General features: G+C 45.9%; 1 protein-coding gene across 3 annotated transcripts; it reads right to left on the bottom strand.

Moving 5' to 3' along the window:
• Window positions 1-9,108: 9,108 nt before the first annotated feature.
• Window positions 9,109-53,832, bottom strand: LONRF3 (LON peptidase N-terminal domain and ring finger 3). Of its 3 annotated transcripts, XM_055437874.2 has the most exons (12): window positions 52,805-53,832; window positions 49,941-50,059; window positions 46,343-46,465; window positions 42,089-42,244; window positions 39,687-39,945; window positions 38,854-38,944; window positions 29,682-29,796; window positions 27,366-27,487; window positions 24,801-24,959; window positions 24,030-24,192; window positions 22,867-23,016; window positions 9,109-19,228 (listed from the first exon to the last, which is right to left on the bottom strand). In XM_055437874.2, the coding sequence occupies exons 1-12, from the start codon at window positions 53,619-53,621 to the stop codon at window positions 19,073-19,075; spliced, it is 2,430 nt and encodes an 809-aa protein (XP_055293849.2). In that variant the 5' UTR covers window positions 53,622-53,832; the 3' UTR covers window positions 9,109-19,072. The 3 variants fall into 3 exon arrangements, with proteins under 3 accessions (XP_055293849.2, XP_088690203.1, XP_055293850.2); XM_055437875.2 differs by lacking the exon at window positions 42,089-42,244 and having other exon boundaries at window positions 9,110-19,228; window positions 52,805-53,829; XM_088834077.1 differs by lacking the exons at window positions 42,089-42,244; window positions 46,343-46,465 and having other exon boundaries at window positions 52,805-53,831.
• Between the last annotated feature and the right edge of the window lie 14,231 nt (window positions 53,833-68,063).

Genomic DNA, 68,063 nt, shown 5'->3' with positions numbered 1-68,063 from the left:
TCCAAAGCCATCATGACATTTGTCATAATGATAATAGAAGACACAGCCCACTCCTTGGTAACGAGGCAGAATATAGGGAGGGGATAAGGAGAAGGCTTATAATCAGAAAGCACAGTCTCTCTCCTGCCTATGACTCAACTGCAGCTGTGACTCATAGAAGACTGAAGGTCACTCAGCAACTTGGAAATGGCCCTGGAGTTTAGTATTGGAGCCAACACATTAGTGCTGTGATGCTGGCTGTTATCCCAAACTGACCTGCCTTTCCACCACTCCCCCGGACTTAAACATTCTTCCGCTTCCCACACCTACCTTTTCTCAGACAAATGTGATCAAAGACACAAATAGGATGCCTGGGTGTGCTGTTTGGGGGATGGGGCGGGTAGAGGTGGGTTCTGAGACACAAGAGAAGCTGACAAAGAATCAATTTCCAGGGTCCAGGAACTGAGCAGCGCCCCTCACCCACCCAGATTCGTCTCTCAGCATTTACCTGGTAGGTGAGACTCTGGCCCCTCTGGTTGATCAGGTGACAGACATTCCTCCCACAGGATGCTGAGAAAATAGAATGTTTCTCTCTCTCTCTCTCTCCCCTTCATCGTCTGACCCAGACTGGAAACAAATTTCTCTAAGCTAAACCCCGTTCTCATCCGCAGGTGCAAAAATAAAACAGCTGCCTTATATAAGGCTCTGAAATTCCCCCGCATTGAATGACGGTGGGTTGATCTGGTTTGCAGAGGCGTCACTGAGATCAAAGCCACTAATGGTGGGCATTCAATTCCAGCAGTCTCTGTATTAATCATCAGTTTTCTACCTGACACGAGTCAGTATAAATGGAAATTTCCAGTTGTTGTCATAGATAGTGGGATGGGGAGAATGAGGGCTGCAGGGACCCTGTCTACTGGACAGCTTAGCCCATTTAACCTTGGAAAACTCTCAGGTTCCTAGGGCTAGGTCTTTTGTTGTTGTTTCTTCGGTTTTTTGATACCAACCATCCTGGTCTTCCTGTGTTTTCTTGCCCACACATCACTTTATGGGCAAGTATTGGGTTGGCCAAAAAGTTCGTTCGGGTCCGGACGCCCTTTTCGACCAACCCAATACATCTGGCTTGTAGTCATCTCTACCCCCACCCCTCTCCTGCAAAAAAAAAAGAAAAAGAAAAAGGAGGCCTGCCCGTTGTTGCCAAGGAACAAGACCAGCAGGGATTACCTAGTCTGAGTAGCACCAGGTTTTTCAGAATTAAGCTTTAGGCTTTCTGCTTGTTTTTCTTTGTCCTCCCACTCTTTAAGGCACTCTCTCCAACCCCACCCCATCCTGAAGACATGTACACGATATATATACTCCCAACCTCCACTCCCCATTTGGAATTGAAGGCCTTCCTGACAATAGGGCCATATGACACAGCCTCAGACATTTGTAAACACCTACTTGTCTCCTCCTTATTGAGTGGGCTGTAACCTTCACTTATTCCAGTTATATAACCATTGGTCAGCCAATTCCCATAAGGCCCTTCTCTGACCTAGTTGCACCTCATATTTTAATGATTTCATAGGTTACAAGAGGTGTGGCTGCCAGGTTGCTATAGAAACTTTTGCTCCACTGACCTTTTCTCCCCCTAATAAAATGTTAAAACAAAGTTAAATCAACTATCCAATGAGGGATTGGGTATATTTTAAGCACAATGTGTTCTTTCACACTGGTGAATGCTCGAAAGCCTTCTACCTTAGACAAATTCAATTTGTCTCTTGGGTTTGGGTTTTGTTTTGTATTTTTACATTTTCAATAAAATAATCCTATTGAGTTCCCCCAAGGGGGAAATAACAAGCTGAAAATTACCCTTAATTGTGCATGCTCTTGCCAAAGGGCTGACTTCATTGTCATGTTCAGACTCCACAGGCTGGAGTGGAAGAGGAAAAGCCAGGGAATTGATAAGATATGGAAAAGAGAGTTGGAGGTATGGAAGTCTGGCAAGCCTGAGGTCACACTGAAAAATGATCAGCTGAAAGTATGTTCTAGGCCCAAGGCATTAGGCCATGAAACCCCTGAATCCTGTGCCTGGGAGACCAATGAGCAGAGGTAGGGGGCCAGACAACCAGAAGTCATGCCCCAGGCAGGTGGCTGAGGAATAGCATAAGTCCTTAGAGCAAAAATTGAACTTGGGGCTGAATAACTGCTCTCTGACATAAGGTTGGGGGCCATAGGTGCCTCCTGTCCAGCAGTGGGGCCACCAATGAGTAGCTTGGGAGAGCTATATAGACCCCTTTAAACCCATCTGTCTCTCAAAGTTACTTTCAAATAAAAATATGAAAAGCCTTCTTTGATAAGGACAACCTATATTTTTAAATATTCCGTAAAGTATTAAAAGGGCTTCTCTGGTGGCTCAGTGGTAAAGAATCTGCCTGCCAAATGCAGGAGACATAAGAGACAGGAGTTCAATCCCTGGGTCGGGAAGATCCCCTGGAGGAGGGCGTGGCAACCCAGTCCAGTATTCTTGACTGGAGAATTCGATGGACAGAGGAGCCTGGCAAGCTACAGTCTATGGGGTCGAACACAGTCAGACACAACTGAAGAAACTTAGCGCGTACACACAAAGTATAAATAAGACCATATTTGGAGACTTTTGGTATTTTTGCTCCACTACCATATACCACCTTAATAGAAACTGTGTGTTTGCTATATGAACTTAGCAAACTTAGGGCCACACAGAGTGCTCCTCTGTCTTGGCCCACCTCCCGCTAGTAACTATTTGTGGCCTTAATGTGTGTTAGTCATTCAGTTGTGTCCAACTCTATGCAACCCCAGGGACTGTAGCCCACCAGGTTCCTCTGTTCATGGGATTTCCCAGGCAAATTTCCCAGGTTGCCATTCCCTTCTCTAGGGGAATCTTCCCAACCCAGGGATCAAACCTGCATCTCCTGCATTGCAGGCAGACTCTTTACTGTCTGAGCCACCAGGGAAGCCAGATATTCTTCCTTTATACAGATTCTAAAGCTGCCATGCTGTCTCAGGCTAATTGTTGGTTCCAAAGTAATAAAGAATCAAAGTTTACACAGAAATAATGTCGTATTATCCTTATTTACTAGTCTTCATGGCTGAGTCCAAGTAGGGCTGAGATGGGGCGGAAGAGGATGCATTCTAAGGCAACTTTCACTCCCAAGACAGCCCAGATTGAGCAGTGCTCGCAGCTTCCTTACTCCCAAGGGCCCTAGGGCTGAACAATGTCTATGGAGTCTAGTGACCTAGCCAAAGCATTGGGCTAAGGATGAGTAGTAACACAAAGAAGGACCAAAGGAAGTAGGAAAGAGAAAAGAGAAAAGTGTTCCTTTTGCAAGCGTCTCTGATGGTTGGAGCACTGCTCAAAATTGCCTCAATCCTGGGGGACTTCCCTGGCAGTCCAGTGGTTCAGACTCTGAGCTTCCACTGTAGGGTACATGGGTTCGATTTCTGGTCAGGGAATTAGGGTCCTGCATGCGGAGCAGTGCAACAACAACAAAAAAGAAATTGCCTCAGTCCTGGGAGCACTGAGGCCATCACCCATCCAACTCTGAAAGTCCCTGACACCTAGGAACACTTGCAGTTGATTTACTCTCAGGGTATAGATGTAGACCTGAATCGTAGTGGTCAGTGGTCATAATTATAAGCCACAGAAACCACCTCTGATTTAAGGGAGAAAATGTATTCAGTACTTATTCTTGGTAGCTCACAGAATCCCTGGGGGAGAGCTAGCCAGCCCAGGACATTTCTACAGTTGTCTTCCACAGGCACTAGACACAGCAGCCTGGCCCCTTAATGCTCTCAACATTGAACTCCATCTTAATGCAAGTATTGCTGCTGCTAGAGAGGCTCTGCCTCCCTCAATACTCATCAATGAGTGAAAGTGAAAGTCACTCACTTGAGTCCGACTCTTTGAAACCCCGGGGACTATAGCCCGCCTAGCTCTTCTGTCCATGGAATCATCCAGGCCAGAATACTGGAGTGCGTAGCCTATCCCTTCTCCAGGGGATCTTCCCAACCCAGGAATCAAACTGGGGTCTCCTGCATTGCAGGTAGACCAGCTGAGCTATCAGGGAAGCCCTCATAAATGAGGATTTTCTCCAAATATTAGAAGGAGCTTTAGAGTCTAGGAAGTTAAAAAAAAGGGGGGGTATTCATTCGCTAGGGCTAGCAGAACAAAATAGCACATATGGGTGGCTTAAACAACAGAAATTAATTCTCTCACTGTTCTGGAAGCTCAGAGTCCAAGATCAAGGTGTCAGCAGGTCTGGCTCTCCTGAGGCTTCTCTCCTTAGCTTTTTCAGATAACCACCTTCTCACTGTGTCCTTGTGTGTCTCTTCCTTTTCTTATAGGAACACTGGTCAGATGGGATTGGGGTCTACCCTAGTGGCCTCATTTTTACTTCATTACTTCTTTAAAGGCACTCTCCCCAAATACAGTCACATTCTGAGGTACGGGGTGGTGGGTTAGGGCTTCTTCAGCTTATGAGTTTTGCAGGGGACACAGTTCAGCTTGCAACAGGGACAGATATTTGTTCTGTTTTTAGATCTTTTTTAAAAAATTTGATTGGGTCATGCAACTTATGGGATCTTAGTTCCCTGACCAGAGATCGAAACTGTGACCCCAGCAGTGGAAGCATGGAGTCCTAACCACTGGACTGCCAGGGAAATCATCTGGAAAAAATGCTTATTATTAAAGAAATTGCCTTTAAGTAGGTAATTAAGTGCTTCCCTGGTGGCTCAGATGGTAAAGAATCTGCTTGTAATGTGAGAAACCTGGATTTGATCCCTGATTGCAAAGATCCCCTGGAGGAGGGAATAGCTACCCCACTCCAGTATTCTGGCCTGGAGAATTCCAAGGACAGAGGAGCCTGGTGAGCTATATTCCATGGAATTGCATAGAGTCGGACACAGTAAAAAGGAGGCCATTAGTGTGGACCCCAATCCCAAATAAACAAATGCTTATTTCCCTGAATTTGCCACCCTGCCTTGGGCACTATTAGTTTGGAATGGCTCGTTACTCCATCCCCTTGACCCTTCTAGGGGCAAACCAGGTTGTCTTCCCCTCCCACAATCTTGTCTAATGCCAGCTACATATCTTTCTCTACTAGTCTTCTATTGAGGTTCCCACAAACTTACTGAGTAAGAGGGGCACTTACTCAGATTAAAAGATCTGGAGTTCTTAAATCTCCTGATCTGATATTCTTTTAGATAAACTGCTGCTGCTGCTGAGTCATTTCAGTCGTGTCCGACTCTGTGTGACCCCTTAGACGGAAGCCCACCAGGCTCCCCCGTCCCTGGGATTCTCCAGGCAAGAACACTGGAGTGGGTTGCCATTTCCTTCTCCAATGTGTGAAAGTGAAAAGTGAAAGTGAAGTTGCTCAGTCGTGTCCGACCCTTAGCGATCCCATGGACTGCAGCCTACCAGTCTCCTCCATCCATGGGATTTTCTAGGCAAGAGTACTGGAGTGTCTTGCCATTGCCTTCTCCATTAGATAAACTATTGAACTTTAAATTCCATCCTCTAATGGCAGCTAGTTCTTCTGTAAATATCAGTGCATGTCCCAAGGACCGGGGGGTGGAGATATCTAGGAAGATTTGACTATCATGTTCCTCAACATAAGTTCTAAAGAAAATGATTTAGAGTGTGGTCCTGCTGCCCTTGAAGGTATCACAGTGTATATGCACCATGTATGCTCAGTCACTCAGTCGTGTCCCACTCTCTGTGACCCCATGGATTGTAGCCCACCAGGGTCCTCTGTCCATGGGATTCACCAGGCAAGAATACTGAAGTGGGTTGCCATGTCCTACTTCAGGGGATCTTCCAGACTCAGGGATCGAACCCACGTCTCCTGCATTGGCAGGTGATTTCGGGAAGCCCCGTGTATGTACCACTGTGACCCTAAAAAAGGTTAGGTAAAGAGGCCATGTTTTCATTATCAGAAATACACTATTTTCTTTGTGCAAGGTTCTTCTAGGTCAAGGAGGCATGCTAAGGCAAGAGTTTGTCTATCTAATGCTTATTTTGCAAAATTTCATAATCCTGTTTTGTAAATTGATAGTCATTAATTTTCCCCAGTGGATGGCTATTAATATAAGTAATCTAGCTAAAATTATATTTCAAGAGAGTAAAATGAGGTAGTTTTATTTGTGAACTCCCCACATATACATCTCTGGGCTCAATCTTAGGGCCTCTTTTCTTTAGCCAAATAGACAGAATGGTCCAGGCTTTAGCCCCCCAGCTAAGGAATGGAAGACGTGGAAAAGTGTAAAGCTACTCCTGGCAAAGGTGGGTTTTTGAATGGTGGAAGCCAGTGAAGGAAAGAAGGGGAGCCAAAACAAGACTCAAAAAAAAATATATCAACATGGCTTCCTGAGGTGTGGGTCTTGTTTTTATTTTGGCAAAGCCAGAATTGATGAGAATTGTAATCAAAATGCAAATATATATTGAGAAGCCATAATGAAACTCTTCAGGAGAATAAGTCAAAATCCATTTGTGGGAGATGCTGGGAACCTTGAGCTGGGCCAGGCATGCAGTGTTCAGAGGATATTGGGAAAAAGAGGCAGTGAGACCAAAAGGCCAGAACAGTGTGATGCGAGCCTCAAAAAATAATGGCCAAACGTGTAAAGGAGGGAAACTGAATGGAAACATAACTGTAGATCCAAGATGGGAGCACTTGGGTGTGTGGAGGTAGGGAAGCGGGCAAGGACAAAAACTACAAGATGAATAAAACAGGGGGGAAACCAGGAACTGAATGTCCAATTGTCTTTAGCTTAGACTCTAGAATCAAAGTAAAACTATTTCAAGAAGGGCCCAGATCAGGAGCCAGAGAAGCCAGAGAATATATAGAGCAGGAAGGTCCATAGGTGCATGTCAAGGGGGTCTAAGAGTTTGCAAATATATGTGCCTATGTATATGGCTTTCAGCAGATTCTCAAAGGCAGAATGACTTATATACATTTTCTATTTACACAGAATGGCCCCAGAGAGAGTCCATGAGTATTTATATTTGCTTGTTTTCTGGGTCAATTCTAGGCTGTAGCCAAATAATCAGCATGCTGAGGAGACTAAGTCAGAGGGAGGTGTCAGGGGCAGTCCCTAAACTGGTCAGACTGTAAAAGTTGGGAGTTTAGCTCAAGCTCAAATTTAGCATGTTGTCCTGACATGCTGAACCAGCATCAAATCACTGAAATATTATGGGGCTTTCATGTTAACCTTGGTGACCCCAAACAAATACTATTAGAGTGTGGACTTTAGCGTGTAGAAAGTTCTTCCACAGAGAGCACATGAATGGGCTTCACTGATCCGGAGGAGGCCTGTAGACTGCATATATGCAAAGTGTATTCAAAGTAGTGTATGTGCCTTTTTCTAGAGAGTAGACACATAATGTTCTGCACTTGTAACACAATAAAGGTGATGACCTGTGACATGCAGAAATATAAAGAATGATGAAACAACAAGGTCCTTCTGTATAGTACAGGAAATTATATTCAACATTTTATAATAATGTATAATGGGAAAGTATCTGAAAAGGAATATACATCCAGTTATTCAAACTGGATAACTTTACTGTATGCCAGAAGCTAACACAAAATCGTGTCAATAAATCAACTAAACTTCAATTTTTAAATTAAAAAAAAAGAATGATGAAATAAGGTTAAACTCTGTGTTTGAATGATCAAAAAAGTTAAGACGAGGTTGTCTTGGCCTGGAAGGACTTTCAAGCTTGTGGGGTCCCTCTGGAAGCTGCAGTATAGGTCAGAGCTGTGAAACTGAGTGTGAAATTGACAGTACTTGTGAGAGGTCCTCTACTCCCAGAAGCCTTACGTCAGATCAGGGCAAAACATGGCCGGGGCAACCAGGAAAGCCATTTGATCAAGGCCTTACATTCACGACTGACCTCAGTGTTTGTGGTTATCTCACAACTAGGCTATTTTTCATACATTCACAGAGTTTCACTGATAGGTCTGGACAAGCATAGTCTTCCCCATATAGCTTAAAGTTTGTGTCCCATTTTCAGATGACACTACATACAGTGCAGTACAAATTAATTTCTATATAAATACTGGATTTAGCCTGTGAATAGCAAAGTCATACTGTATTAAACTGCTCTGTAATTAAATATATGAATGTGTTACCACAAATTTTATAACCTTGTCTTTGACTTTTCCTCACTTTTTTCATATACTTGCTATAATTTTTTAAATTGTAGTAAAAAGCACTTAACATAAAATATACCATCTTAATCAACTTTAAGTCAAGTTCAGTTATGTCAACTATGTTCATATTGCTGTGCAACAGATTCTTAGAACTTTTTAATCTTTAAACTATTCTCATTGGACAAATGCCCCACTTGTGACTCACAAAATTATATTGTATTATGTTTCTCTGTATTAAATGTGTGAATGTGTTACTACAAATTTTGTAACCTTATCTTTGGTATTTCCTCATATTTTTGTTTGTTGTAATACAACTGGAAGGATCATAAAATGGAAACAGTCTGGGACTTTCTCAGCTTATGTGATTTTCTCACTTAATGGTCAAATTCAGGCACACACATAAGCCCCTAGGTGTGCCATCCCTCAATGAACAGGGAGAGAGTACAGTCTGGTCAGAGAGAGGAGCAGATCAGTCCCAGCCAAGCCAAGGGAAGAGCCATGAGGACAGCTTTGTTGGAAGCAATCTCCCCTCCATGATGAGAAAGGAGCAATCTGGAAGCCGACTGCTTAGATCCCTAGCTCCCTCCATGGCTTGAGTGTTCGATGCCTCTAAACAGGTTCCTTAACCTCTCTGAGCCTCAGTTTCCTCTTCTATAACATAAGGATGATAATGGTATTTGCCTTCCAGGATTGTCGTGAGCACTAAAGAGCACTGCCTGGTATATAGTAAGCACTCAATATATATTACCTGTTACTGGTATTGTTATTATTATTATTAGTTACCCTTGTGTGGCGGTGGTTAAAGTGAACCTCTCCAGCTGGGAATGCCTGGGCTAAGGACCTGTCAATCCATCTTGTCATGACCTTAGTGAGATGAATGATGAAGAATCAACTGTTTAATTCCACTGAAATCATAGGCCAGGAGAATAGTTTCAGGCTTGTGGTTTGAAGGGGGTGGATGTTGAGGGATGATTGTAAAGAAAAGCATAGAAGGGATTGTTGTCTATTATGTCCATCTCAACAGTGGTTGAAAAGGTTGGTCTGAAAATGTCTTGTCAATCACACCATCTTGGCGTCCCCCCAAGACCTCTCTTAAAGCACGAATAAATTATGTAAGAGTCCACCAGAAATCTGGACTCCTAACACTTTGCATATCTATACACACTAGTTTTCAGGATTGCTGTTTCCTGAAAATAGCTATTGGCATTGGGGGTAACTTGAGAGATGGACAAAGGAAAATGACCCAGAGTCGGTGCTGTGCTGGTAAAAATGTAGCAACCTATTCTCTGGGAGAGAAGCCCTAATTTCTAGTGTGCTGTACATCTCCCACCATGGCTGATTTCAGCTACCAGCCTGATGTCACTGAACGAGAGGTACTCAGTGAGTGGTGTACTGTGATATAGCATTTCCACCTACAGATGCGGGAGGGCTCAATAACTTCAACAGCGTGAATGAGAGTGAAAAGTAGTACAACAATTAGGAAGTGATAAACTTGGAATATCCATTACTTTGTCTTTGACACAATTTATTTAATTGTAAGTTTATACAACTCATTTAAAAATAATGGCCATGTTTAACAACCAGCTTGTAAAATTTCTGAAATCTTAACAGTTGTCTTTCATGAGGACAATAAGCCAGCTCTAGTGCCCCACTGCAGGGGCCCCGTTTATGTCTGGTTGATCAAGGTGAGAAGATTCATCTGGGTCCATTGTGCTAAAGCCTCCGGATCTTATAAAGCACAACCCTTCACTCCAGCCCAGCCAACTCCTTTCTTTCCCCACTCTACCATGGCCTCCCCACTTCTGAAGGTTTCAATCATTCCCCATAGCATGTCCCTCCCACAACCACCCCAGCTTCTCTTTCTCTCGTCTAGATCATAACAGGGCTCCTGGGCTCAACAGCGGGAGTCAGGCTGTGCTGAACCCTGACTTGGCTGGTGGGCTGGGCTCTCCCATGCTAGCCCACTTCCTTCTCCCAGAAGTTCACTGCACAGGTCTCCCCAGACAGTGGCTGGTGCTTTCAATCGGCATAAAACAAAAGTGTGAGACACTGGGGCCTGCTTCCCTGTCAGGAATTGCCAGGCCTTGGGTCCTGTGCTCTGTTGGACTGAACTGCTCACAATATTCCACACCATTGGCTGATGCTCTCTTTATGAACTTAATAGATTTTTTTTCATGTGTTTCTTCTGCATGAAATGTTCTTCAATCCCTCTCCATACTTTCATCTGGAAAACTTCTCATTCTTCAGGATTCAGCTTCTGTATCACCTCCTCCAGGAAGCCTTCCCTGAATACCTCCCCAAGCAAAATTAGGTGCTTTTCCTTTGAAGAAAGGAATGCTCTGTGTATCTATGTAATACCCTGTATTTTCTTCCCTAGGCTGTGAGCCTCTCGAGGGCACAGGTGTGCTGTATTCTTCTCTGTAGCCCAGTGCCTGGCATGTAATGTGTCCTGTAAATAATTGTCATGCCCTTGCAGGACCTGGACTAAGAATTACCACTGTAGCTGAGCCTCTGTTTTGCTGCCAGTTCCTATAGGTGGAAAGGCTTCTGGTGAATACCCTTCCATCTGAACTTTGAAGGAGATGTGAGCATCAGAAGATCCATCCCCTTTTCACTTATCTATTTTTCAAACACAAAGATTGTGTTTAACTCCCAATTAATGAGGGAACCAGTAAGATGTCACGGGCTATTCTAAGGAGAATGCAAAACACCTTTTTCAACTTAAAAAAAATCCTTTCATTTGTGGATTTATAGTCCTGTATTATGGATGGCTGACAAAACCCCACCCCTTTTGGCACCTGGCTCCCAGTGGGAAGGATGAGGTAGACAGCCTTCTTTGTGAAGTTGTTTCATTAATTGTGAGGCTTTAAAAACATTCAGGATGGACTTCCCTGGTGGTCCAGTGGTTAAGAATCCACCTGCCAATGCAGGGGACATGGGTTTAATCCCTTGTCCAGAAAGATTCCATGTGCCATGGAGCACCTAAGCCTATTCACCAGCCACAACTACCGAGCCCACGCTCTGGAGCCAGTGCTCTGCAACAAGAAGCAAATGCAATGAGTAGCCCATGCACCACAACTAGAGAGTAGCCGGTGCACAGCAATGAACACCCAGTGCAGCCAAAAACCAACACAAAAGACAAATAAAACAAAATAAAAAGACATTCGGGAAAGATGGAAACAGACCAGGCACTTGATGGATTATTGGACCTAAGAACCAACCTGAAATCTCTTGCTTCTGGTGGTGGGGGGTGGGGGGCAGCTGTCAGAATATAGGAAATGTGAGGCCTGAGAAGTGAGAGCGGTGGAGTTCATGAGAGGCAGTTTAAGGACTGTGGAGTCAGACAGCCTGGATCCCAAGGTCAGTTGCATGGCCTTCAACAAGTTGCATTCTTTTTCTGAAGCGCAGCATCCTCCTCTGTAGAACAGGGATGATGACAGGACCCACCTCAGGACTAAACACAATAATGTGGAGCACAACATACTGCATGTCGATCATTATCGGTCAAGGGGCACTGCTCACATAGAAAAGGTTGCTATCACCCTTTCTGCAGGTTCCCCAACCAAGTGTCCACCAGGTGAGTCTGTGGAACCCTGTGGAGGGAGCTCATAAGAGCAGTGAAGGTCGGGGGCTCTGGAATCAGATTGCCCAGGTTTTCATCTATATGAACCTAGGCAAATACTGTAACCAGGCTGTGCTACAGTTTACTACCTATAACATGGGACTAGAGATCTACTTCACAGATTAGAGTGAAGATCTCATGAGAAGCTAAATATTTGAAAACCTGGAAAAGAGCCTGGCATGCTGGGAACACTCAGTGTATGTCAGTTGGGCCTTTGAACATCTAAGGGTGTAAGAACATGACTTGTACTTCCTGAAGACATGACTTCAGTCTTGGTTTGGGCATAAGTGGATCACCAACCAGGATGGAAGATCAAATCCAGTCACCATGAGAAGAGGATGCATGAAGTTCTGCCCAGAAGGCGGTAAAAGGAAGTCACATGAGTTGTCATGATTAACCATCTCCTCCTTCCTTCCCTCCAGTTGGAACTCATCCTTGTAGACTGCTGAAACCAAAGCACTTAACTCCATTTGTAGACTTCATGCTCTCCCAACCCTCAGCCCTGGTCCTCTTATGAAAGTGCTCACTGGGGCTTGTAGGAGAAGCACATGGTCTAAAGGGTCAATGATCTCCCCTTTTCCTGTGACTGTGTTGATGTTCCCATAATGCACCTCTAAAACCCAAGAGAAGCAAGATTTTATAGCAAAGCTCGACTTGTGTTAAGTAAGCTATTTGGGGACTTAATTTTGTGGCACTTGTGGTATCCATAAATTGTTGATACTGACTTATGGAGAGGCAGGCGGTGTTCTGCAGGGGGCTAGTGAGAAGCACTTCACTAAGTGGAGGAAAGGGTTTTTTAGGACTTTGTAGTGCAAGCATGACATTGGGTCATACATGTGTGGACAATAAACATGGCTGACCAGTCAATGTGAGGATCAGTGGGGAAAGCAGTAGCAGAAAACTGGAAAGGGTGGGAGAGGTGAACTCTGAGATCTAGAGCAGGGCTCCTTGGGGCCTCCCCTTCCTCTGCCTTGACCAGGGCATGGCTCTGCAGTGGGCTGACCATGGACAAGTCTTTCTGGGAAGTTTCTGCATTGCCTGGAAGAAGGTAATATGGAGAGTATTGACATCAGCTCCTTCACATCCCACCCCAGTCCCTCCTGCTGCTGCTGCTAAATCGCTTCAGTCGTGTCCGACTTTATGCGACCCCATAGACGGCAGCCCACCAGGCTCCTCTGTCCCTGGGATTCTCCAGGCAAGAATACTGGAGTGGGTTGCCATTTCCTTCTCCAAGGCATGAAAGTGAAAAGTGAAAGTGAAGTCGCTCAGTCATGTCCGACTCCTAGCGACCCCATGGCCTGCAGCCCACCAGGCTCCTCCATCCATGGGATTTTCCAGGCAAGAGTACTGGAGTGGGGTGCCATTTCCTTCTCTGCACCAGTCCCTCCTAGGAGTGAAGAAATCATAGAACATAAGAGAGGAAAGGAAAGTTTAAACATCTGGGAGCCTGTGGGTTGAGGGCATCTGTCCATCCTTTCTCTGGCTCCTGTCTTGTTTTGAGACCAGGAGTTCCTTCTGCTGCTGCTGCTAAGTCACTTCAGTCGTGTCTGACTCTGTGTGACCCCATAGACGGAAGCCCACCAGGCTCCCCTGTCCCTGGGATTCTCCAGGCAAGAACACTGGAGTGGGTTGCCATTTCCTTCTCCAATGTGAGAAGGTGGAAAGTGAAAAGTGAAAGTGAAGTCGCTCAGTCGTGTCCGACCCTTAGCGACCCCACGGACTGCAGCCTACCAGGCTCCTCCATCCATGGGATTTTCCAGGCAAGAGTACTGGAGTGGCTTGCCATTGCCTTCTCTGGGAGTTCCTTCTAGGGAGGCATCTTTGGCCGTGGAGAACTCAAAGGGTGGATCCCAGAAGACAGAAAGCAGAAAGTGTTGGCTTTGGCTTTGATCAAACAAGACCTTCTTTTTAGATGATTCAATCCAGTTCTCCAGAGAGAATTAGGTGGCATACTGGGCAGAAGACCTGCCTTGAAGGGAAGACTGTGCCTTTGGCAGGTGTGTACTCTATCTCATGAGAACCAGACAGCAGCAAATGAGGCATAGAAGGGCCATGTCCAACAGAACCAAGCATTCCCTCTGGGACCTCGCTGGCAGGGGTTCAGATTTTTCTCAGTTACTGGAAAGATTCTGTTACAAAGAACAAGGTCAGGCCCAAGTGGAGTTTTCTATCATGTTTTTATTGTTCTACTCCTATGTCTTCTTTTTTCTTCAGCGGTAAAGTGGAACCTGTGTAAAGTCCTCAATGGCATGAGACTAAATCCCATATGCTAAAGGAGGTGAGATGTTACTGAAGCTCTTATGCCATTGTCAGCTCAGTCAATATCACTCATTGTCCTAGCCAATTTTACCAGTTTTCCTGTCAAACGGCTCATGCTGTGGGTTTTAGCTTCAGCCTATTGTTGAGACACCATTGAATCGAAATAAAAATGTGTAATTTGCTTTCATGAACATTTTATCATGTCAAAGAAAATATACTAGGTATTGTGCTCTCCTTTAAACAAACCCAATATATGAAAGGACTGAAAAAGTAGTGGCAGGTTATTAGCAAAAAGTTTCAACATAATTAGTAACAACAAGCTTTTCTGGTGCATTTTTAAACAGTTTAATCAGTTCACACCTGCCTTGCTGTCACATACATAAGGTCTATTTCCTTGAAACATCTTCCAGTCAAATGTATTACAACCAATAGGAACAAGAACAAAATAGATGTTCTGATCGCTTTCAATTCAGCTTCTGACAAAAAGATACTGAAGTTATTTGGGCAATTCTTGCCCTACAGTATGGGTAGAGTTGTGTTAGCTACAAAGTGAGACAATAGGAAACATTTTTAAATGAACAACAAGCTTTCACAGAGACTGTCTATATCACATTGTTATTACAACATAGACGAGCTGAAACTTCATTTGTATAGATTTAGAGGCGAGCTGAAACTTCATTTGTATAGATTTAGAGGAAAGAAGACCCTAAAGAGACATCAAGCATATAGAGGTAGCTGAATAGCAATATGGGAAGAAAAAAAAGAAACATTATATTTATTCCCCATTCGGGTCATTACAATGCAAGAGTAAAATGACTGCTTAACAAACAATGGGAATTACAAACACAAAGACACATTTGCCACTGTTTAAATGGTTTGCTTGATATTTTAATCCTGGCATTACCGAGAACTGCATAAAAAGATGGAACTAGTTTATCTAAGGTAAAGCCTATGATGCCACACTGAACTATTTGCTTTCCTTTGATTTTGTTGTTTATTATCATTGCTTTGACTATAGATAAATGTCAAGCAACTTTTAAAATGAAGCATAAGCTACAGTGTTGCTTTGTAAACTTGTTAATCACATTTGCTGCGACAAGGTTTTAAATGGCTACACAGTCACGAAGCAAAAGCTTTAAAATGACACCAGGAACAGAGATTACAGGCACTTCTCTCTCAAGGTTAATTTAGCACATTTGAAAACACCCATTTGTAAGGGGAATTGTCTTCATTTCACCTCTGGTTGTGCATAATCCAGATTATTAAATAGTTGAACAGTGGGAGCTATCATCCTAAGAGGAACCAAATGCATACATTTGACTTGGCTCCTTTTCCTTCTTTTTTGCACTCAGGAAAGGCCACAAATCGCAGGCCATGCAGCTGGCTGCTTCTCAGAACTGTCTTCGATCAAATCAAAACCTCATTCCTCATGCCCAAGAATGGGCTGAAAATCTGTCCTTTTCTCTTATTTGGGATGCCTTCTATTTGCATCTCGATTGCACATCTCTGCTATGATTTTGCCTTGGGAAACAAAAATGGATGCAAAGTCAACATGTTGGGAACTCAAGGACCGAGTCCCTGAATAACACTCCCATCTTGGAAAAGGAGTTGATGAGGGGAAACACAGTCCCCAATGGGTTCCAGTCCATCAACAGTATGTGATCTATTGGCCGTGAGAGACCTCTGGAAGCTGTGAATCAGCCTCAGAGCTCCGCCACTCCAACACCCAGTCACAGGAGACTATCTGAACCCAGTCCGGCTCCACAAGCAGAACTGGAAGCGCCACATGCGCAGTGATTTGGCTAGCCCCAGAGTGCTATGGCAGCAGTGGACTAGATGCAGTCGGCCTTCAGAAAAGGCAAATTGTTGACATAGTCAGTTCTCTACCCCACTAAATAAGGGGCAAGCACTCTTTTCTCCAAGTTATCTACAGAAAATTAGTTTTTAATCATTTTTCACTTTCTACATTTTACTGGTTATTAGCTAGCAGCAATAATAGTACAGTACAAAGCAGAAAGGCATAATGTCTGCTTGGTACCTAATATATATATACACAAGTACACACACACACAAACACACACACACATATATATATATATATATGCACATCTATATACACCTATATACATCTTTACACACACACACGGAAAATAACCTACTAGGAAAAGACTAGGTCAATCACAATAAACTAGCTGAATAAATGGCACTGACTACCAAGGGGGAAGTCTTGTCCTTCTGGCATAGATTTAACTTTATGTTTTTACTGTGTATACTCTTTATTCCTAAGCTTTGCAGCAAAATCAATTCACAAGCAGCGAAATGGTCATGTCCAATTGATTACCCCATTCAAGTACATATCACAGAAAGTCAAGGCTTAGCTTTGCACCTTGCCTCCCACCACTACTAAAACAAAAGCTTGCTATAAAACAATCCAAATGTGTATCAAGGGTACTGGGAGGCAAGTGCATGTCTGTTTAGCCAAAATCTATTGCTACAGTTAGGTCCTCACTCATCAATATGAAATATCCTATGATGTAGACTTTTATACACTTTGGAGAGCAAGAAGTAATGAGTTGGTTATCCTATGGAGTTAGAATTTAAAGCTTCCATTATACCAGAAATTCTAGACCTCCAAACAACACTACTTTTTAGTCCTCTTGAAAGACGGAAAATTTGCTGGCCATGGGATTTTTCCCTTATTTCTAACCCTCATTTGTTTTCCAGTCTTTTCACTTTCCCAAACAGACTTGACCCCCAATGGAATTACATGTAAATCACCAAGTTATGGTCTGAAAATCAGAGGTGTGGATTCCCTCAACCAATTGTAAAGGGGTTGGAAATGGATATTGTATGTAAAGGCAGGGCTTTATGGAAATGTAGCCCCTGATGATATTCTGTAACTATGAATAATCTAATCATAGCAGTTACTTGTTGAATGACTCCTATGTGCTAGGCACTACGCTAAATGATGTATGTATATTATCTCACTTAATGTTGTATTAATAACAACCCTCCATGCAGTATTTATCATCACCATTTGCTAGATAACAAATTGGTTCTCAGAAAAACTGAAATCACAAAAGTAACACATCTAGCAATCAGAGACACTTATGACCCTCTTTGCTGCATTTATGCTAGATAATAGGAAATTATTGTGCTAGGACTGTATTCTGACCATCTGGTTGGGCACCAGGTGGAAGCGGGAGCATTTCATTTCCTCCTCCCTGAGTCTGAGAGAGTTTGCTTGGGCAGTAACCACTCCTATATTTCCATTTTTTACTGGCCCAGTTTGGCTCCAAACATCCAACCTGGGACCACAATGTTCTGACAACATGGTGTTCGTTAAGAAAGTGCAGAAGAGGTTATTTGGTTTCTGCTTACATGAATCTCTTTTTCTGTTGCCTGGAACAACTCATTCTCTCTTTTCTGTTTCTGGCCACAGGTGGTGATGGAAGAAGTCAGGCTGATTACTTGCGGCAATAACCTCTCATGGGAACAGAGTGGATGGGCTGCACATGAGTCACGCATCGCAGCTGTCCAGAGTCACATGGGGGGATTATTTACGTGAAGGTAGGAATAACATGATTCATTTCTTCCCTGCCCTAATCTTTTCACTTAGTTGTTATAACACTCCTGTTTTCAGGTTGTCCTGGCACTAAAGAAATCAAACTGCACTAAGCAAGCTAAACAAGACCTCAACCTTACCTTCTTATCACTGTTCCTCCCCTGTGTTGAAATCTTTAGCTCATCACAACAAGGAGGGAAGATCATGTTTAGATAAAATCATGGATTAACTGTCTGCTTCCTTTGAAAAGACTTAAAAACCAAAAAGGTAGTTTGAGGTTTGTTTTTTTTTTTTTTTTATAAAAGGGTTCTACATCTTTTTTTCCTGGTTTCTTTACACTTTTAATAATGAACCATCCTCATCAAGTGTTTCCACACATGTTAGCCAGGCCATGATCCTCACAACCCTGACTGACAAGAGGTGGGGTACGGAGGCTAGCTGTGACGTGCCAGACTGAAAACCATCACCTCTGAAGGCAGTTAAATATTCTCTTGCCTTCCCATTCTAACTGAATTGGAGAGAAATTAAGATATAATTAGATTGCTGAAATAAATGCCTATGAGAGATTGTAATAAAATATACTCCTCTAATTCATCTCTTGAGTCCAGAAAAATAATTCCTTCATCCTGCCTCCATAGCAAATGGATTATTTTTATTGTACCCTGGCTTACTCCATAACCTATGCTGAATCCCGTAAGTGTTTTCTACTGTTGCATTCAAATTGAAAGCAAAATAGAATCTGTAAAGATAGATGATCTTAGCAGGATGCTGAACTTCCTTTAAGCATCCAATTGGATAGATACTGAAATGGTTCAAGAACTGGGGTCACATGTAGCACAAACTGTTAAAGCAAAAATCACACATTTCTAGTATTGTTACTTCCCCCTAGGTACATGGTAAACCACAGCAATAAATAAAGCAGTATTTTTCAGTAATGCACACTTAAATAGTTACAAACACACATGTAGGGAAAAAAAAAGATATTGTAGTTCAAAAAATAAATTATTAAAACAGAAAGAACTATGAACATTATTTTACACAATGCTATATAAAATCTGAAACATTTGGAATGAGATCTCAAAAGTCAGTAAGATAATGTTGCAACATGATTAGGAACTGGGTAACACATTTCAACCACACAGTCATTCCTCTATGAAAGACAGAAAATTAAAGCAAAACCACTTTAAACTTTGAGAAAATTTTATGTCAAAATCAAAAAATTTTTTTTTCTTCTGGGCTCTTAAACAACCTCTGCTGTGCATGTAGTTGTGCAGCATGTCAAGAAGCATCTTCAGAAAGAAAGTTGCAAACAGATCACATTTTTCTGGTCTTTCCACTTAATTTCTCTCTGATCAATAGCAGGAGAGTGATTCTGTTTGATACTTCCTTCTAAGATGTTATTGCAATTAGATATATTTACAAGATGACTCCCCCACAGTGGTGAGGGAGTGTGGGGGCTCCTTTTCATCAATCCACTCACTAATTCTGGTTTCGGGATATAAAGGCCAGGACTCGCCGAATACCGTTCAGCCGATCCTTCAGGGACCTCATTGCTAGGAATGGGAGCTGAGCTCGGCTTTCCAATGGAAGAACCGCTAACGTCCACCAGCACCAGGCTGGGCCATTCGGGTTGATCTGCAACAGAGAAATGGTATGGGTACATCCTATTCCCACAGAAGCGATCCCAAAGCAATCTGCAGGCTTCCAAAGCCACCAGGAAACAATGCAAGTGAAACAGCTTCTGTGTGTGCCAGAGACTGCTAATTACACCCCCTCCCCAATATGTATTTCCCTTTATCTTAGCTGGGCATACAGCCACTGGGGCCGAGGTGGGGAAGCTACATTGCTCAGTCTCCCTTGCAGCCATAAGACAAAGTCCTGGCTAATGAGATGTAGGAGGCATTGATGTGTACAACTTCTGGGTCATTCTCTGGGAAAGGGGCATGTGTCCTTGCCTTCATCTTTCTCTCCCTTTCCCCTGGCTAGAACGTGGACATAGTGATGATCATCTTCTTCACTCAGGAGGATGAGGGCAGCAGTTACAAGAGGGTAGAGCTTTGCCAGGAATGAGCCTGGGTGTCTGAATGATCTCATGGAATAGGCCTGCCCTAGCTCCCCATCTCTATGACTTCTGCTCTCTATCTAGTTTAAGCTACAGTTATTTTTGGTAGTGGTTAAAGCAGACACATTGATATCTTAACAAATACACCATACCTTCTAGCCAGTGTGATTTCATGAGCTGAACTAGCTACTACACTCAGCCCTCCGTATCCACAGACTCAGCCAACTATGGATTGAAATTGGTTGGCTGAATCTGCAGATGTGAAACCTGTAGATGCAGAGGGCTGGTTGTACTCATTGCACTGCATCACTTTATAGAAGGGGCCTCCTGGAACCAATCCTCCATGGAGACCGAGAGATGACTACTCAGCCTCTTCCACCTCTTAGATTCTGTTTAGGTCCTTTGGCCTGGTGTGCAAAGCGTGTGAGCCTTCAGTTCTTATGACCTCTTAGGCTTTGCGTGTCTCTTACCTCCCTTCCTTTCCCTGTTTCTGGCTGAAGGCAAGAGTCTACATATACAGGCCACAGTTAGCTTCTCCCCAAAAACCAGAGCCAATGGTTCACAGTCCCAAAGAAAAACTTTGCAAAAATTCCAATTGCAAAACACAGTCACATGGAAATATATTCCACCTCAGGTTTCCTCAAATAAAGAGGTTTCCCACCCCACAGAAATCCTGCACCAAAATTATCAGCAGTGTCCCAGGCACACATTGTAGACACTGCTGACTTATTTTCTTGTTTGTTGTTGTTTAGTTGCTCAGTCCTGTCCGACTCTTTTGCAACCCCATGGACTGAGCCCTCCAGGCTCCACTGTCCATGGAATTTTCCAGGCAACAATACTGGAGTGGGCTGACATTTCCCTCACCAGTGATTCTTCCCCACACAGGGATCAAACTCACATCTCCTGCATTGCAGGTAGATTCTTTACCACTGAGCCATCAGGGAAGCCCAACTTATTTCCTGCTGCTGCTGATAAGTCGCTTCAGTCGTGTCTGACTCTGTGCGAGCCCATAAACGGCAGCCCACCAGGCTCCCCCTGTCCCTGGGATTCTCCAGGCAAGAACACTGGAGTGGGTTGCCATTTCCTTCTCCAATGCATGAAAGTAAAAAGTGAAAGTGAAGTCGCTCAGTCTTGTCCAACTCTTCGTGACCCCATGGACTGCAGCCTACCAGGCTCCTCCGCCCATGGGATTTTCCAGGCAACAGTACTGGAGTGGGGTGCCATCGCCTTCTCCAACTTATTTCCTGCTAAGCTCCAAATGAGCTTTCTGCCCACATCCTTCAGAAGGTTGGCCTTAGGACTACAGAGAACTACATTCTGGTCAAACCATCTACACATGGGATTATTTGCCTCCAAATTGGTCACCTGATTTTCCCCCAACCCTTGCTGCCTCTTTGCTTCTCATTGCCTCTAGATTCATTTGGATTATTCATTTGGATTCTTTTTGTCCCTTGCTGCAGTCTGTAACATCTCCTCCCTCCTCTGATAAGTTCTGAATATTAGATAGACATATCCTGAACTATATTTCCCAAGATCATTAAGAAAGATATTTAAGCTGACGTTAATACATGTGGCAGTTTCTAAGAAACCCCCTCTGGAGCCTTAGAACATTCTTATTAATGGGACCACTGGGGCTATAGCATTGAATGGCTCAAACTAGATGGGATTTTTTTTTTTTTTTTTTTTGCTGCTCCTGCTGCCAAAGCAACATGATAACAGTCCTCATAAGAAATGAAACAGAACCCAAGATTTCAGCTTTCTGTGTCACTGAGCCCTTATGAATCACTCTCTGGCATCTGTGTTTTCTTTTATGGAAGATGCTGTCACCTTTACTGATCTCTATCTTCTACCTTCTATCTTCCCCCTTCACTGGGGGAGAATGATTTCCAGAAGATGAAGGGGAATATTCAATTTGATTGTGAGCTTTCTCAGAGCTCTGTCATAGTCATGAGTCACACTAACCCAGAGCCAGAAGCCTGATCACTGGGAAGCATTAACTGCCCTTCTCCCTCCGACGTTCACGATGCCTTTGAATAGGGGGAAGGAGCCACATTTGTGGTATGGAGAAAACAAGACACTTCAGCCCATTAAGGAAGAGACTGGTGTTTTACAGCCTCAGAAGGCAAGAGGAAGAAGGAACTTTAGAGACCTACTCGTCTACCTCCTTCATTTCAGAGATGGGGGGAAAGTTGACAAAGGGGAAAGGACTTGCCCAAAGTCACATAGCTAGAGGTAAGGAGGATAAATCTTTTACCATGGATGTCAGAACCTACATACTCTATTTTACTACTGTGACAGAGTCAAGAATGAGTATAAATCAAGAATCAAGGAAGTTATGGGGATGATATTACAGAAGCTAGCTCAGAATGTGGAAAGGTGATGGTGTGAAAATATTAATATTTGATGACAACATCTCCAATCTTGTCCTAGAGAGACAGTATTCCCTGATTTACACTAGGCACAGAAAGCTTCAAGAAACTTAGCTACCATCACTTTCCTGGGGAGATTTTTTCTGATCTGCAGCTGGATCTCTCACCTATCCTTCCAGGAAACAGACTGATCTGATAGAATCTAGTGAGCTCTCTTCTAGTAGAGAAAAGGGTAGATTCAAGGATTAGGTCAGTTTTCTCAGGAAACTTGCTAATCCATAATGAGGACGATGATAAGAGTCCAGACCTCCAGAGCTAAGCTTCAAGGGAGCTGGATATGAAAAGTTTCTGTGGTCCTGCAGCTGGAGCCCTGCAAGGTGGCTGGCCTTAAGCAATGGGGAAGAGAGCAATGGGGAAGAGAGTTCTGAAGCCCCTGAGACATGGCAGCCTTTGTTCTCAGTTCCCCTAGATCCCCTTCTTTTAGGCCTGGCCTTTTGTGAATCCTGTCACCCTAACACATCACCACGGTGGGCATCTGGACTCCCATGAAAGACTCTTCTGTTGATGGTGCCTGTGTTCCCACCCTCTCACCTAACTAATCTCTCAAAACCTATCTTGGAGCCAAATTCCTACTGCTTTACTTTAGTTACCCCAAGTCTGACTTGGGATCCTTTTTGTTCTTAACCATGATGCCCATTGCCTAGCTAAATGAGACCAATTTGGATCCATCTTCCCCTCTACACTAAATTTGCTGGATGGAAACCACACACTCATCTAATCACAAAACCCAGGCTCTCTTATCTGGTGGGAATGACTGATTACAAAAAGACATTTTCATATACCTGGGGATCAGCATCTTTCTCTGGCATTGGACCAAAATGATTGAGTATCCGGTTCTTCAGAGATGATTTGAGGGAATGGAACCATGATGACGCTTGCTCATAGACACAGCTATGTAATCCCATGAGCTCAGCACAATCCTCTCCTTGAACCTGAAAGTACCAAAGTGGAATGAAGCATTCTGTACCTTCTCCATCACACCTAGAACCCTTTTTGACACGTGGCTCTTTGAGCATCCATCCTACTACCCTCTGGGAAGGCTCACCCTTCTGGTTGTTTGCTGTGTGATGTGTGAAAGGCTCTTCAGCTGGATGATGGACTGTGTGGAAATACTGCTGAGGGTGGTGGATTGGAGAAAGGTTCAGCTGGGTAAATGAGCTGAAACGGCCAGACATATAGAAAACTAGCGATGCAAACTGGCCTGAGTGGATGTGTGCTGTACAACTAGGTTGTGCTGGTTCACACTTCTCTCCTTTTCATTTTTGACATCTGCTTTCCCATTGCTCCCTGGGAAGAGGGACATGAATGTGTCTGTGTCTCAGCATGTAACTCTATCTTCCAAGGCAAATACATTTATTCATTAAGCAAATGTTTATTACTTTTGTACTATGTAGTGAATGTAAATATCAATGATTATGGGATAATTTACCTCTTCTTCTACCCATTAATTCAGAAAACCCAGGATTAACTGGACATGTCCTCTTTCTCCCTTATGGGATGATGGATTATCGGGAAGGGCTCTTGGCCAGGTTGCACATTTAAAAATAGAAATGTGCATGTGAATCTACAATTATCTCAAAAGAAAAAGTTGTAAAAGATAAATAAATCAAAAAATCAAATATATATATGTAGATCCAGCTCCAGATCTTGGTATCCCTGGCAGAGACCCAATTCCAGTGCTGAATGAGCCGCAGGGTTGATCTGGCTTGGCACCTCTCATGCACAGATACAACTCAGCAACTAAGCAGGGGAAGGCTGGACACTGGGCTGTGCACTGCTGTACCACAATCAAACTGCAACCTGGCGGCATTCAATGTGGCTGCAGCAGATGGGGAAGAAATCCCCAGGCTCCCATCAGTGCTGAGAAATCCTCCTGCAATCATCTTGATCTGCCAAGCTACATGGCGAGCCTGGCTTCAGAATTCTTGGCACTGGCCACCCTCACCTTTTGGTCTTCAATGTATTCGATGTCAGCTGTGTTGTAACCATCCCGCTGGCCCTGATGGAGGACCTTGAAGCGCCTCTTGCCTATGCTGTCGACCACTGAGCGGCCATCAGCAAAGAACTGAACATTTCTGATCTCTAGGATGCAGCCATATTCCGCAAACCTGTTTAGAGGGAATGGAGTTAAGAAAGTAAATTCTTGATAAGCTGTTTCCCTGGCCCGCTATCCCTGCTCCATCTCTATAACCCCATGTTGTGCCTTGAGGGACTTCTGCCTTCTTGTCTGTCCCAGGGTCTATGGCTGCAATAACACCACAGGCAATGCTTGTGTGAAAACTGATCTTAATGTGTAACTGTTACTGTTTATTGTACTGTACTCAGTACTTTATATGCATTATTAACCCCCCAATCCTTCCAACACACCAGAGAAGTAGGCACTATTATTGTACCCATCCTACAGAGAAGGAAACTGAGTCACAGAAAGGTTGAGTTATTTGCCCGAAGTCAAACTTCCTCCAAGGCTGGAGCCAGAATATGAACCCAGGCAGTTTGATTCCAGGGTCCACACTCTTATAAAACAAGTCTTAGAATATATATCAACCATTTAACAAAAGGTTGATCCTGGGGTACCTTTAAACAGGCAGCCTCTCACAGGATAAAACTAGGGGCCAGAGGGACCCTGATCCTTACAAATGCACCTGCAAGGGCCCCAAAGTAAAACTACAAATCCTTTCCACCCAACCTCCCTTGATGCACCTAACTCCTCGCTTACCCTTTGACAGGATCTCCAAGGCACATGCCAAACTGTCGTGTGCCTGTCTCAATGCATCTACGGATCATCAGACGGTAGCAAGGCTCAAAGATGTGCAGGGGACAAGGAACCGTGGGGTAGGCCATGGTGCACACGAAAATAGGCACGTTCTTATTTAAGCTGTCAGGAAGAGCAAATGACATGGATCTCACAGCATGGGAGCAGAACAGAGAAAGGCTGGTCGAATTTCACCATGCGGATCCCCCACAGGAAGACAAGGAAGCATAAAGTGTGGACAGCTGATAAAAAAATAGTAAAATGCATCTGATGCTGTGGGCTGAGTCCCATTACCTGATGCACAGGTTAGCCTAAGGGCTATGATTAAAATGGACATTCTATACATTCTAATTTGGGTAATGAAGTTCTCTAGTACCTTAACATTGTTGATGATAGTTATACCTCATATTTTTCTTTCTTTCATACTCTCCACTCCAAACAATCTCTCCAGGTGTCTTTCTGGAAGTATGGGGAAGGGCACTGGTGGTAAAAGTGGACCCAGCTCTCCAGAGGATGGTGGGAAAATCTCTGCAAGATCTCTGTGAGCATTTCCCATTTGCAAAGCTCCCAGAGGATGTGCATGGCAGGCCCAGCTGGGAGGAGGGAGCAGTAGAGAGGCAAGAGTAATATAGCCCAGTGATGCTCAAATGCTCCTGTGTATTGGAGTCACTGCTGCTGCTGCTAAGTTGCTTCAGTTGTATCCGACTCTATGCGACCCCATAGACGGCAGCCCACGAGGCTCCGCCATCCCTGGGATTCTCCAGGCAAGAAAACTGGAGGCCCTTAAACACAGACAACCTGGCCACTGCACCTTGCCCTCCCAGAGACACTGGTGCAGTGGCTCTGAAATTAAGACTTGTGAGTCTGCCTCTCAATGTGTGCCCATGAAGATTCAGACACACAGCCTGATGGGGAACCACCAACCAGGCCAGCTCCTCCCGATCACAGTTCTCTTGTTTGTCTAGTAAATCCAACACAGGGACACCTGAACCTAAACCTGCCAACAAATATAAGATTGTTTCCCCAAATCTCAAAAGGATAAAATTTGATTCCCCTAAAGGAATATCTCCAGTAAATTCCAGTGTTTATTAATAAGACGTTAAATGATACGTGAGAAGAGGGTTCAGAAAGATTCAAGGTGAACTTAATATCAGAAAGACAGACTCCTGTAGTAGATGTAATATGTCAATGAGAAAAGAAGGACTGCACTTCTGGCTTCCTAGGAAAACATGTTAGTCAAAGGGAGAGGTGCAAACAAACTGGTTTCAGTTTAACAATGTTTTCTATGGGGTGGGCATAAAACTAGACAGCCTCCTCAGGAACTTCACCCTCAGAACGCTGTAAGAATTCTGCTGGGAATGGGGAGATGAGAGGACGGCAGTATGAGAGGCAGAAATTAGTGACTTCCAACTGCTTTTTCTGCCGCCTGAGGCAGAGAGTTTGGAGCCCTACTTCCATCTCACCCCTACTTGCTATATCTCACAACACCTGTGATGGAAGAGGAATCATAATAACCAGAAGCATTCTTACCATTACTTTTATTAATTGCTTACTCTGCACCAGCTCATTTGATCTTCATAATGAGTCTTTGAGGTAGGAACTACTATTATCCCCAAGTTACAGATGAGGAAACTGAGGCCCAGAGACATTAAGTGACTTGCCTAAGGTCATGAAGTCTACTCACTTTGTGGCAAAACTGTGTCACAAGCCCAGGTCTGACTGACATCAAAGTTCTTAACCTCATAGAACCTCCTTATGTATCTTCATACATAAGACTGTCTTCAGAATACAGCTGACCCTTGAACAACTCGGGGGTTATAGGGACTGACCCTCTGCACAGCTGAAAATCAGCATGTAACTTAGAGCCAGCCCTCTTTATCCATGATTCCCTGGTGGCTCAGCTGGTAAAGAATCTACCCACAATGCAGGAGACCTGGGTTCAATCCCTGGGTTGGGAAGATCCCCTGGAGAAGGGAATGGCTACCCACTCCAGTATTCTGGCCTGGAGAATTCCACGGACTGTATAGTCCATGGGGTTGCAAAGAGTTGGACACAACTGAGTGACTTTCACTTTCATTGATCTTTATCCACGGTTCAGCATCCGTGTATCTGACCAACCACACACTGGATCATGTAGTACTACAGTATTTACTACTGAAAACAATCCACATATAAGTGGAACTGCACGATTCAAATCCATGTTGTTTAAGGGTCAACTATACTTCATTCAGTTCCCCTGATAACTTATTCCAATCTAATCCTGCCCATGACACCCAGCTACGAGTGCCAATAACCTGGTCAGTAGTTTTACTTAAGATTCTTCAGTGGTGAGCTGGTAAATGAACAATCGGCTTTCTAGGGGTGGGGAAGGGAAGTCTTTGTTACTGCATTTGCCAATTTTCACGGTGTCAACACTCTCACTGTGGCCAATTTCAAGCTATCAGCATGGTATCATTAAATGGGGAAGATATGTGCACTTTCAGTTCTATGAGCTGGCGTGAATGAAACTGAAAACAGCAGTGTGCATACTTAGAAAGTTCTTCCATTTCCTCTTCATAAAGCCTCCTTCGTTCCTTGAGTTCTTCTGGAAGGAATTTAGCTATTAGCTCTTCCATTATGACGTTTTTGCTGTACTTTCTTGATGCCAAGCACTACATGGGGAACAAGGCAGTTAGATATTATGCAGTCATCAGAGAAGTACAAAGCACTTCTGATGTAATCAGTAGAACAGTTCAGTGACCAACATACTGGAGTAACGTGGACCGACACATTGGCAGCTCATATGATCATAGTGTATATAATCTCTGGAGGTTAGAGTTTACCTTAAAAAAAACACATGCAATGAATTACTTTTATAATTAGAAAAATATTTTAACAAGGAAAAACACCTGCATTGAAGTTTTAAAAATGCCATAGCCTTCCTAAAACACTGAAATTGATTATTATCATGTTTCTTGTCAATTAAGAGAGACAATCCTTTTCTTTTTCCGATTATTGTGTTTATAAACTCCCAGAATGTTCTCCACCTGAGATACGCTGCAAGTCCGTGGTCAAACGGTTCAGGGAACTAAAAAGCAATTTTAAAATAATTCATCCATCCTGCCCTGCCACACTCTCAGTGCTTGGCTTCTGGATATTTTGAGTCTATATGTTATAACTATTTTACTCCTCTAACAAGTATTTTTAAAATAAACTAAATACTGGTGATTTCATTTGCCTATTTATTTTTTTATTATAACATCTAGATATCACTGAATTTACATTATAAAGCCTGATTTCAGAACCTAACTCAGGCTCAATTGTCACTATTACTCTCATCCCAAACACCCCTAGTCTATGCATACCCAAGGAGCTGTAAGGAGTGGGTGTTTAACTGCGTGAACCAGACAATGGGGGTGACATCTGCAGAGAATTGCTGGTTATGGAAACTACCCACACAGACCCAGCAGGGGGAGCTCCTGAGTATATAACTGCAGGCTTCAGACATTTTTTCCTTTGCCAACGTCTGTCTGTTCCGCAGTGAACATGATCAGAATAAGATATTTCTCTCTCTGGAAAATGGTGCAAGTGTGACCCCAGGTGAATACTCAGAGACAGGTGGAAATAACTTCTAGCCCCTAAGTCCAGGACCCCGCAGCCTCTGCTTCCAGGATGCCTTCTTAGCCACTGCCATTGCCTGGCTGCAAGAAAATCAGAGGCTTCCCCAGTCTTTGGGAGAAAGCAATGGCTCAGAAGGTAGCCTATCTAAGAAGGAGGTGACACCTCTGCTGATGCTAAAACAAAAACCCAGGAAAGGCACATATTAAAATGTCAACAGTAGATTTTCCTTCTTTCTGCTGTTCTGAATGTTGTAATGTTCCCACAACACGAATGCACTATTTAAGTATAACGGCCATGGGCTTCTCACCTACAATCAGGATAGCAGTCCCACCTCTTTACCTAGGCCAGACCTGACACTGACCCTCCCCCAGCCCAGCACACACCCTCAGGGCTATCCTGGGTGATTATCCCACTTCCTTCCCTTAGTTTAAATGGTGGGGTGCTGGGAAAGCTCAACATGTGACTTCTCTGGATCTACATTCACCAAGAGAGAGTCTTGCATCATCTCCAGCCTCTCTTCAGGGATGACAGGGGTCAAGGAACATGAATACTAATTGTAAAATGTGGCAAACAAATCCCTGGCAGGGGGAGAGGGGGTGACAAGATGGATTCCCAGATCTTCTTGTGCTATAGAAAATTACAGCAAACCCACTTGAAAAGCAAAGGTGGCTGTTTGTGTGATTCATTTTAGAGGACCTGGAAGCCCCAGAGATTTTTCAAGCAGACAAATACCTCTTAATAATAACGGAGGCAGCTGAGGAGAGGGACAAGGACCACAATGAAGGGCTGTGAGGTTTTCCTGGGGACCTGGGGGTGATCTCTTCAAACTATGGAATAATAGGATAAAGGATGATAAAGGAACACTGGAGCTCATAGATGAATGAGCCAAGGCCAGTGAATCAGGGGCCAAGATGGGATTAGAACCAAGATTCATGTTTCATCATGTATCATCAATTTCATCCATGTTTATCAACATTTTGATTCATGTTTATTATCATTTTGATACTTTTGTTTTTCCAACACAGATTGATCTCACTGCTAGCAGTTCATAAAAAGCTAGCTGTTGCCTCATTTCCCTGGAGGGCTTTGTGGAGAGAGGAGGGGTGGCTCTAAGACAGGAGAAATTGATGGTCTGAGGGGGTGTTTTGCTCTAGCACAGTGCAGTGGCTTGGGATCCAATAGGATACTGTCTTTGTACCCAATTCCAAATAAGCTAACCCGATCAAGAAAGAAACAACGTTTTACCTGCGAAAGACCGTCTTTGCACAGTGGACACTTCGCATTGTGATCTAGACATCTTTCAAGGCATTTTAAGCAAAAGGTGTGCCCACAGGGTGTTGTGACTGGTTCGTAGAATAATCTGAAATTTAGGAATCAAAATGGAAGAAAATTGCAATCAGACCAAACATAGAAGACAGAGCTATTGAATGTTAAGGTTTTTACAGTATTATTTGAGAAAGCCTATGCGTGGGAGTAAGAGGGGGGTTCTTTTTCCTTTTTAAAAAACAATCCCTTACACTTTAGAAAACCATTTGCTTTTTATTTCTGAGCTGGATTTAAATGCATCAAATAATGCATTTATTAAAATTTAGGACATAGCTAGATCATTTATAACATTAGTTCTAGTCAGTGTCTTCCAGAGCATCCAGATTTTTTCCCTGTCAGGTCCCAGAAAAATTAAGATGAATGCCCAGAGTGTCTGATTAGATTCCATTCTAAAATACTTAGCCAACCTGTTCACCTGAATATACATAAACACATAGATAAACATACACAGAGATAAATACACATACTCCCATATTTAAGCACTTTATATAATATTAAATGGAAAAAGACTAGGCTTATTTGCTAACCTTGATTCCATTTTTCATCTAAACAATGTTTACAGTCTGAAGGATCTCTAAATTGCACCTGTAACAAACATACTGCCTTTTACATGGATGGATTGTTTGCCCAGGGGCAGTAGAGTAATATTATTACTGTGCTTATTAATAGACAGACAGACACATACACAGATAAATGTGTATATATACACATTCTCTAATTAGATCCTATTTTAATTGCTTTGCAGGAACTGGCTATTTTTTTCAAAGCAATCTGAGCCTCTTTTAAAAAGCTGTTCTGTACATTCAGAGATTCATGGATTTATTTTGCTTAATGAAAGTCTCACCTGCAGCAGGACCACTGGATGGAGGCAGCTGAAGATGATGCTTCAGAAGTGGAGCTCGCACTCTCCAAGAGGACAGAAAGAAGGGAAAGACGCCAGAACAGCCTATTTTGACCTCACTAGAGTGTTCAGTTGAGAGGAAGAGGCTGCAAGCTGCACAGCCCCCTCGTGTGGCCAGGAGGTGCACCAGCAGCCTGGGCCACACAGCCAGGCGAGCAAAAGAATCAAAACATCAGAGCTGAAAAGTACTTGAGAAAACATCAAGCCCACCAGCCAGAATGAAACAGATCCAGAATGAATGAAGTCACTGATCTAAGAGTACACAGCTAACTGTTGGCAGATGAAAGTCTTTCCAACTTCCCCTTCCAGCCGTGTGCCCTTTCTATTAGAACAATGATTCTCAACCATTGCTGTGTTCGAGAATCATATGGATTGTTTTTCCTTTAAGTAGTTTTTTAGATATATTATTGACATGCAATAAATTGCACATACCTAAAGTGTACAATTTGATAAGTGTCGACACATATACACACCTATGAAACCATCTCCAAGATCAAGATAATCAACATACTTGTCACCCTCAAATGTCTCCTTGTGTCCCTGGGCAAACCCTCCCTCTTGCTCCTCCCTAGACCACCCTCCCCCATCACCTGGGGAACTTTTAAAAACTACAGAAGCTGGACCTCACCTACAGAGATTCAGATCAGTTGATCCAGGTTAAGAGCCAGGCATCAGGATTTTTAAAGCTCCCTGGGTGGTTTTAATGTGCAGCCAGAGTTGGGAGTCACTGAATTACACAATCCTACTAACCTCTTCATGGACAAATCTCCATTGGTCTCTAAACCTAATTATCAGAGTCCCCAGTGGAACTTTAAAAACACAGACATGGCAAAGTCTCACTTGATAAAGTTTGCAATTCAGGAGATTTGTTATTTTTAACAAGCCAAGGAAGGTCTGGACCTGGGAAGAAGTTTTTAATATATTTACTGTTTTCTACTTTTTAAATGTTATCAGTGTGTTTACAAAGTAGTTAATGTGTCTGAGTTAATAAATTTTAGTTACTAAATTGGCCAAAAAGTAAAATTAATTTTCAAAAAACTCTTTAATGGCGGTCCTAACCATTATACTAAGGCAAGGGATAAAAAAGTCTGAAGACTGAAAAGGAAAAAACCAAAGCTGTTGTTATTCGTAACTGGTATGATGATGAACTTAGAAAATCTAAAAGAATCTTAGAATCATTATTAGAATTAGTAGGAATTGAGATAATTAGCAAGAATGCTAGACAAATACACACACACACAACTGTAGTTCCACATACCAACAAGAAGTGTGAAAGAATACATTTTTTTAAAGATGACATTTATAATTGCTTTTGAAAATCAAGTGCCCATGAGTGAAGTTAGACAAAGACAAATATAATATGGTATCGCTTAAATGTGGAATCTAAAAAAAAGTAGAAATGAACTTAATTTAAAAAACAGAAATAGAGTCATAGACATAGAAAACAAAATTATGGTTACCAGAGGATCAGGTGGGGAAGGAGATTCGGATTCACATATACATACTACTATATACAAAATTGATAACTAATAAGGACTTCCCTGGTGGCTCAGATGGTAAAGTGTCTGTCTACAATGAGGGAGGCCCAGGTTCAAGCCGTGGGTTGGGAAAATCCCCTGGAGAAGGAAATGGCAATCCACTCCAGTACTATTGCCTGGAAGATCCCATGGACGGAGGAGCTTGGTAGGCTACAGTCTATGGGGTCGCAAAGAGTCGGACACGACTGAGCAACTTCACTTTTCAAGAACCTACTGGGGCTTCCCAGGTGGCACTAGTGGTAAAGAACCCACTTGCCAATGCAGAAGATGCAGGAGACACGAGTTCTATCCCTGGGTTAGGAAGATTCCCTGGAGGAGTGGCAACCCACTCCAGTATTCTTGCCTGGAGAATCCCATGGACAGAGGAGCCTGGCAGGCTACAGTCCACAGGGTCACAAAGAATCGGACCATGACTGAAGCGACTTAGCACACAGCATTTAAGGACCTACTGTATAGCAGAGGGAACTCTACTTAATACTCTAGAATGGCCTATGGGAAAAGAATTTAAAAAAGAGTGGATATATGTATACGTATAACTGATCCACTTTGCTGTTGAAATTAACATAATGTTGTAAATCAACTATGCTCCAATAAAAATCTTTTTAAAAAGACAACAAAAAAACAAAAAAGAAAATCAAGTGCCCAGGAATAAATCTAACAAAAGTTTATGAGATCTCTATTGTAAGAAACTGCAAACATTTCATTGAAAGTAAAAGAAGACCTAACTAAGTCCCAATGAAAGACCCCAATGGGTTATTTCGCTTGTTTGTTTGTTTTTGTGGAACTTGGCAAGTTGATTTCTAATCTTCATAAGGCAAGGCGAAGTGCCAAGAAGAGCCAAGACACTTTTGAAGAGCAGCAACGTGGGAGAACTTGTTCTACCAGACATGAGAATTTCTTATAAAACAGTACTGATTGAAAAGCAGTAAGACTAGCACAGGAACAAACAGATCCGTAGAATAGAACAGAAAACCCAGAAATAGATTCAGACCCAGATTCTTGATTTTTAAAAATGTGGCACTTCAAAACAGAAGATTTCCCACACATAGATAGAATCCTCAATAAATGCTATTTGGGATAGTTGGCTATCCACAGGGGGGAAAGAAGTTGGACTGATTCTCACACCATACACAAAAAGTAACACCATGTGGGCTGTAAAAATGAATGTGAAAGACAAAGAGTAAAGCTCTTAGAATACAAGATAGAATATCTGTATGAACTCAAGGGGGAAGAAAGATTTCCTAAACAACACACACACACACAAAAAACGCTAACTGTAAATGAAAAGATTGATCATTGTTACCATATTAAATTTAAGAACTTGTTAGTGTATTGAAAGACGCCATTAAGAGACCTTTCATGTTGAAAAATGTCTTTATTTAATAAGCCTCACAGAATGGCTTTCTCCCTTAAACTATGTGTATGTACAACTTTGATAAAAATTTAAAAACCAAATTAAAAATTAAAGGCCATTAACAGGAAAAAAAGAAAAAAAGAAAGGTGGCATTAAGAGAGCAAAAAGGCAAGCCACGGAGTGGGAAAGATATTTGCAACACAGGTGACTAATGAAGGATTTGCATTTAGAAAATACGTAGAGCTCCTCCAAGTCAGTAAGAAAAAGAGAGATAATCCAACTGAAAATGGGGAGAGTTATATATATACTTCCTTGGTGGCTCAGACAGTAAAGAATTCAGCAATGGCTGCAATCCAGGAGACCCGCGTTTGATCCCTGGTTGGGAAGATTCCCTGGAGAAGGGAATGGCTACCCACTCCAGTATTCTTGCCTGGAGAATTCTACAGACAGAGGAGCCTGGCAGGCTGCAGTCCATGGGTTCACAAAGAGTCAGACACAACTGAACGACTAACACACACATATATACACTAGTAGACATAAAAACTGTTCATGGTAACATTGTCCACAATAGCCCTAAACTAGAAACAACCCAAATATCCATCTAGAATATAACTGATTTTGTTAGAGTCATACAATGTGACACTATACACTAGTGAAAATGAACAAATTTCACCAACATGCAATAACATGGATAAATCTTCATCCCAAGGAAAAGAAGTTACAACAAAATAATCTATTCTGGATAATTCAACTTACATTAAGTATTTTTAAATGGGAAAAAATGAAATTGCATTGTTTAGAGATACATACAAGAGTGGTAAGACTTTTTTTTTAAAAAAAAAGAAGAGATAAAAGTCAAGATAGTGATTTTAGGGGCAGTGGGGGGCAGGTAGTGATTTAGAAGTGACATATGGGCAGCTTCTGGAGTCCTGGTAACTAACGTTTTCTTTCTTGGGCTGAAAGGGATTGCATGAGTAGTCTCTTTACAGTATTTTATGAGAATCCATTCCTATTTTTATGTACTTTCCCAGTGTATCTATTTCACAATTTAAAGTATTTCTCAAGATTGTGACTTGCAGGCTGACTTTGTGAACCACTGCTGTGATCTAACTACTAGAAGCAGCCAAGACAGACGATCTCATTTCCTCAGTAATTTGAGACCTGTGAATCTGAATGCCTTTTATACATTATTCGATGACACTAATGATGAAGACTGATTGATGATCCTGTATCTGTAAAACTATTTTTCCTGAGATTTTCAAAATTGGGCCTTTTGTTCACTGAAGAATGTAATCCACAAACAAATAGTAATGATATAGCCAGCCAATTAATTGCAATAAGTACTGACATTTAATGAGCAGATGAATGTAGCAGACACAAAAGGATACAGCAACTCTCAGCAAGAGCTGTGATTAAAATGCCCCTGATCCAAGTGGTCGCAAACAAGAATGCTGCCACAGATGCTGCATAATTATTGCTCTGAAATAATTCAAGGTTCAGATGCTTAGAATATATCATCTTTCAATACTCAACCCACTTCTATTCAGGCTGACTGAGTAAAGAGCCTGGGAACAGATGGAATGCATTTCTCTTGCTATCAGGAATGGGTGCATTGCTGTTTTTCATATAAATTAGCTTTATATAGTCATTAATTGGATTAGCTCTATTTTACTATGGAGGAAATTGGCTCAGGCAAGGTAAATAACTTGCCCAAGGCCACACAGCTAGCTGGTAAATAGCAGCACTTGGGATATGAAGTCACACGTGATTCTCAAACCCGTCTTCCTTCTCTGCTAGATGACGCTGAGATAACTGTGTGTGAATCTAGATCTTGGAACAAACACCATCCGTGTACATGTAGATACACACACTCACACACAAACACACCCTTTTCTCCTCCTCTCTCTGTCTCTCTTCCTTCCCTTCCCCACCACCAGAGAGAGCGAGAGAGAAACTCTCTCTATATATAGAGAGAGTTAGAAATAGATATATACTCAAATTCCTCTCCCTTTTATTTATCACTTTAGGAATGATTTCAGAAAACACTTCAGGGAGGCATTTATAAATCAGTGTAGGGCCAGATTTTCTCACAAGAAAGCATTTTACATTGTCAGGGTGATGGAGTAAACAATAGTAATAATAAATGCTTTCAGTTAGATGTCAGCCCGGATAAAATGTTTGGCTTGTCTGGAAATAGCTATCTTTTCCCACCAGTTACATCCTTGTATTGTGCTCTTGTGTGGCTATCAAATGAGAGCAAAGGGGGAACAAGGAGGAGGGAGGGGGTGGAGAGAGAAAGAGAGAGAGCAGTGAACTGACTCCAAAACACCCAGCTACTTGAGCAGCTCAAACTAGGTTAAATATGAAGCTTTTTATTTCAATGGACAAAGGGGCCACTGGGCCATTAGGTAACTGGTTCAAATATCCAACATTCCTGCTCCACAGCGGGCCCAGAGGTGACCCCAGGGCAAGGGTATCCGGGGCAGGTAAATCTCAAGGGAGGACTGGCAGTCATTAAAGATGGAGGAGGAGAGTTCTGAGGTGTTGGAATCAGAGATCAACTTCCCCCAGCAGACCTTGTTCTGTCCAGCAAGGGGGACTCAGAGACTGGGAAGTTTCTCTTTAGCTCACCCTCCAACGGTTGTTCCACTCACTCTTTCCACCATTTTCCCCTGAGGAATTTATAAGCAGATCCTGATTTTCTCTCTAGACTCAGAACAGATCAATTCCTACTCTAACTCATCTTCAACCAAGACAGCACCACGGCACTGGATTTTATACTTGAAACCTGCACAGGAGGTACACATGTGTAGTTTCATGACCCGGCAGATTGCTTGAAAATAGCTCTCACCATAAACCCTCTCCACCAAAGACACAGGACAGTCATGACAGAACCTAAGAATAATTCTAATCATGATTAGAAAAATAAAAACACTACAGGAAACAGGAACTTTTTCAAGACTGCAATAATTCAAACTAAAGCATGTATCTGAAATGGCCTCTGTCAACATGTGATTTCTGACTTGGAGACAAGCCCTGTTGGAAGGGGAACCACATGTTTCTGAACCAGGGCTCCAGTTTTAAGAGCCTTGAAATCAGAAATGTTCTCTAGACTTGGCAGGTTTCTTTTCACCATCAAGCAGCTCCCGAGTGTCCCCCGTGTAACCCAGCAGCCCATACAATAGCTGCTCCAGGCAAAGATGGGTTTTTGCTTTGAAGTCTCATTTAGAACGGAGGGGCAGGATAAGGGAAATAATGGCTTTTCAACTCAGAGCTAGCAAACTCGAAGGGGGTCTTATCCTTTTGGTGTTTACTTCTTGGACCAAATTTCTAACCCTTCTCTGAAGCCCCCCTGTTGAGAACAGGGACAAACAAGATGAAAGGGAGAAAGCAGACGAAAGGGAACAAAAGAACTTCAACCTCAGAATTCTTAGCCCTCAGGGAAAACACAAACAGGATGAGTCTGCGTGTTTGATTTTGCATCCCCGGGATGTTGGGATGCGTGTCCAGGAGGATAAGCTGAATCAAGTCTATCCAAGTCTGATATCTGAAAGACCCTGGCTCTCATCACTGGCTGAGCGCCATAATGGCGTTACCTGTGGGGGCCCATGCCTCAGCTTGGAAAGCAGAGCTTGTCTGTCTCACACCTTGGCTCTGGTTTGACCTACCTGCTACATCGATGTGAGGGGGAGGGGGCACAAGGGACTGGGTTATACAGCCGGCCCCACCCTCACCCGCTCCACCTAGAGCTCTGACAATATATGCAGGGCTTGCTCCAAGTGCTGCTGCATTCCTTATCAAGTCTGTCTGAGCTTCCAAGCAAATCTGACAATTCTCATTTTTTTAAGAGAGAAGAAAGAAAAAGTACATGTTCAGGTAACAGCTGCCTTACTCATTTTTATTCAGAGGAAAAGAAAAGTCACTTTGAGCAGTGACAAATGCCTGGGATTGACATGGAAGGCATATGTACTTGTAAAGGGCAATAAGACATCTGAGGGGCCTCCGTTGGCTACATCCATCTGTGTGACGGACCAAAAGATTTTTTTTGACATCCCTTCTCTTGGTTCAGTCATCTTAACAACTTTTGTGCAAATATCTCAGCCTCCTTTTCAAGCTCTTTTGCCAAGGGGAAGACACATTTGAGAATCTACTGAAAACTGTGGACCTTGTCCTGGAAAACTCTCTCTCTTTCTCTCTCTTACACACATACTTTTACATATAACATCAGGGAATCCCTAGATCTACTAGAATCCATACACAGAACCCCCTTAGGGGTCAATGGAGCTAAAGCTAAAGAACCTCTGGTATAGGAAAGAAAGCTAACATTTATTGAGTACTTACTATATGTCAGGCACTATTCTAAGTATCTCAAATAGATTTTCTCAATTAATCATAATACCACCATAGAACAGGTACCACTATTCTCTGTTTTACTGATGAGAAAACAGTGGTGGAGAAAGTCACTTGCTCCAGGTCAAACAGCCAGTAAGTGGCACAACCTGGGTGGAAACCCAGGCCATCTGTTTTTGGAGAACTCCTCTTAGCCACAAAGCCACAGTTGTGAAATGAAACAAGTGAAAGTCATTTGTTTTTGCAGACCACGACTGTAGCAGTTTCCTATTTGTATATGTTTCAGGGTGGGGGTGGGGGGAGGCATGTGTCTCCAGAGATCTGAGAAAGTAGAGACAATGTGGCAGTGGGTGGAGGAGAAACTCTTAGCCAAATCGAACATGCCCACTATTGACTACTGTGCAGGCAGGTACAGACCAAAAATGAGTCCAGCCCTCTCCTTGACTTCCAGAGAATGGGCCTGTGAGGCTGACACTGGCACTCACGCTTTGAGATCTTGATCTAGCAGCCAGTAGAAATTAGTTCCAGGGTCCCACACTTAAATAGAGGCCAGGAAAGTGATGTAAATGTGACAGGAAGGCAGTGGCCGAGGGAGGGGGGCCGTGACCAACTGGAGAGAGTGTCCTGTCTCTAAACATTCACCTTAACAACAACCCCCCAAATCCCATGAGGGCCAAACAAAAGACGTCCAGCCTGTGGACCATCAGTTTGACCTCTGAGTAGACGGTTTCCTTCCTGCTCTCTAGGTATTTCCAAGGCAGGAGTGCGGAGCATGTGATCCGTAAACAACAGACACAAGCTCGCCCGTGTGACAGTCAACGTGACTTCCATTTTGTTAGAACCACGCTTTTCTGTGCTAACCAACCAAGCCATAGGTCACTAGCAGAGAGGTGCAGACACCAGAAGGGAAGACCTTTTGGGCAGTAAGCGACAGGACACCTCACATACCTCATACAGAGGGAGCATTCAAGGTCAGAGGCGTCAAAAGATGCCAGCGGGACACTGAGTGCAGGCCTGGCCCTGGGGTCAGTGGAAGGATCTGTGATGTAGAGAGCAGAAGTCAGAGGGGAACCAACCTTGGTGTCACAAGACAGCACTTCTAAGGCCAAAGAACCCAATTATGTTTTTCAGTCAGCCACTCTCATCGCCTCCCCAAGAATTGATTTAGTGGCCAAGTGAGCCACTGAGAATGGGGTACCCTGATACAGGCAGGTGGAGGCTTCCAGGAGCCCCAAAGAAAGAAATGTGTAGGTCAGGGATTGTCTGGGAGCACTGCGGGGCTTCATTCAAATGGAACAGGCACCTCACACTTGACAAACAGCTGCAACGACTCCATGGATTGAGCCAGGCCTTCATAGCTGACACTGAATCTTGGCACTGGCAGCCACTCTTGGAAAGATACCAAGCTGCAGCTGCTGCTTCTCAGATGCCTACCTATGGGGACACAACTGGGAATGAGCAGGATGAGGCCTGATGGAGCTGCCCGGGTCCAACTTCCCTGGAATGGGGAAGGGCGTGCAGAGAGGCTGGCCTGGAAGGAAGTGACACCATCAAGGGCGTGAGATGTCATTACTTGACGCTATGCTTGCCCATAAGCCCCGGATTTCCCTTACAATTCATATGGGGCACCGGCAGGATGCTAGGAATTGCTCTCACAGAACCCCCACAGCCACTCTAAAAGTGGCAAAGCAGAGGAGCCATCGTGTGGAGGAGAGGAGCCTCCACACACTGCTGAGCCCGGGCTCCCCTCCAAGCCCCCACTCCCTGGGTAGAGTCTGCACCTGGCTTAGATGCTTTCTTAGGCCTCTCTGGGTCTTGGGGTTCAATTTGGCAGTGCTTCCTTTTCTTCTCCTGGCATTTGCCAGTCTTACTGGAGGCAGCTTGGGAAGAGGCAGCGACCCCCTTCTCCTCCTCCGCTCCAACCGAGTCTGCCGTGTGGTCCTGCAGCCCATCCCCTGTCACTGTGACCAGGTTCATCAGGCTGCCCCCCTGGCCTCTGGCTGCCTCCTGACTGGAACAATGTGGGCGCTCGGGCATTTCCTGGAGGAAGAAAGAGCCAAACATCAGAATCTACTGAGGCCCAACATCATCCTCTAATAATTGTCTCCGGAAGGGATGAGGAGAAAATACTGCCAAATCCTGACCATCTAGAGGACAGGTAGCTTAACTGAGCGGCAGTCATAGGGCACAGAAGGCCCAGCTGGGGCAGAGCAAGGCAGGCAGGGAGACAGTCCTTGGGCAGCAGTGAAGGCAAGATGCCAAGTGCAGCGCCGGTCTCCACTCCTCTCCAGTCAGTCCCCAGTCACCACCTGAGGGACACCAAGGCAATGCAGTGCAGTGAGGGTAGATACTGCCGCTCGGCCCTTCCTCTCACTCTCACTGCCGTTCCCAGCCATCCTCCAGTCCCACACCCAGCTTCCAAAGAACTTTCGGGAAGGTTCTGGTGCAGGTATGTTCACAGGCCTGCCGAGTGCCCTCACACTCTAGAGCTATGTTATACTGGTCAAAGGAACTAAGAAGAAATTAATCCTTTCACTAGATTTTGGGCAAAAAGTCTGAAAAAGAGACAAGATCATCTGGAAAAATGATCAATAACGTATCTAGCCTTTTCAAGAATTGTTGTCTAGAAGAAGGATCTAGAAAAAAATAAATCCAATGACAAAGTGTTTGTGCAGGTTTACCTGGAGAACCCCTCTCTACTCTACATTCAAAGTGCACGGGTCAAAATGCTCAGGTTGTTGTGTTCCCTCCAACTCCAACCAAAACAAAACAAAACAAAAACCTGGTAGATAGATGACAAATGGGGAGCGCACAGCTGGGAGAAAATGATGAGGCGAGGAGGAAAAGGCTTTTCTGAGTCTCTAACCCGGGAGTTCAGGGTTTTATCAGCACTATGGCACTGCCACATCCTCAGCTTTCCATGAGCCCTCGGCAGAGTCTACACAGTACAGTGCTTTGCAAGGCAAAGTTTGGGTAGAAACCCAGTCTCTACTCCTCAGCTTCCTCATACAAGAAAGCCAGGGGTGCTTTTTTTCTTCATTTCTGATTGGGCTGCAATTAGAAGTCACTCCAGGCACTTGGGTTCAGTATCATGGTTCTCAATCCTGTAATAATGATCTCAAAGAAGTATTGAAATGCAGGTGGTGCTAGTGGTAAAGAACCTGCCCGCCAATGCAGGAGACATAAGAGATGTGGGTTCGATCCCTGGGTCTGGAAGATCCCCAGGAGGAGAGCATGGCAACCCACTCCAGTATTCTTGCCTAGAGAATCCCATGGACAGAGGAGACTGGCTGGCTACAGTCCATAGGGTCACAAAGAGTGGGACACGACTGAACTGACTTAGCACGTAGTACTGCTTTGATTTCAGTATATACTCTAAGTTCTGCCCATCACCACCATGCCCCTCCCAGCCTTTTTGAGTCAGGCACACCTGCATTTTGTTCATTCTCCAGAGCAGGGAAAGAAGTTAGGGAAATATAAGATTTTCACCTGTCAGAGAACCAAGAAGCCATAGAGACCCTAGGGCTCACACACAGGGCATGGATAGCAGGAAAGCAGATGCTTCGAGCTGCCTAGATCTTCAGAGCTCACCTTTGTCTACACATCTGTGCTTCTGAGCCCCAGCTTCTGCCCACTTGCCCTCTGCTTGGAAAGCTGGGGCCTAGAGACCATGGTTTTCAAAGACTCAAGTCCCAGAAAGTTAACACTTCCTAAGTTGCTTCCCTCTCCCCGGCTCCACATATGTGCTGGATGTCTACTTACGTGTAACACACGGTGCAGGAATATGAAATGACCTCCACTTGGGGATCAAATGGAGATGTCTTTGCACAAGGAACTCAGCTGGTGCTCAAAGACCAGCAGCTTGAACAAATAAAAAGCAGGAAAGGAGGGGCTGTCAGACCCTCTTCCCAGGCTCTGCCCCTAAGCTCACCCCAACTGAATGGCTCCTGGGGAAGTGGGCCTTTCTAGTTCTGCCACCTCTCTCAACTGGACCTGATAAAGAATTGAAAATTGAACATAATAAATCATCAACCTGGGCCCCTGCCTGAAATCCAGTTTTATCTTTAAATAGCCTTTCAACAAAGAAGACATCCACTAGCAACTCCATTTCTTCTTTTTTGGGAACCAAACCCACAAAACAGCCAAATGAAGCATCAGGAGCGAGCTGAGTGAGTGGTTTTACCTGAGACAACTTTGGTAGATTATGGCTGGTGCCTTCAGTAGCCAATGACTCTACGTGTTCCTTTAATCTAGGGTGAGGTGCCAACAGCTTCAGTATATCAGGAGAATGTTCCTGAGAGGCCCCCGGGAATGATGGTGTAAAGAAACTAAGGAGAAGCTGGGACATAAAACAGAAGACTTCACTACTTAAGTTTCTACAGGTGCTCGGGTGACGGGCAGGGGTGGGAGGGCAGGAAGGGACAAAGGGTATGGCTTGTAGGCCCAAACCCCAGGGAGGAAGCCTTGGACCAAAGACCCCAACACAGCGGGGCAGGGATCCTCCTTTCAGCTCATCAGAATCACCTGGGAAACTTATGAGAATTCCAGGTTTCAAGTTCCCATGACTGGCTGCCCTGGGTCTGAAGTGTGGCCAGGAATCTGAATTTTGAAAATGCACTACAGATCTGCCTTTCTCTCCCTAACCAGTTACCACCACTCCACTGCTACCCTTCCACAGAAAGATCTGCGGGGGGATTTCAAAACCTGTATAGGAGGAAAGAGGCCGAGGAGAAGGCAGGAGACCAACATCAGCTTGGGGGACCTGGCATCGTGTCCAAGACGCCCCCGTGGGTAGAAGGCAACAAATGTCATCAAGGTTCCTCTGTATTTCTTCCCTCCTTGTCTGCCTGTTTTGCCTCTCCTCCCCGACCATCAGCTCTGGATCATGAATCCCTTCAGCAGTGATGTGTTAGTAAAACCAGAACCAAGTCTTCCTCCCTCTTCTCCAAGCCTCTCTTCCTACTTTCTAGCCTTCACTTCCCAGAGAATGTCAAGTCACTTCAATGATTGGGGTGGGGGTGGGGGGCGGCAGGCTGGTTCTAGTCTATGGTTGGCTTCCTTTGCAACTGGATAAGCTGGGGTTGGGGGTGGGGCAGATACAAGATCCAGAAGGGACTGGGAGTCAAAGACATGTGATCTGGTGGAGGCTGCCCCATCAACCACCTGCATCCTTGCTTCAGTTCTCTCCTGTGAAAGTGCCAATTATCTGTATACACAGGTATTTTTGTATGTAACACATAACCCAGGAAGGCAAGTCACTTGCTTCTAAAACATATTCACATGTTTTCTGCTGAGACCAACTAAAGTGTGCCCCACCCCTTCCTCTAGGTAACAGGGTATTAACTGATCAGGAGAATCTGACCGAAACTGGGATCAAACTCTCTCCAGTTTGATTTCTTTCCTTACTGGGCACCAGCAGTTCCTTCATGATGTTTCTTCTGATGCCAGCACTTTCCACGTGGCCAAGCCCTGCTCATTCTTCAAGGCTCAGCTCCAGGGCTCCCTTCTCCTCTTCCTCCAATCTCCGTGATCTCTCCCATCCTTCCGTGTTCTCAACTGCACCAGAAGATAGTGCCTTACCCTCCCCAGTCTGGTGTTAGCCTCAAATTGCATCGCAAATGTAAGTCCTGCTCTCTACAGATGCTCAGTTTCTGGAGGGCACACGACTGATGTCCAATAAATACTCATCACACTGGACGGAACTGAGTTAAGACACTAGGCATCCTAGGGCCCAGAGGGAGGCCTAGGGTTCAGGCCCAAAGTTCTCAGATGACAGATGCCTCTGTTTCCTTCCAGTTCTAAGTTGGTACAGGAATAAGATGCGAGGTTCTTACACTGACCAGGGCTGTAAGTGCCAGCTTTCAGAGACTCCTCCTTTGCTGGAGCCAAACTTGGCTCTCAGGGGCCTCTGACTGACCCACCGGGAACCACCTCTGAAGCACTCCCCCTGGAATTCTTCCCCAGAGAGCAGTAGCAAGCCACTGGACACCCCCAGGTACAAGGATACGAGCACAGAGTGTGGTGGGAGGGCAAGAGAGGCAGAGAGGGAAGCTCGAAGGAAACTAGGCAAAGGAACAGCAGCACTGAACTTCCTCCTCTGCTACCTAAGACCTCATTGAAGACCTTCCCAGTGGCTTTGGAAAACAAAAGTTGGGGTCAACTCTCAGTGAAAATGAGCATTCCACATATGAATGGAAGTCAATTTCACTTCAGCGTCAGCCTTGAAAAGGCCCAAGTGGGTCAAGAAGTCCAAAAAGAATCTGAGGTAAAGACAAACATTAAAAAGAAACCCAGGCCTGTAAGTGACAAAGGCAGCTAATTCATGCCAAGTGAACGTGGACCATCTCTGTCACATCTTTATCCCTGGAAAGGGGAACAATCCAGCAAATAAGCACAGAGGGTCTTTGGCGTTCTTAACTAAGTACCATGTCCTCACCTCACTCCATCGAAATTCACCTCTAAATTCTCACCCTAGCTTCAGAACTCTGGAACACTCATCACAGGCAAATGTTTGATTGTATTATCTGGCATTTATATTACATTATAGAACCAGTGCAAGAGTGTAAGTTCCTGTAGGCCTGAGACTGGCTTATGCCTCTTTGGGTCTCCAGAGCTTAGCACAGTTCTTGCCCCATCCCATTAAGGCAGCTATGGAAATGACACTGCATGCATGCTTACATACTAAGTCGTTTCAGTCATGTCCAACTCTTCTCAATCACATGGGCTGTAGCCTGTTAGGCTCCTCTGTCCATAGGATTCCCCAGGCAAGAATACTAGAGTGGGTTGTCATTTTTTTCCTCCAGGGGATCTTCCCAACCTAGGGATCGAACCTGCACCTCCTGCACTGGCAGGAGGATTCTTTATCACTAAGCCACCTGGGAAATGATACTAGGTGGTCTATAAAGCGATGGGAAAGAGGATCAACCCAAATGATGACATCAAGAGCCTCTCAGGCCAACTGGGAAATGGACAAATGAGAGTAAAGAAATCACTCTCTTCTGGCTCCACACTTGCCTCTGTCGGCCTTTGCACACTCTGTTCTTCTAGCCACCTTTGTCCATCCGTCCCAGAACTGGATAACCCCACTGCTCCTCTCCCCCAGTCTCAGCAGTGGATGCTGAGACTCCTGACTCAGCCTCCCAGGCCAGTAGGATAGTGGAGCAGCTCACAAGGCAGACTCTGGAAGCAGGAGGAGTCGGGTTTGGTTCATGACCTCAGGAAAGGCACCAAGCCTCAGCTTCCTCATCTGTTTAATCTGTAACATGGGGATAAATGATAGTGTCTGCTCTCATAGGGATGTTGTGGGGATTTAATTATAGCTTCCCCATAATGCCCACAGAACAGTGCCCGGTGCACAAGAAATGCTCAATAAATCCTAGCCATTATTACTATTATTACTCACACTATGGGCTACAGTTAAGATTTGGGGAAGGGTCCACAGCTTGGAGCACTTCTCTGCCACCAGCCATCAGCTGGTTAACTCCTACTAACCAGCCCAAAGTAACTTCCCAGAACCTCCAGTGCTCAGCTGCCCCTAGTTCAATGATTTTGCTGAAGATTCCTTTCTGGAGCCTTCAGAAACCAGTCCTGTCTCTTGTTCCCTTTCTTTGTCCACTGTTCTGCCAAAGCACCCTGGGACAGAGGCACATGGGGAGCAGTGGTGAACAGGGGTTGGGGCACAAGTATAGCAGAAGTCCCCGCTGACTGTCAGCATCCCATTTCCAGGCTAACAAGCCAGACACTGAGAGAGCACACTGCAGAACAATAAGCAACAAAGTCTACGAATTGAGGATGCTTGAGCATTCACTAATGTGCCCAGTATCTCATGCAGTTAAAAAAAAAATAACAAACACATCCTCCAGCGACTCAAGAGTTGGGATGACTGGATTATACTGTAATGGTCCCCAACTTATATCACATATGTGTTTCATTTCTAGCAAAGAAGCTGAAGGTTGGAGTTCTGCATATGGCAGGGTAGATGGGACCCAACACCCCTTGTGAGGAGCTGGCCACCCTGTGTGACTGGTGAAGCTGTGACTCAGCCCATGGAAAGTTCTAAAACTGCCTCACACCCGGGATCTCTGGCCAACAGCCGGAGTCTCCTCCATGGGCCTCCATCTCCATGTTAACTTATTTGGTTTTATCTTTTTGTTTGTATTCTTAATGACCACCCAGACCCTGAGTCAAAGAAGCAAGCACATTCCTAACAGGCTCCTACAGAAATGTAGGAACTGTTCAATCTGATTTACATGCCAAAAGGATGGTGTTTCTAGGTCATCAACTGGCACCTGTGTTTTGCTCCTGTCCCCTCAACCCAGGAAACCATCCACTCTGGACCCCCAACCCTAGGGAGGGCAGTTCCCTCACTCCCTGCCCTGGAGAGGACAGAGGGCTGGAAGCCCATTGGGAAGCTGGACCTGATGTAATCTCAACTCACCCTTTGGGCTTCAGCTCTTGCTCTTTTGTTCCTTCCATCGAGTGACACACAATATAGAAACTCTCTTAGTGCTTCCTCCACCTTGCCAAGGGTGGCTAACGCTTGCGCTTTTCTGAAGTGTGCCTGGAAGAAAACATGAGCATTCAGTCCCATTCTTCTCCACCTCTTGACATTGCTATCATTCACAACATCAGCTAAATTACTTCCTGGGCGTTCACTGTCATGTGAGGGCTTTAAAAGGACCATCTTATCCACAGCCTTATTGTGTAAGCCAGGGCTCTCCAACCCCTAGGCCACTGTACTGGTACCAGTCTGTGGCCTGTTAGGACCTGGGTCACATATCAGGAGGTGAGTGGCAGGTGAGCAAGCAAAGCTTCATCTGTATTTACAGCCTCTCCCCATCACTCGCATTTCTGCCTGAGCTCCTTCTCCTGTCAGATCAGTGGCAGCATAATAAATGTAGTGCACTTGAATCATCCCCAAACCATCTCCCCCCACACCCCCCAACATCTGTGGAAAATTTGTCTTCCATGAAACCAGTCCCTGGTGCCAAACAGGTTGGGGACTGCTGGTGTAGGCAATTGTTCTGAAGCCCATTTTCAAGAAAATAAAACTGAGACCCAGAGAAGTGACTTGACTGAAGTAATCTGGCTGGAAAATTGTGGAATCAGATTGAGAACCTGGGAATGACTGATATACAAGACCAGATTCACAACCACTGTGCCATACCACCACCCCCCACCCCCTGCCCCACCATTGTATTGGAGGAGGCATCAGATGTAGCAAGAACTCCCATTTGAGGTCACACTAACCAGCTTTCAGGACCTGCCTGGATGGGTCTTCCTGTTAACCAGTCTGTCAAGCAGAGACCTAGTCCATGTTACTGAATGAGTGACCACCCACACTCAGTGATCACTTATTAGAAGAGGCCCAAGTGAGCCAAGGCATGTGACCTCTCTAAGACCTTGAAGGCAGCTAGTGGCAAAGCTGGAACCAGCACTGGGAGCTTCCCCACCAAGCCCTTCTTAACGCTAACCAGGGGCTGCACAAACGCTTTGGCTCCAGTGGACTCAGCTCATGTCTGCTCCCTCACCACATCTTGAATCGTATAAGAAGTTTTAGGGTTTCTCAGGGTCCAAGTCCAACTGCCCTGAGGGAGAAACCTTAAGGGATAGGAGAGGAGAATTCTGGGGAAGACAGAGGAGAAAGAAGAGAAGTGAGAATAGGGCTGTCTTCTCTCCATGCCTGGCAGCTTGGCTTACAGGCTGCCCCTCAGTGGTCTGCTCCCCAGGCCCTTGCCTACACGCTGACCCCGAGTCTAACTTAGGGAAGCCAACAATCCAGGTTGTGGCTGCTGGGCACTCTAATACATGGACCTCTGAGGGCCCTGGTGCCTCCTGGCTTGGGCCTGGCTTACGGGGGCCAGCCAGAATCTGCCTTCTTGAGCAGTGGCCCCTGCTCCAAGCCTCTTGGGGACCTCTCCCTGAATTGTGCCCTCCCCCTCCTTCTGGAGCTGGATGCTCCCAGCAGTGCTTGCCAGGGGCCCTCTGGAGAAAGGCCTGCCTGACATTTCAAGGTAGCTAGAGGGTGTTAAGTGCTGGGAGGCTGGCAGCTTTGGTGATCTGACCAATCATACCAAGTAGCAACCCACATGCTCCACCTGCTCAGGGCAGCCAGCTCAGCTGTCACACTTGCAGGAGAGTTCCAGGCCCGGCTGGGTGGCTGGAATAGGGATGCATGAAGTGAACACCTCTCATAGGAGCGTTTCATACAGAAATGGTGGGAAATCCATAAACTGGGGTGTGAGGTGGCTTTGACTCTGAAGCATCAGTTCCAATCTTCTTTCAATTCCCAAGTCCATAAAGTTCTATCATCACTGCCTCTCTGCTTAACCCAGCACTTAGGGAAAATGAATTTCTGTTTAATATTTTCACCAACTCTTCCTTCACTGGGGAAGTCACTTTTCCCATTTCATCCAAAATGGTCCACTGCTTATTTAGCCCTGTTTCCCACTGCACTTTTGAGGTCCCTGCCCCGATATGGTTTAGAATGGGAGCAGAAACAGTTACAAGAGATGTCCTCTTACCCCCAGGTAGCTCACTGGCCTGCACTGCTACAAGGCCTGAAATGCTCCCAGTGAAGTTCCTTTGGCTTAAGACATTGGTGAGTTTGAGTACACCATAAATGTGTTCCTTGGGAAAGAGGATATACTAATATATCATCACTCATGAACATCTTCTCATGAAAGAGTATGAGATTCACTCTGACATTAATGACCCAGTATGCAGCTCCCCAGTGTTTTATCTGAAGTTCCCCAAATCCAAAAAAAGGCTGATAATCCAATATTTCCATAAGCTTGACATCAAGTCATTAGGTGGCAAATCTTGATCTAAAACGATATGTATTACAGTCTTCTTCCCACTTAGTGTGAATTTTCATGTAATATGCTGCAGAAATATTATTGTGTTTGACTATAGGGCACTGTCCAGAGCTGATACCTGGTCTTAGTGAAATTGGAAACATTCTGGATTCTGAACATATCCAGCCCTATGGGAATCACATAAGGGATTATGGACTTGGCCTTGGATGAAGTGGGTTTCAGAGGACAGCATCCTGGGGCTGCATAGAGACAGCACTACACCAAGACCCAACGCTACAGTTCACAGAACAGACTCTTGGTCAAGCTGACCTGGAACCAGCATTGCCCCACTGCAAGGTGATTAGGGCAGAGAGCAAGATCTATGTTTTGCAAACAAGGACAGCTAGGGTTCTGAGAGTGAAGCGACTTCCCCATGGTCACTCAGCTTGCAGGTATAGAGTCCAGGCTCAAATCTAATCTTCTAAACCAACTATTGACATGTGGCTGAAGGCTAGTCCTGAGGGAGGCCGGACAGAGATGGAGGAAGTGACATTGTGCATCCTGGCATCTTGAGAGAGGCTGAACCTGTCTTTCTCCCCTCCCCACTCCCACCCCACACCCTCATGTGACTTACATGCTTAGGGAAAGCAGCAGGCTGACTGACTACATTAAGGACTTAAGGTGGCAGAACCAAATAGCAATGTTTCTCTTCCCCTCCTCTCTCTAGTGTCCTGGGAAAATAATGGTAATGATGATGATGTTGGCAAATACATACAATGCTATATGCCAGGCATTGTTCTAAGTATCTGCCTGCATTAGCTCATGTAGTCCTCACAACAGGTAGTCTCCCCCTGTTAAGTAGATGCTTTGAATATCCTCTTCTATAGGTGAGGAGATGAGGCACAAGGAGGTTAAGTAATTTGGCCAAGGCCACAGAGCTAGTAAAAGTAGCAGGGCTAGGACAGACTAGGGCAGTCTGGCTCCCAAGTTCACGTTCTAATGAATCACAAAGTCCAGGCTGCTTTGCAAGTCATCAGTCTAAGATCAAATTGCGACAGAACTCAGCTCTTTTGCAGACTTCTAAGTCACCCTTTATCAAGGGACTCCCCCCCACCAGCTCCTACGAAGAGCCTTTCCCCTGCTCTGAGTGAGCTCTAGTGCCCCTACCCACCCACAGTCCTCCCTGCCAATTCCTGTCCTCAGTACAATTCCTTCCCATCCTTCCCATCCCACACTCACCTTAAACCCCATGGGGCGGAGCTTACATGCTATTTCGGCATCATGCAATGCGTCCTCGTGAGACTCCAAGGTAAAATAAATTTGAGACCGGTTGCTGTAAAGCAAGTGGTCATTTGGAGCTGCCAAAATGAGAGGGGGAAAAAAAACCTTGAGCAAAATGGCAAGTTATCTAGGACTTCTCTAGTAGAGACCCAAAAGTGTAAGCTTAATCTCCAGCCCTAGTATTGCCCTGCCTACCACACCCCAAGCCACTCTGGGTCTGAGCTTTCCCAACTGTAAAGAAGTCATTATCCCCCCTCTCTCAAGCAGTTCCTTAGAGGGCCTGGGGGGTCAGTAATGCATTATTAGCAACTCTGACACAGAGCAAATTCTGGCACCCTGCTTCATGGCTGTGGCTAGGAATTGGCAGCCTAGCTTCTGAGTGAGGTATTGCCCACAAGGAAACAGGCCAGGGAAGAGGGAGAAGGTGGTGGCTGGATGTGATCCCCATTCTTGCCACCAGAAAGACAAGTCCAAGTCAGTCTTATCAGCAACATCTTTGTCTACAAACCCTAACACATATGAAGTTTCTCTTAAGAAAACAGAAATGCATTTGCAAGGCTCCATCATCTCATTACAGATGGGCAGATATGAATGGGCTGGAACAAGGTTTCTGGGAATAAAGTGACGTTGGCTCTCATCAATACTCTAAATTGGTAGACCCAGGCCTGGAAAGGCCTTTAGAGATCATCTGGTTCAAGCAACCCAATCTTCAAGGAAAATCAAGTTTGAGAGGTGAAGGCATCTGCTCAAAGTCTAGCTAGCTGGTCAGAGTCATTGCTACCTTGACAGACTTTGAATCTGGGGTGGGAGTCAGGTTCCTTTTTTTCTGAAGGACAGTATAGCACTTAGAAAAATAGAAAGAGAGATGGGACACTTTCTAGCACAAAGATACTCTTTGTTGGGGAGGCCCCTTTCCTCTTTGAAGGGTGAAGAGGTCTTCACATTTTCACCCCGGATCCTCTGGTGGTCCAAGGATGAACCCCCAGGGAAAAGTGATGACAGTAACCAAGACAGAGGAGGAAGAGGGAAGGAAAGGGCTTTCCTGGCTCTTAAGACCCAGCTGGGGCTTCCCTTGTGGCTCAGCTGGTAAAGAATCCGCCTGCAATGCGGGAGACCTGGGTTCGGTCAGGAATGGAACCTTCCTGTGAGATCCGGGCTTCAGCAGGCTCTACCTGTCCCCTTCATACTGCCCTGCTCTTCCCTGGAGACTGGGCTCCAGCTTCTGCTGTGGGAACAGGCTTTGTTGTTGTTTTCCCCCAGGGGTGTGCAGAGGGTTTGCGTGGGTGCCCATTACTTGCTCTGAAGATATCAGTTAAGAGTTTACAGCCGCCTCTGTTCATTTCCTGCAGCACAAGCCAGCTTGGTGGCAGCTGACAAGGCGCTCTGCTTGGGCACATGGGTCTGGGGTTGGGGGGTGCCATTGTTCCCCAGTCCACCTTCATTCTTCCCCCTCCCCCATTACCTGCTGCAAGCTCGGGTGAAGAATCAACACGTGGAGACTGCAGCCCACCCCCTCCTCCACCGTCCAAGCAGGGCTCAGGGCACCCTCGGATCCCAGAACCCTGTCTGCCCAGCTCTGTCGCCTTCTCCCTGGCACGCCTCGTCAGACACCGCGCCTCACCGCTGAGCTCCTGGCAGTCGGCCCGCGCTGGGCAATACCCGTCGCTCATCGCTGGGCGGCCACTTCCTGGGTCCAGACGTGGGGGGTTGGGGGGAGTCGTTCCCTGAGGGAACTCAGGCGCCCGAGCGCAGCCAGAGGCGCGGGGCTGCCCACGCCGCCCTTGAGGCCGTAGAGCCCACCTCAGGCGGCTTTTCCAGCTTTTCCGTCCTCAGGCGGCGCGGAAAAGCTGGGCAGAGGCGGCCCCCTTGGCAGCCAGCCCAGTGTCCTCAGGGCTCCCTGAGCCGTCGCCCAGCTCGTCGCCCTCTGGGCTGGAGGGCTAGGCTTCGAAGCGAGGGCGCAGGCTGCGGGCAGGCGGCGCGGGAGGGGGGCCGGGGAGGGCATCTATTTCAGCTGAGGATCGTGTGATAGGAAGCGGTGACAATGAGTCACAGGGCAGCGGGGCGCGACAGCTCCTGCCCCCCCGCCCGCACACGCTCGCGGGATGCTTTCCGAGGCGAGCGTGGCCCACTTCGGTTACCTCAGCCGTTACACAATCCCGCCCGCCCGCGCGGAGGAGGGGCCGCCCGGCCCTGGCCGCTCGCGGCCCTTATGCAACCAGTGCTCTCCTGACCTAATTCCGCGCCGGACCCACCCCACCGGGAGCCGCGGCCCCGGAAGGGCCAGCTCCCGGCCGGCACGGCGGCCCGGCACCTGGAGGAGCGGCAGGCGCAGGCGCCGACCGGACATCCCCGGCGGTCGGGCGCGCAGGGGCCCCGGCGCGCGAGTAGGAAGGGTGCGAAGTCCACCTCCCGGTCTGCAAGGTGTGGGCAGGTGTCAGGGGGGCCGGGGCACGCAGAGGGAGAAGGAGAAGGCGAGCCCGAGAAACAGAGACGGTGACAGCGAGCAAGAGCCAGAGGGACAAAGATGCGGAGAGAAAGGAAAAGACAGAGGAAACAGAGTGGCACAAAGAGAAGCAGGGGCTGAGACACGCAGGAACACACGAGCTAACAGGAGACACGAGACGACGAGCAGGGAGACACACAGAGACCCAGAAAGAGGGCAGAGAGAGAAAAAGTCGGAGCGGGAACTCCAGAGTTCCCCGCCCCCACTCCGGTCGCGGTCCATCCCGCTGGCCGCGCGCCCTCCTCCGCCGGAGTCACCCCAGCTCCCCTCGAGGATCCAGCCCCCGCCCGGCCCGGCCCCGGCGGTACGGTGGGCTCACCCAGCCTAACTGCCTCGTTGTACTTCAGCAGGGCCGCCTCCACCTGGCGCTCGCGGTACAGCCGGTTGCCCTCGTGCCGGAGTTGCGACGCCCGTGCCGGGCCCGGGAACAACTTGCCAAGGAGGCCGCTGAGCACCACGTTGACCCGCAGCGGCGGCGGCGCCTGCTGCCCAGCCCGCCGGGTCCCGCGCGCCCGCCCGGTGGTCACCATCAACGCGGAGAGTTTGACGCCGCAGAGCGCACAGCGCCGATCGGCTGCCCGCCCGCGTTCCAGGCACAGTTTACAAAAGGTGTGGCCGCAGGACAAGGACACGGGGTCTGAGAGAAATCCATGGCACTTCCGGCACTTGAAGCCGTCCCACACCTCGGTGGCCTCGGCGGCTGTCACCGCCCCTGTTTCTTCCGCCGCCAGCGCACAGCTCCCAGCGCGGCTCCCGTCTGGGGGCTCTGGCGCCGGCTCCTCGGCTTGCGGGACGTTCTCGGCCAGGCAGCGCACCAATTGCTCCAGCTGCTCGGCCACCAACTGCTGCCGCTCGGAGAGCTGTCGGTACACCTCGAGGGCTTCCCGGAGGCGCCCCCCAGACGCCAGGGCGTCGGCCTGCGTGAGCAGGACTTTGCACTCCGGCGTCGAGGCCCTCGGAGGCTGCTCCTGCTCCGGCGGCCGAGTCGGTGGAGGCGCGGGGCCTTCTGCAGCCGCCTCCGGGTAGGGGCCCGTGTCTCCGCGGGCCGCTGATGCCGCCGGCTCCGCCAACTCTAAGTTGTTGCTGCCGAGCTCGGCGGGCAAGCTCAGCATCTGTCCAGTCCGAAATGAATCCATAGGGAGAGGGACACGCGTGTAGAAGAGGCGTCTAGGGGCCGGGGACGCGGAGCTGGGAGCGGCGGCTGGAGGGAACCGGGACTGCCACCGCCGCCGCTCTGCCGCGCGCCGGTCCCTGCCGCGCCTCCGCGAGCTCCATGCCGGCCGCCCCGCGCCGCCTAATAACTGTCTTGTCTCAGCAAAGTGTTATATAAAACGGCACCACGTGATGCGCCGCCTCGCCGCTCATTGGCCGGCGGCGGGGCGATTGTTACAAAACCAGACAGTTTTGTAACAGTGTTGCGCTTGCTTCTTTTGGCTTCGCTTTTCTTGGCTTCTTTTTGCGGTTGTTTGTGTTTACACTGTCTTATTTCCCCCATCGCGATGTGGTTCCTTTTTGGAAAAGTGAAGAAAAAGCACCAGTGTCTACTCGGGCTTCTCCGTCTCCAAACCCTACTCCATCCCACCTTCAAACCCGTCAGCAAACAGGTCCCCTCTGCCAGCCGCTCACTAACTGCCCCCTCCCCGCTCCAGAGGCCGGTACCTCGAGAAGTACAGTCCTCCAGGTCTTTAGGGACTTAGGAGGTCTACCCTCCCAGGGGCGACAGCGGCTGTCTGCGAAGGGAAGCACCTTGGGAGTGTTCCGGAGCAGCCCTTCACCTGGGTCCCTGACCCAGCTCCTCTCACGCGGGGTCCCTGGCCACCTTCCCCAGGGAATCCCCCAAAGGTAGTAAGTGTGGTTATCCGAGGGCGGTTGGTCTTCTGTGCTGCGAGTGACTCCGAGCAGCGGGCCCGGAGGGCTCAGCACTTTGGCTGCGCTCGCAGAGCGGAAAGAACAAGCGGAGATGCGCTCCCGGGCTCGGACCGGGAGGAGGCCCCCAGCGCGCCCTGCTTCTTCACTTCTCTCTCCTCCAGCGATGGAACCTGCGCCTGGGCGGGCGGCCGGCGCCCAGGCCCTGGGGGCCACCGGCCGGATGGGTGCGGCCGCGAGCACAAGGCCTGCTGGGTCAGTGGGTATTCTGGGGGCGTGGGAGAACCGCGAGGGGAAGACAGGAACTCAGAACGCGGCTCAGGAGAAAGTCTGCGAGTCCCGGCGCACTCCAGCGGCCGGTTCAGGTGCCTCCAGGTCCGCTGCTCCAGAACGGAGAGTTCTGACACTGGCATGTCACAGTGGGGTGGGGGTGCGGGGGACGGGGGCTGCGCAAGCTGAAGTGCTTGACTTACTGTGTCGAGGGTTCCCCGCTTACTTCCAGAAGGCCAGAGTGAACCGCCCACACTGTGTCTCCCTCCCGCCCCAGCACTTCGGAAGGGAGCCAAAAGCACAAATAAGCAGACAGGCTCAGAGACTTAAAGGAATAACGCACGTCCCCTGGGATCCCGCTGCCCCGAGCAGGGAGGTGGGGGTCTGGGCTTGCCTTTGGCTCAGTGGGCCTCGGGAGTCAACCGGCCCTGGACATTATTGCCTGGAGCCGTGCCTGGGGAAGAGTGCTGTCCCATAGGCCTGAGGACTTACAATGGGCTCCTGCTATGGCTGTTTCTGAGCTGAATGACCTTGGGTAAGTGATCTAAGACTCTGAGAGGCAACGTTTTGGCTTTTGAACCAATGTCAAGAATGACTGGTTATGGTGGGAGCTAAGAACCACAGGATCCATCCAGGCTATGTCTGTTGCCACTCTTTAATCTCCCTGGAGTCAACCCCAAGGTCCCAGAGAACAGGTACTATGCAGTGATCCTTAGAGTTTCCCTCTGAGACAGGGCAGGGGGAGAGGGTCAAAGGGGAGAAGGGACACGGGCACACAGGGGGAGGGGACCAAGAAAAGAAACCGAGGAACTCAGGATATAGCCAAGAAGGCACACATAGAAAACTTGGCTAGCAGCCCTGGCTCTGTTATAACTTGATGTGAGACTTTGGGCCAGTCCTCCTACAAGGTCTTAGCTTGACAAGATCTTGGTCCTAATGACCAAGTTCCCCTTGAACCTTGAGTGCCTTCTATCCTAAGACTAGATGTCATGATTCCCAACTCAACTAATTAAGTACAAAAGGCTAGTCCAGATGCTATAGGAGGTGGTGGCTTGGACAAGGGGGTGAAGTCAGCAGTGCTCGTGGAAGGGCAGGTGATTAGATGGCTGTCCTCTTTTTCAAGGTCAGGCTTGAGCCAGATTTTGAAGATAAGGAAGTCAGGGGACTGGCCAAGAGGCAGAGGAGAGGGCTGTGCCAGGCAGCTGGGGAGAAGCTGGGGCTCCTCCTGACTTGCTGTCTAAGGGGAGCTCCTTTTATCTTTCAGTTTCCCCTGTTATTCAATAGGGTCTATCTTAGTCTGTTGAGGCTGCTATTACACAATGTCATAGACTGGGTGGTTTCTAAACAAATAAAAAGATATTTCTTATAGAGAAATTCATTTCTGGAGGCTGGGAAGTCCAAGATCAAAGTGCTGGCATCAACTGTCTGGTAAGAATCATCATCCTGACTCAAGTCAGTTGTCTTTTTGCTGTAACTTCACATGGGGGAAAGGGGCAAGGATCTCTGTGAGGTCTTTTCTAAGTGCACAAATCACATTCATGAGGGCTCCACCCTCATGACCTAATCACCTCTCAAAGGCCACATCTCCAAATACCATCACATTGGGGTATATATTTCAACATATGAATTCAGGCGGAGGACACAGTCTGTAGCAGGGTTCCCAGCATTAATTATCTGCCTGCCTCTTCTGGCACCTGCGAGGTGGGATAGTCTGTGGGGCAGGTAAAGAGATTCATATGAAAGGGCCATGAGATGGATAATAATGAAAACCTCTTAATTCAAGAATTATATCCTTTTGACAATTTCTAAAACTAGATATCAGTTATCCAAAATTGTCTTCCGGATGCAGATTTGGGATGTGCTTTGTTCCCTGGACCACCTTGACAAGTCAGCATCCCCTAGTTTGGCTTCCCTCCCTTACCTGTCATGGGTGGAGAGACAAGGAGAAGGCCAAGTCAGGCAGGCCTGCAGACTTGGAATCGAGATGCTCTCATTAGGTAGTCCTTCTGGGCAGCTGTGTGTGCCCATGGCTAACCATGAAGTTAGGAATGTTCAAACTGCAAGGAGCAATGGTGCAAAAGGCAGCACCATCCACTCACTGACCAGACTTCATAAGAGTTTCACATTGTATTTTCAAATCAAGACTGCCTGCAGGATGACACCAAATGGGTTTCTATTAAACACTGGAAAACGTTACCACAATGCTTCTCTTTCCTTCTTTGTTTAAATAATTCCATTGATATTCATTGGTGAACCAACTTAAAAATCTACTCAAAACTTCTCCTCTGCCCTTAATAATTGAAGTTCCTAGATCTTGATGAAGCTAAGGAGAGAACAGAAATGGATGACTCTTTTTCCGATGCAGATATTCCCTTTAGAGGGCTGGGTCATTCAAACTTCCTTTTTTTTTGGCCAGGATCCCCTCCTAGCTAGGGTTAACCAGGAAAAAGCCCACAGATTGATCTGTCCCTTATTTTCAGCTGACTCACGGAAAGTTTCCCACCTGAGCTCTGAGGATCCTCTCTGGGGCCCAGAGGAGACAGCAGGCAGGGCTTGACTCCAGCTCCCCTCAACCGGGGCAACTGGGCATTCACCAGTTTCACCTAGTGAACTTTGGGGATGATTTCATTTGAAGAAAGTCTTTCCTTTCCTTAAAATTAAAAAGTTTTAAAATGTTGGCTCCCAGGTCTTCCCTTTCATATGGTAGCACAGCTTTCCCCAGGCCGGCTAGGGGGCAAGGACTGGCCTGGTGTCATTCATCTCCTCCTCAGGGAACAACATGTGAACAGATTGTACTGAACATTGCAGTGGACGTTCTGGCCCTAGATAGCAGTGAGCAGAGGGACAAGAAGAAACCCAGCTGGTCTATGTCATACCTTTGCCCTGGATTGTTCACAGAGAGGGTGGGCAGTCCTACACTTGGGGTTAACAGTCCTACACTTGGGAAGGGCTGGTAACAGCTCTGGAAGGGAAGAATCTAGCCCTAGCCAGGGAGCTGCAGTGAGGAATCAGCAACCCCCGCCCCCCTCCCGACACACACACACATACACACTAGGGGTGGAAGCTTGGCCAAAGCATTTAGTTGCTCTTTAGTTGAGTTTCTCATTTTATAAACTGGGAGTGATCCTTCAATGACGTAGTTCTTACAGGAAAAAAAAATAAGGCATGATGGACATTAAAGACATTGACATGAAAAAGGCTGCTCCTGGCTAACCAGAGTAGTGAAAAAAATCCAGAGCTGAAAGAAATTTATATATCAGTCCTGGTTTCTCAAGTGAGGGACTGAGGGCTAGAGAAGGCAGGCGACTTGCTGCAGGTCACAATGGGAGTTTGTGACAGTGCCAAGATTGGAAGCTAGGGCTCTTGCCTCTTTGTTTAAAGTTCTTTCCATGTGACCAGAAAGCTTCCAAAGGACACAGAACACCTCCCAAATAAATAAGAAATGATTTCAGATTTCCGAATTACAAGATCTACCATTCAACAAATATTTATTGAAGAACTACTAGGCGCTAATGGAGCTGGCAGTTTGCGGGGTGGGGGGGCAAGAAGAGAAGGGCAGGACACTGTTTTTATCCTCTGATAGCTAACTGAGGAAATAAGAGGCAAAGATTTGAAACAGTTAAGTAAAAATAACAAGCAGTATGTGAGAAGTGCCAAAATTGGGAGAACAGGGAGTCCAAGGGAGAGCTCAAAGGAGACAGAACGCAATGTCTCCCATCTCATAGCAAAGGTTCCTTTAAGCTGAGCTGAGAGGATTTAAACAGAAAGGTTAAAGACCACCACACTGCTCAACTTAAGGGGGTTCCCTTCACACTGGGGGCCACTTGGCCAGAACAGAGAAGAAATCCAAGTAAGCCAAGTTGGTCAAGGCCCAGGAATTTGTATTTTTAAAGTCCACCCATGTGATTATGCTCAGCCAGGACTGAAGTTCACTAATGTAAAGGATAATGCAGAATAAATTGGATAAGGGTACCCCGATCCTCTCCCTAGTTCATCCACAGCTTCTCTGGGGGTAGGCACCAATAACTCTTATCTACACTTTACTGAAGGGAAATCTGAGGGTCCAGGGACTTTCAGTGATGTGTTCAAGGTCATTCAGTAAGTAGGGGACACTCAGTTTCCTGCCAATCAACAGAAACAGGAAGACCACAATATACAGTCCCAGGGAAGATTTTGCTTCATTTCTCTGCAAGACAAGTTGGACCCGCTTGGTTAGACAGAGTGTTCATGGCCCAGAGTTCGAAAAGGAGCAAGTCTCTGGAACTGCCAGGTGTGCGGGATAGAGCCCAGGGCGAGGCCAGTTGCTGGGAGCTGGGAGTTCTAACTTTGCTGTGTGACTCAACCCAAGCCACTTCCCCTCTCTCTTTGTCCTTCACCTATTAATAACGATGCCCCACGTCACTGTTGGGATAGCTACCAGTGATGGAAAATGCACAGCGAGCTTTGTCCCAATGTGATTCCTGGGAACAGAAGGGATCCACAGCCATCTGCTGACTGTTGTGAGTAAAATATGTGCTTGCTGCCTTCAGAGTAGAGGCATTTTCTTCCTTGAAAGAGAGAGGTCTAGAGGCCTGAGGCCGGACTCTGCCTCTCTGGGGGCACTGACCAATGTGAGGCTCTGGAGATCTTGGTAGAGAGCAGTCTGATGTCAGGAGGAAAAAGAAAGAAAAGGCAGGTTATCTGGAGGGAAAGCAGCAAGCATTCATCAGAAGGAAAATATCAGAAGCCTTGGGCAGGACAGGGAAATGGTTAAAATCAAGGCTTGGATCTTCTTTTATAAATTGTGGTAAAATATACAAAATGCAAAATTGACCATTTTAGTTATTTTCAGGCATACAGTTCAGTATTAAGTTCATTCATATCCTTATGCAACCATTGCCACCACCCATCTCCAGAACATTTTTTTTCATTTTGCAAAGCCAGAACTCTGTCCCCGTTAAATAACCACCCCATTCCCCACTCCCTCCAGCCCTGGCAACCACCATTTGACTTTTTGTCTCTGTGAATTTGACAACTCTCAGTATCTCAAATAAGTGGAATCCTGTGGTGTTTGTCCTTTTGGGACTGGCTTATTTCACTTAGTATAATGACCTCAATGTTTATTCATGTTGTAGCATGTGTCAAAATTTTCTTCCTTTTAAAGGCCAAAAACTAATCTGTTTTATGTATATTCATTTATCCATCAGTGGACACTTGGATTGCTTCCACATTTTGACTGTTGTAAATAATTCTGCTATGAACACGAGTATCAAATATCTCTTCCAGACCCTGCTTTTACTTCCTTTGGATATATACCTAGAAGTAGAATTGCTGGATGTACAGTAATTCTATTTTTTAAAAAAATTTATTTATTTATTCTTTTTTTTATTGGAGGCTAATTACTTTACAATATTATATTGATTGGTTTTGCCATACATTGACATGAATCCGCCCCGGGTGTACATGTGTTCCCCTTCTTGAACCCCCCTCCCACCTCCCTCCTCCCCATATCCTCCCTCTCGGTCATCCCCGTGTACCAGCCCCGAGCATCCTGTATCATGCATCAAACCTGAACTGGCGATTCGTTTCACATATGATAATATACATGTTTCAATGCCATTCTCCCAAATCATCCCACCCTCACCCTCTCCCACAGAGTCCCAAAGACTGTTCTATACACCTGTGTCTCTTTTGCTGTCTCGTATACAGGGTTAAGGTTCCCCTCTTTCTAAATTCCATATATATGCATTAGTATACTGTATTGGTGTTTTTCTTTCTGGCTTACTTCACTCTGTATAATAGGCTCCAGTTTCATCCACCTCATTAGAACTGATTCAAATGCATTCTTTTTAATGGCTGAGTAATACTCCATTGTGTATATGTACCAAAGCTTTCTTATCCATTCATCTGCAGATGGACATCTAGGTTGCTTCCATGTCCTCGCTATTATAAACAGTGCTGCAATAAACATTGGAGTACATGTGTCTCTTTCAATTCTGGTTTCCTCAGTGTGTATGCCCAGGAGTGCGATTGCTGGATCATATGGCAGTTCTACTTCCATTTTTTTAAAGGAATCTCCACATTGTTCTCCACAGTGGCTGTACTAGTTTGCATTCCCACCAACAGTGTCAGAGGGTTCCCTTCTCTCCACACCCTCTCCAGCATTTATTGCATGTAGACTTTTGGATAGCAGCCATTCTGACTGGTGTGAAATGGTATCTCATTGTGGTTTTGATTTGCATTTCTCTGATTATGAGGGATATTGAGCATTTTTTCATGTGTTTGTTAGCCATCTGTATGTCTTTGGAGAAATGTCTGTTTAGTTCTTTGGCCCATTTTTTGATTGGGTCGTTTATTTTTCAATTTTTAATGTTTTTGAGGATCCACTATACTATTTTCCACAGTGGCTGCACCATTTTACATTCCTACCAGCAATGCATAAGGGTTCCAATTGCTCCATACCTTGCCAACATTTGTTATTTTCTGTTGTTTTCTTTTTATAATAGCCACCCTAGTGGGTGTGAGGTGGCATAGCATTGCAATTTTGATTTGCATTTACCTAGTGATCCTTTCTTTCATTAACAGACAGCTAGTGACTATATCAGAGAAGCCAATGGCAAGCACTCCAGTACTCTTGCCTAGAAAATCCCATGGATGGAGGAGCCTGGTAGGCTGCAGTCCGTGGGGTCGCTAAGGGTCGGACACGACTGAGCGACTTCACTTTCACTTTTCACTTTCACACATTGGAGAAGGAAATGGCAACCCACTCCAATGTTCTTGCCTGGAGAATCCCAGGGACGGGGGACCTTGGTGGGCTTCTGTCTATGGGGTCACACAGAGTCGGACACGACTGAAGTGATGCAGCAGCAGCAGCAGCAGTGATTAGTGCAGAGAAGGCAATGGCAACCCACTCCAGTACTCTTGCCTGGAAAATCCCATGGGCGGAGGAACCCGGTAGGCTGCTGTCTATGGGGTCGCACAGAGTTGGACATGACTGAATTGACTTAGCAGCAGCAGCAGCAGTGATTAGTAATTTGAGCATCTTTCCACGTGCTTATTGGCCATTTGTATATCTTCTTAGAAGACATGTCTGTTAAGTCTTTTCCCATTTTAAAATAAGATTGTATGTGGCTGAATGAAATTTTGCCATTTGCAACAATGTGGATGGAATTAGAGGGTATTGTGACAAGTGAAATAAGTCAGAAAGAGAAAGACGAGTACTGTATTATCTCACTTATATGTGGAATCTAAAAAATACCAACTAGTGAATATAACAAAAAAAAAAAGCAGATTCACAGATATAGAGAATAAACTAGTGGTTACCAGTGAGGAAAGGGAAGGGAGGAAGGGCAATATAGGAGTAGGGGATTAAGAGGCACAAACTATTAGGTATAAAATAAGCTACAAGGACATATATAATACAACACAGGGAATATAGCCAATATTTTATAATAACTATAAATGAAGAATAATTTGTAAAAATTGTGAATCACTGTAACATATAATGTATATCAACTATATCTCAATTTAAAAAAAGAATTAAAAAACTGGGTTGTATGTTGTTTTGTTGTTGAGTTTTAACTGTTTTCTGTGTATTCTGGATATTAATCCCCTCTCAAATATGTGATTTGTAAATATTTTCTCCCATTCCATGGGCTTCTTCTCACTCTGTTGATAGTGTCCTTATCTGAAACTTTGGCAGAACTGGGCAATGATTAGAATTAGGGTTTGGATCATGAACTCGAAGTTTCTGGATTCAAAATCTGGCTATTTGATATTGGGAAAGCTAATTAACCTCTTTGAGCCTGCCTTACTTTTTTCATCTGAAAAATGGGAATAATGCTTATAATAGCACCTAGCTTGCTATTGGATTGGCCAGAAAGTTCATTTGAGTTTTTCTGTAAAAACTCGAATGAACTTTCTGGCCAACCTGATATAATGAGGAAATAATGAGATCACATCTAAAATCTCACCACAGGATCTAGCCTAGATTAGCTGCTCAATAAGTGGTAACCTTTATTAGTATTGGGCATAATAAGGGACCGGGATGATGTAATTGAAATCTGATATTAGTTATTATCAAATGGGTGAGTAGGCCAACAATATTAAATAACCAACATGAACACTGTTACATAATATTTATTAACACTGATGTAGCAGGTTGCAGTTTATGAATCATTTCAACATGCATCGTTCATTTAACATGTCTTTGCTGGAAACATAATAATGAATAAGTCACAATCCTGCAGAGCTGAGTCGGAGAAAACAAGGCAAAAGGTCATTTCAATCAGGGCCATGAGTGCCAAGCAGTCAGAAGCATGGGATGCTGGGGAGCACAGAGGAGGAGCAGGTCAGACTGGGAGAGGACTTCCCAGGTGGGTGGAATGGATACTGGATTCCACAGGACTACAGGGTTAGGGGGAGGACAGGGTGCTGGAGCAGGCTGAGTGTTCTAGCTAGAAGCAAAAGCTATGCAAAAGCTGGAGGTGAGAGAGGCTGCCTCACTGGGGAACAGCTACTAGTTTATTGTGGCTGGAGCCTGGAACTTAAGAGAGAGGAGCAGTGTGAGATAAGCCTGGAGAGATAGACAGGTGTCAGAAAACGAAGGGCCTGGTAGACCAGGGCCAGGGTTTGGGTTTTATCCTGAGAGTAATAAGAAGCTGTTGAAGGGTTTTAAGCAGATTCGCCATGTAACTGGCTTTGACTTTTAGAAAGATCTCTTTGGCTGCAGTGTGTGGAGTAGAATGTAAAGGACACAGCTTGGGGCAGACCAGGTAGAAAGATGAACTAAAGAAGGAACCACGAGGGCAGAGAGAAGTGGGGGGTTCAAGAGACATTTAGGATAACATGGAGCAGATGTGGGGGCTGATGGGATCTCAGTTGACTGGGAATAACTCTGGTATTAGCATCATTCCTTCATTTGAGATGAGCAGCAGAGGCTGAAGAAGGTGAAATAATTTGTACAAGGTCCCAGAGCCAGAAAGAATCTTATCAGGACTTTAACTTTCCACCCTGACATCTTCTGTTCACTCCTCCAAATATGCTGTTAGACGAGTCCCTGGATCTTTATGTGTAAATCCCCTTGCAGGAACTCAAGTCCTGTTTCCTCATTGACTGCTTTGCAGCATATAATCCTCTCAGAGGCACTTTATCTGAGTTTTTCATTGGTTGTCAATGTCCTAAGGCTTCACACCTCTGAGCTTCAAGACATTTTCTTTTCCTTCCATTCCACTTAGTGTTTAAACCTCAGCCTGGAAGCAAACCCTGACCAAATCCCGGGGAGGCTCAGATGAAGAGTCCTGGACTCAGAGAGAGCCCAAGTCCTAGGCTTAGCCACGAATTAAGAATGGGATAGAACGAGTCACTTTCTTTCTACGAACGCCTATCTGAAAATCCAGGGGAAGAGAAGAAGCAAATGCATAGTTACTCAGATTCAATAACTTTGGAATCTCTTAGAATAAATATTCCTTTAAATTGTGAAAAACCACTCTGTCATGAATGTTGGATCAAGTGGGTTTCTGACCCCATAAGATGCTCATAGATATTATGGATTTGCCCTGAAACCCAACTGTTTGCTCAGCAGGGCATATGTCCTTGCTCTGTAGTTGCGGAGCACGGTTTTATCAGACTTAAACTGCTGACCAAGATGTATGGGAATGTTTGGTTCTCTCTCAGACACTTGTATTGGCTAAGAGTTTTTTTTTTTTGGCGGGGGGAGGTAGGGGGAAGTGCAATTGTCTGTTATAAAACCAGCAGAAAGAGGGAAAATGAAGAAGGTGAATTTACAGTTTATGGAAAAAGCCCACCCCGCACTATGCTTATCCTGAGGCATGGAGGAGACGGGGGAGGAGCAGTGTCTGTGAATGGCGGGACTCTCTCCACGCAGACAGTGAGATGACACAATTATTCTTGCTTCAAACCCCACAAGCTAGGGGAGCCTGTGAGTGAAAAGGGGCCTTTGGCAGTGCTGACTCGGCCAGGACCAGGGCCCCACAGGGCCAAACTTCTGCTCAGCAAGAAGGATGGAGCCCTGACACTCCACCCCACTCCCAGGGGTGGGGGTGGGCTCCAGGTCACACGCCTGGGCAGTGACCCCCTTGAGATGTGCAGGCCAGGTCGAGTCCAGAGACTCCCGCGGGCCTGCTGGCTCCCTGCCCTCCTGCGGCTTCCGTGAACAGAGGAGGGGCTGGGACTCAGCACCCTGTGCTCTTTACCCCAGGGCTTTCATCTCCCCTATGGCGATGGCACCCCTGTGTGGGTGCTTCTCTTCGGTGAGCACCGACAGCCCGGTCTGGCCGTGACACGTGGTCTAGGAGGCCAGTGACAGCACAAGTCACTCCCTGTGGGCGTGGGGGGTGGGGCCTCACCTGGGGGCGCAGGCCCTCGTTGCACCCACCACCACAGCAGCACGAGCATCACTCCTGGCCACAGGTGCGGAAACCTCCTGGGAGTCCTTGCAGAGGAGCCAAAGTGAGATGGGAAGAGGGCGGGAAGACCCTCTGGAGACAGTCAGGCCTGGGCAGGTAGAAGAGAAGCACCATTGATGGTGAAACGGATTCAAAAGCCCCATGATTCAGTCAACAGACTCCTACCTGTACAGACCCTGTGGGAGGGGGTGTCGCAAACATGAAGAAGGTCTGGATGGTCCCCCTAAAGGACCTGTGCTTTTCCAGGGGAGCCAAATAGTGTCCACACATCTCAGTGCAACCAGGAGAGCCTGTGGGGGTTGCAGGGGGAGCAGATACAGAAGCGAAGGCTTCCTGGAGGGGTGAGTTTGGGGCCAGGCTGTAAAGGAGAGCTCAAGACTGATCTTCAGGGAGTGTGCCCTGCCACGCCCGACAGGAAGCGGAGACCTCTTCCAGCTGTTGTGGCCCTGGGTCCTTCCCCCGTTTCTCCTCTCCCAACCCTGATGATGGATCTGCAAAGGGAAAGGATGTGGCCACTTCTGTTGACCAGTGGGGAGTGGGGCAGGGAAAGCGAGCACCTTCCCTAAAGGAAATCTGTCATTGATGTCCAAGTGTCTTTCCCCTCTAGACCATGAATTAGGGCAAGTCACAAATCCTGGACATCTGTCAATCTCCAGCCCCCAGCACAACTCCCAGTATACAGTAAGTGCTCAGTACTTGCTTAGTGAATGACTGAATAGCTAAGGTCTGGAACATTTGTCCTGTAACTTCAAGTGGACAACCAAGCTTTTCATGACCTGAGAAGACACACGTTTTCCTATAATAACATCCTTTTCCTTCCCCCACCCCAAGACTCAGGCTTTTATTATAGCCAAGGAGACTCTGAGAGGTCATGTGCACTTTAACACAAGCCCTGCAGACAACATCCTGCCTCTCCAGCCTCACTCAGTCAGGGGATGCTACCATCAAAGTTCTCCATCCTCTTGGAAGACTTACCTGAGAAAAGCCCTCACACAGTAACCCCTCCTGCCTCTCTTGGCTGCACAGTTGAGTGAGTCATTCATTATATTATAGGTAAATGTGTTTGAGTCATAGAGATGTTTCATGTGTGGCCTTTTCTCCCAAAGAGATGGCGAGCCTCTTGGTGAGCCAGAGATGGTAGCCCCTGCTTTTCTGTGCCCATGTCTCCCAAAATGTAATGCACACAGTCAGTTCAGTTCAGTTGTCCGTCGTGTCCAACTCTTTGTGACCCCATGAACCGCAGCACACCAGGCCTCCCTGTCCATCACCAACTCCTGGAGTCTATCCAAACCCATGTCCATCGAGTCAGTGATGCCATCCAGCCATCTCATCCTCTGACGTCTCCTTCTCCTCCTGCTCTCAATCTTTCCCAGCATCAGGGTCTTTTCAAATGAGTCAGCTCTTTGCATCAGGTGGCCAAAGTATTGGAGTTTCAACTTCAACATCAGTCCTTCCAATGAACACCCAGGACTGATCTCCTTTACGATGGACTGGTTGGATCTCCTTGCAGTCCAAGGGACTCTCAAGAGTCTTCTCCAACACCACAGTTCAAAAGCATCAATTCTTTGGTGATCAGCTTTCTTTATAGTCCAAGTCTCACATCCATACATGACCACAGGAAAAACCATAGCCTTGACTAGACGGACCTTTGTTGGCAAAGTAATGTCTCTGCTTTTCAATATGCTATCTAGGTTGGTCATAACTTTCCTTCCAAGGAGTAAGCGTCTTTTAATTTCATGGCTGCAATCAGCATCTGCAGTAATTTTGGAGCCATGAAAAATAAAGTCAGCCATTGTTTCCACTGTTTCCCCATCTATTTGTCATGAAGTGATGGGACCAGATGCCATGATCTTAGTTTTCTGAATGTTGAGCTTTAAGCCAACTTTTTCACTCTCCTCTTTCACTTTCATCAAGAGGCTCTTTAATTCTTCACTTTCTGCCATAAGGGTGGTGACATCTGCATATCTGAGGTTATTGATGTTTCTCCTGGGAATCTTGATTCCAGCTTGTGCTTCCTCCAGCCCAGTGTTTCTCATGATGCATATAAGTTAAATAAGCAGGGTGACAATATACAGCCTTGACGTACTCCTTTTCCTATTTGGAACCTGTCAGTTGTTCCATGTCCAGTTCTAACTGTTGCTTCTATTGCTAACTGTTGCTAGTGGAGGTGATGGAATTCCAGTTGAGCTCTTTCAAATCCTGAAAAATGATGCTGTGAAAATGCTGCACTCAATATGCCAGCAAATTTGGAAAACTCAGCAGTGGCCACGGGACTGGAAAAGGTCAGTTTTCATTCCAATCCCAAAGAAGGGCAATGCCAAAGAATGCTCAAACTACTGCACAATTGCACTCATCTCACACACTAGTAAAGTAATGCTTAAAATTCTCCAAGCCAGGCTTCAGCAATATGTGAACCGTGAACTTCCAGATGTTCAGGCTGGTTTTAGAAAAGGCAGAGGAACCAGAGATTAAATTTCCAACACCCGCTGGATCACGGAAAAAGCAAGAGAGTCCCAGAAAACCATCTATTTCTGCTTTATTGACTATGCCAAAGCCTTTGACTGTGTGGATCACAATAAACTGTGGAAAATGCACAGAGGTGTGCAGTAAATACTTGCTGATTGAAGGGAAGGCAGAGAACTGATTGGACATTTTAGGGATCCATAAGGCCCATACATTCACTTGGACTGGGTAACTAACCTTCTGCTCTCAAGTTGCCCTAGAAGCTGCAGAGGTGAGAAACAATCCTGTTTCAACTACAGATTGAGAGATCAGGAAATCCTGGTTATAGACCTGATTCTGCCACTAACTAGTATGAACTTTGGTAAGCCAGTTAGCTGCTTTTGGCCTCAGTTTCCTCAATTAAAAAATAGGGAGACTGCTACATCTAGCTAAGACAGCACAGTAGAATTTGTATATACCCTCCTGCAGGAAACAACCGAAAGAAAAAATCCAGACAGTATGAAGCAACAATTTTCAAGACACTACATATTAGGCAACAAAGAACAGTGATCCTGGAGAGATGGAAAGCAAATG

The sequence above is a fragment of the Moschus berezovskii genome, chromosome X (assembly GCF_049115385.1).
Source record: "Moschus berezovskii isolate FMDL1 chromosome X, NW_MosBer_1.0, whole genome shotgun sequence".
NCBI lineage: Eukaryota > Metazoa > Chordata > Mammalia > Artiodactyla > Moschidae > Moschus > Moschus berezovskii.
Note: the sequence above shows the minus strand (reverse complement) of the source record. Positions and strands in the feature narration are given on the sequence as shown.

Excerpts from the sequence above, each read along its gene's own strand:
- LONRF3 (XM_055437874.2), bottom strand. The coding sequence starts at position 53,621 with ATGGATTCATTTCGGACTGGACAGATGCTGAGCTTGCCCGCCGAGCTC. Across the intron at positions 39,946-42,088 it reads ATCTACCAAAGTTGTCTCAG|GAAATGCCCGAGCGCCCACA; the intron begins GTAAAACCACTC and ends TTCTTCCTCCAG. Across the intron at positions 23,017-24,029 it reads AATACATTGAAGACCAAAAG|GTTCAAGGAGAGGATTGTGC; the intron begins GTGAGGGTGGCC and ends TGGTACTTTCAG.